This window comes from Amblyomma americanum, chromosome 8 (assembly GCF_052857255.1).
Source record: "Amblyomma americanum isolate KBUSLIRL-KWMA chromosome 8, ASM5285725v1, whole genome shotgun sequence".
Lineage (NCBI taxonomy): Eukaryota > Metazoa > Arthropoda > Arachnida > Ixodida > Ixodidae > Amblyomma > Amblyomma americanum.
In genome coordinates, this window is record NC_135504.1 from 63,532,896 (window position 1) to 63,598,978 (window position 66,083).

General features: G+C 47.1%; 1 protein-coding gene across 1 annotated transcript; it reads right to left on the reverse strand.

The window, feature by feature from the left end:
• Positions 1-50,729: 50,729 nt before the first annotated feature.
• Positions 50,730-60,608, reverse strand: LOC144101788 (uncharacterized). The gene is made up of 3 exons (XM_077635001.1): positions 59,736-60,608; positions 56,076-56,617; positions 50,730-52,495 (listed from the first exon to the last, which is right to left on the reverse strand). Exons 2-3 carry the CDS (start codon positions 56,576-56,578, stop codon positions 51,022-51,024), a joined length of 1,977 nt encoding a protein of 658 aa, XP_077491127.1. The 5' UTR covers positions 56,579-56,617; positions 59,736-60,608; the 3' UTR covers positions 50,730-51,021.
• Positions 60,609-66,083: the final 5,475 nt, after the last annotated feature.

Sequence of the window (66,083 nt, forward strand, 5' to 3'; positions counted from 1 at the left end):
TTTTGTGCAACTCGCACAGCAATATTAGCTATGATTTTGAGGACGTAAATCGTACAAGGGAGATAGGACTCGTCTGGCTGCAGCCGAATCAGTGCAGCAATAGGCGGCAGACAGCAGATTCAAAGCGACAGAAGCCGAGCAAACTCAGGAACAGAATTGTCAAGGTTGGTTGCACTTCCGTTGAACAAATGAAAGGAACCTCACGGAGGTGCAGCTCAGGATATTTTGAGCTCATTTGGCAAGCCCTCCGCCAGTATAACGTGACGCTTGTGGTGAACTTCTACAAAGACCCCAAACGTCTTTACACTGATCTCTTCAGAGGTCACGTGGACGTCTCGGGAGATTTGACTGCTGCAACAGAGTCGATATCACGAGATTTCTCGATTCCGTTCGTCCTGGATTACTTGTACGAAACGTTCTACGTGAAAGACACAGACCCGCATCCTGTTTCTTTCATTGAGATCCTCACCGAGTCGAAGGTAGGACTCTCACTGCTTGCCATTGCAATGGCTTGCGTTTTAGCCGTGTTGACACTAGCCGACATCAATGACCAAGGTCTCTGGTCACCGAGAGCCATGGTCAAATATTTCATGTTCCTTGTTGCATCTTTCTACGCCAACTCGACTCCGATTCCGCGCGGAAGGCGCTTATTGGGAGCACGTGCTATCTTGTATTCGGTTTGGATCATGGCCATCCTTCCCCTTTCCAGCTATTACCGAAGCGAGCTGGTATCCAGACTCAGTCTACAGACGTCCTCAAATGTCACTGACACTCTCGCAGAGCTTGAGGAAGCCATCGACCGCCATACCGTCACTCCGTGCATCATTAGAGGCACTCTCCTTGACTATGCTATTCGGAGCGAGGCTAGTAGCAGCGTCGTTTACCGGAAACTGCGATCAGTGTACAGGCGGAGCCCGAAGCGAACAGGTCTAGTGATGGCAGACGTGAGGCAGTGCCTTTCATGCGCTGAAAAGAAAGGCCACATCTGCTTCACGCACAGCATGGAAGAGTGTTTTGCAAAAGCCATCACACGTGGTTTTCGGCAGTCGAAAGATTGGTTGAGTCCTGCTTGGATTACAGCGGTTGTTCGCAAAGATTTCCCTTACTTAAGCGGCTACCGTGAAGTGTTGAGGAGGCTTAGCGAAGCGTCGCTTCACCCTCCAAAGAGCGCTAAGTGGCTGGCGAAGTGTGAAAGCGACGCTAATGATGAAGAAAACGCCGCTGTCCGCTTGAATCAAATTGCCGAGCTTAAGTTTTTTTTCCTGGTTTTCGCAGTGTTCCTTGGAATAGCAGTCATCGTCTTCGTTCTTGAACTCATGTCTGGTTGGCTCTAGAGGTCTCTTAGAGCTCGGACCAGATGTATATGAGAACATGGATTCCCTCGGTCCAAGTTTGTGACAGCATAAATTCTCTATATTTTCAGATTTGGCGATTTATTCTAACTTCATTTTGAGAAGATAGAAAGAAAGTTTGTCCTACGTGGGAATAGCTCACAGTATTTAGGCCCATTGGTGGATTGATGCAACTGGTATGGCCTGTCTTGTCCACTGCCGAACCAAATCGTGCCCATTCGAAATGGATAGCTGAGTTGAAAGTTTTTCCGGCTATTTGGTGTGCGGTGCAATATAAATAATTGTATTTTTCTTTTTTTCTTGATGGCAGGTTGTACAAAGCAGTTATCGTGGATGACCGGCACAGATGATTGCTAGTGATGATCCATGCTGTAACTGGACATTCTTCTAGTTCGACACAATAGGCTCTTTTTCAGGCCCCTTTGCTGTGCAGAAGTTTGAAAACTTTGGCAATCTGGAAAAGTGAGACAGTTTAGTTTCTCTAGATCTCTTAAATTACACCGCCGTTGTCGCTTAGTGGTTATGGCGCTCGGCTTCTGACCCGAAGGACGCAAGTTCGGTCCCTGCAGCGGTGTTCACACTTCGATGCAGGCAAAATGCTATAGGCTCGTGTACTGTGCGATGTCAGTGCAGGTGAAAGAATCCTAGTGTGTGCGAAATTTCCAGAACCCTCCCTTACGGCATTCCTCACAGGCTTAGTCGCTTTGGGACATTAATCCCTATAAACCAAACGAAATCATTTCTGAAATTAGGTAAGAATTCCCTTTTGGTCAAATTTTACTCCACAATTTCTCTGAAAAAAAGGACGTTTACTGAATGGGATATCGAAGGGGTAATGATGATTATGTTTTATTTTTTCCGGCAGCTGCCCTCTGGCGTAAAGTAATGTCTACAGATATAGGTGCACAATGGACTCTCGAAGGTAGTCCAGTAACGTTCGGTGGCGGGGCCCGGAAATCCAGGCTTCTACATCCGGCGGTCGTCCTGCGGCGTTTGTACCGGTGCAGGTGTTTCTGCCGGATGGTGTGTAAAAAGGGGCAGGTGCAAAGCAAGTGTTTAGTGTCGGCCCCGCAGACAGGTGCGGGGCCGAAGGGGCAGGAGTCACAGACAGGGGCATGATACTGTGTCGGCGATTACCAGGTTAGCGCTGAACTGAGGGCGACACGGAGGCGTAACCTTCGAAGCAAAACGTCTTCACATCGCGCAAGTCCGCTAGGCAGGTTGGTGCCACACGGTGGAAAAGGTGCTCGCGTGGCGCGCCGGAGGTTTTTGTTTTCTTCAAGGAGTATTGCCTCCGGAGAGGCTTCGGCCTATTCAAGGGGACCTGGAGGAGCTGATTAGTCACTTGCTCGACAATCCAAGGCTTGTGTGGCTTGGACATTTTTACGGATAAGCCATACACGTAAAGTGAGGAACTAAGCTTGCTCGCATGACTGCAGAACTGCGCTGCGAGCTTGCCCTCTCCTGGAAGATGCAGTCCAAGTCCTTGAGCACCTGTGTTGTGGTTACTGATCTCACCTCAAGAATTCCTCGTTGCCTTGTGGTTCTGCTACTTCAAAGATGATCAAAGGAGGCATTGATACGTTGTGACTTAAGAAGGCCAGCGAGGAGAGTCCAAAAGGGGCGAGCCCATGCCGTAAAAGAAATCTTCGAGCAGCAGTTGAATCGGCTCACTGCATCAGGCAGGACTTTTTTTCTCTACAGCCAGGCTTATACTAAGGTGAATACTTTATAGAAGGGGATAAAAGGTGAGGGCAGACACATAGGGGTGGGGGGTGGGGTGGGGGGAAGGCGCGGGGCGAGAGAGGCGAATAAAAAAAAGTTCTTGCCATGGAATACGTAGGGTTGAATTCTGCTCGTAGATGCGTAAACTTTAACATGGCCAAAAAATGCCCGTGGTTGGCATGGCATGACCCGTTTTCACAGGAGTATGTAAGACCTCGACACAGTGCTCGCGCATTTCTAATACAAGCCTCACGAAATGGGGTCCAAAACAAAGCTTGTCTCCAAGTTTCGCAAGCGTGTAAAAAGTGGGGTCTACAAGGTCCCCATTCGTTGTGGCCAGGCATATATCGACGCGACGGGAAGATTCATTAAGGACCCCACAGGTGAGCACTCCGCCTTTGTGAGGTCAGCTTAAGGCGGCAGGGTGCGTTTACTTAGTCGCAGTGTAACTGAACCCCGCTGTGTCGTTATGTAGAGATTTTCAATATATCATCTCCCGTTTGCTGTGTGACATAGTGTGTTCTTTTTTTTCAGCCATACTTTTAAACCTGTAGGTGGTTGTGGTGTTCTTTTTTATGCGGGATCATGCTTAACGTTTGAGGCACAACACTTGCACTTCGTTTAAATGCTTGCTCTAGCATCTTTTGTTCTGTAGGGGTGAATGTTCCTTCAATAAACGTTGCTTCTTGTTCAACTGTAATCCTGTGTGGTAATTCCAGGTTTGATGTTTTTGCTGGTTTATGCATAAAAATACACTGACGGTTTTAGAAGAGAGTATTCAGAAGCGAAGCAAAACGCAACTTGGTATCTTGTGGAGAGGTCTATGTTACAAGAAATTTAGTTTGGGCTAGATCATTCTAAGAAACGGCAAGCCGGAGTGGATGCCAAGTGACGGCAAGCGTTGAGGGGGTGGCAGAAAGTTAGGTGAGCAGATGAGATTAAGAAGCTTGCGGGCATACGGTGGCCGCAGCTGCCAAAGGACAAGGTTAATTCGAGAGACATAGGAGAGGAGTTTTTCCTGCGGCGGGCGTAGTCAGGCTGATGATGATGATGATTATGTAGAAGGAATGATTACATTGCATTTTTCCATGCCTCACGTGAACTATAAGCAATCTTTTGCCTTTAACACTCTTCGTTCGGCTTTCGGCCGTTGAAACCAAAACCGCATGAAAAAAAAATTGGATTACAAATTGTTAACGGTCGTAGGCGAATATTACAAGGTGATTCACGTATAGTAGTGTTTTCCGCATTATTGTAGAGAAGAAAACATGCCATCGAATTTAGGTGTCCCTCCTCTTTTAACGCTATCGCGTTAAATGCCCGCTCTCTCCCTCGTGCGCGAAGGCGCCTATCAGAGGACAGAAGGAACACACTGCAGAGCGGAGGCAGCGCGCTGATCTGCCAACACCTGCAAGGCACGAGGGAAGGAGGACTCTCGCTCTAGCTCGCTCGGGATTTTTCCGGCGAATGAGCAAGACCACCGCTTTTCAGCAATCGCCCCTATCCTCAATCTTTTATTACAGTTATAATTTAACTGCCATGGAAAACGGAATATGCATTCACCTATACCGACCGGCATATTGTTGTGGGAAACGTAGACGGCTTGACAGGGCTGGGAATAGCACGTGCAAACTTTCAGCTTGAACACGTTGCGCTGCGGTCTCGTGCTGTTCGCTTCCCGTGTGGGTGCGGTTGCTACCGATGTTCTTCCTTGCAGTGACCCACCTGAAAAACGACAGCCATCCTGGCGAATCATAGAACACAACAAGACACATCGGACGTAGTGCGGCTTCAAACGAGATGCATAAAAAGTCTAGCGTTGTTGGAGATCCGTTCAGGTTGTGAGGTGCTCGAAGATATAACTGCGGCAATAGGCTTGAGAACATGGTAGAATCCGTTGGAAAAAAAGCCAGATATGTGGCTGAAAGCTCACGCAGCGAAACAAAGGAGTGTGAAACAAGCCTGTCTTAGACATGGGAGTCATCGAAGCGGTATATATGACGTTCCTTTTGAGGATGCAGATGTGAACGAGCGATTGGGCTGACAGCACTCCTCAGGGTTTTTGGAGCCTTCAGAAGTGGTTGTGGACTCGGATGAACCGTGCCAGTTAGTAAAAATGTTATCAAGTTATAGCCTCGAGTGGTAAGAATGTGACTAATATTTGGAATTTCTCTCTAGTTGAGAGACAGCCTTGACGATGGGCACGCTCAGTTTCCTTGCAATTTAGAGTCTTCAGGATCTCGTCAAGTAAAGGACGAATCACAATCAGGTATTTCTGGGCGAACGTCTGCAAGGGCGAGATACAAGAGAATCCGTAGTGCATTGTTGCGCCATAAGCGATTTTCAGCACCTTCTAGGTCGATAAACTTCTATTCTTAATGGATAAAAATTCTACAGGAGAAGAGGAATTTAGTGGTTAGGGAAGTAATATCTGCGCAAAAGAGAACAAAGAGGGTGTGTGAAATGGCAGAAAGTTTGTTGAAAAATAAAGAAGTAATTCATAAATTGTGCATGAAATGTTTAAAAATAAATATGGAAGCATGTATAAAAATGACATACGGAAAAAAATCTGTGTTAGTGAGGTTTTCAGGGAGGGCATCAGATATAAATGTGCTTTTTTTAACCTTCAGTACGTTTCCGGCAGTCCGGAACGTGGAAAAGTGAGGAAGCCAGCTGAACTGCATTTGTGGCCTTCAGCAGCATGAAGCTGCATCCCCAGCTTTCCTATATTTATACCTAAATCGGCACCTGCAAATTTTGCTTCTGTCCGCATTCATAATTAAAAAAAAACAATAGAATGCGCTAGGAAACGTGATGGTACTGAAGAAACCCTGCAGAAATTTATATATTTCCCAATTTTGGTGCTTGGATGAGGCTTGACGTCACGCCACACAGCAAGCAAAAAGGGCCACGTGTTGACTAAATCCTCTACGTAAATATTTAAGTTTAATAAATCCCGATGAGATAACTTTTGCTTGAAGAATTACAATCTGCGGAAATTCTAAATTTATCAAGTGTGTTCCGAATCGCATGTATTTGCGGGCTTTCTTCTTTTTGTGTTCGCTGCAGCTTTCTATAAACAAGACAGAGCGAGTGACTTTGGTCTCGAGGTTTCTATCCCATGCTCCTTAGGTCCAGAGTTATGTCCTATGGCTTACGTCTATTGATATATTAGGTTTACCGCAAAGAAAGAAGTAAACAAGATTAAGTGTTTTTGAAGCGCCTCCCAACATACTGGACTATCTACTGCGTGGAACCAAACTTCACTGCCCTGAGGACGAGGGTAACAAAAGGCTCTGACGCATGCTAAGGTGTAAGAAAAGGCGATAGAAGAGAACATGCCCTATGAGCTTGCACAATTATTTTCGAGCAATTGTTCAGTTCGTTTCCTGATTTTTGGTCCTGGCTTGAAGCAAAGAGCCTGAATGGACTCTAATATAATTCAAGAAGTGCATTTAATCCCCCTTTCAGGAACAGAAATATTGGTGTGACATTCAAGCAAAAGTATGACCCCCGTCACCAAGCAGCCCGCGTAGTACACAACAAGAAAGCTTCGAATATTCAGAGGTTCGTCGTCATGCTTTCCGGTATGAGTGAAGTCCCAGGTGTGAGCTTCGCAACGACGAATGTCCCAACCAGTTTCGAAAATTCTGTGCAGCAAGGAAATGAGCTCTCGCCTCCAGGGGTAATCATTTCTCACTGGGTATCCTGCGGTTAAGATGAACAGTGGCTTTCTGCTTCGCGCAATGCTTGATGAAAACAGGGAGAACGTTTTGTCACTCAGCTTGGGAGAAAAGAACACGTGCGTTACTCGGCTGGTGCGAGCCAAGCACTCCGCAAAACTGGCCCTGGTTTGAGTCTTGTCGTTAGCGTGCCAGGCTGCAGCCGACACAATGCCATTGAGGACGTCATTCCCGTTCCTGGAAGGTCTATTCAAGGTGCCCTTGAAAAAGCCGCCGCTTGCAGCACAGGATTGCAGAGACCCCTTCTTGAGCTTGGGTATTAGCTTCTCCGCACTGTCATCGGTCTCCCACGTAGGCGGGGAGATCAGGCTAGCTGTAAGAAAGCTCTGCATGTAGGCTGCCAACGAGAAGCACGACAACATCCAAGAAGACAAGACAATCCCCCCAGTCGAGCTCCCCTCGTAGGCGGCATGCACAGGAGAAGAAAAGGGTAGGGTAGCTGCTATGAGCCTTTGCGCCACGTCCCCCAAACCATCAGCAGGATTATTCCCGAGGCGCTAGTTTAGCAGCCCGAAGAATCCTGCTGAGATATCCATGGAGAGAACCATCAGGGAGGTCCAATATAGCACGCTCACGAGGAACTCCGAGTGACTCAGCCACCTCTTCTGGACGTGTAGTCTGAGCGCCCAAACATGATGATGGTGACTCTGAAAACTGGACAGAGCTGTGCATGAAGCCGTTGTGGGCCTGAAACAACGTCCATTTGTCCAGTGCGAAATGCCAGATTTAGCATCTCTTTTAGGACGGGCGATATTTTAACGGTGGTCGTAAGAGATTGAAGTGCATGTGTTAGTGTGCTTTTCTCTCGAGAAGGAGAGTGGTAAACTGCTATACTTGACGTCATTAAAATGCAGCCGATAGAAACACTTCGAGACAAGTACAATATTTCTGACGGCAAAAAAGCAAAGCCATCACTTGAAGAGATCGAACGATCGAATAGTTTGCTCTGGCGTATTGTGCAGTTTGGTGCATTCCGTGATGTCCACCCTTGCAAGCAGCCTTCCGCCACCGAATTGTTGCGAAGAACCCAAGTCACGAAAGGGAACTTACGCAGGTGCAGTTTCCCCGCTTTCAGACAGGACTGGGTGAGGGCAGGACTTCCTAGAGCCGCCATAACGTGGACGTAACGCAGGCATGTTTCCTCAAGCACTGCGGCGTAGCGGCTCCGGTTCATGCACCAAAACCAACTTAGTGCGGCTCCTCGAAGACTGCTGGCAGAGCCTTTTGAATGGCAAACTTGTTCAGGCACAGTGCGTGAATTTTAGTGGTTTCTGAGACACTTCCATCCCATACATCTTGAATGCACATCGTTGTATGTCTATGAGCTAACCAATTGCAGAACAACAGTACGTACGCGAGACTCTGCGTGAGCGACAATGAATGAGGCATCCTTTTAGATGTGAGAGCGTTCACGTTATTTTTGGTACCCATGAAAGCTGCGCTGTTGCCACCCGTGAATGAACTGGTGCACTGGAACAAAGGAGCTCAATTTTTCCTTCCACTGTAAACTGAAGTGGCGTAATAGGAACAAAAGCTCTTTTGCGATCAAACTGTTTCGATCTGCGATTCAAGAAGCAAACTAAACAATTCACCTTCCTTTGCAGCACTCGTTTGTCGGTGGAGTGTTTCAATGCAAAATTAACGCTGTCTGCCATTTTCCCATGGAAACGGGGATTTCAGGTGTTCATTCGCAAACAATGATGCACAACGCTTTTTTGATTGTTTACAGACAATTCAAAGTGATAGCGTTCTATCTTCTTGAAATGCGCATGTAGGTATGTTATGAAGCATAGACTGAGGATCATGAGAAATGATGAAACCCAGTGAAAATACAGGTACACATTGAAATGTCGTCTTCTTGTAGAAAATAGAATCTATAAATGCATGGATGCGAAGTTTACAGAGTGACGTCTCAGAGTGAAACAATGAATTGAGACCGTTTGAATAATTTAGCAAGTACAATATAGAAAGATGGCATTGTGCAAAGCAGTATGCAACTTACTCTATAATGTCATTTGTCAGGTCATATAAATAAAAATAACAAGTGGTTCACTTGTTTTATGGAGTAATTTTTGATTGACGTTGAAGTTGTGTTACTTTTTCCAGTGTACGATGAGAAAAAGAATATGGAACTCTACTGACTCCGCAAAATACGCGGTTCGCTTTCCAGGGGTCCTTTGAGTGTGTCATGGCATCAAATAATGCTGCTTATCTCAATCGTTGTATCTGTGGAGGTGTTTTTACTTTTACTACCTGAAACAATTTCCTGTTGGCACCTTCTTGATATCTAACAAACAATACTTCAAAAGTAGAGGCTCTGTGCTTAAAACCACCCCCGCCCCCCACCCCCCACCCTCCTGTTCCTGGCGCCGTTTTCGTAGCAAAGTACTGCTTTTGTTGGCAACTCTAGCGATTCATGATAGGTCACTTGTGCTGTAGTTTACGTAAATATTTAGCTCACCGCCGAAGTAAAGAGAGCGAGAGAGAGGTGCATGATTATTTTCTATCTTTTATAAGATAAGTCCTGTTAACTTGTGAGGGATTCGTCGTATTACATCTTCCAACACAAAGAGGGAATTTACACTACCATTTCAAGAAATGGGTCTTTCGACCGCAAAGAAACAAACAAAGAAAAAAAGAGGTTTGGGGTGTTCCTTGAACTACAGAGTATTTCATTTGATTTTCGCCAACGCTTAGAAAAATGCGTCGGGTTTTATATGCGCGTCGATTTAGCCCAGCAATGCTCGCAGCCTGGCAGAACGGGACACAATAGTTTTTACGAAACGTCAAGCTGGAAAATTAGCAAGATATAATTTGTTTTTTGGTTACTATTTTTTGGCACAAATTCTCTAATAAAAATGTTGTAGGTCGTGATAAGCAGTGTCATAACATTTCAGTCTTTCTTGCCTCGTACATGACGTGAATGGAACCGCCTTCCCGCAGATATCGTCGACATAATTGATAACCAGAATTTTCGTTCTGCACTAGCTAACATTGTATAACAGGAGAATGATAATACTTGTTCTGTAATATGCTTTGTATCTATTTATGTAATTTTTGTTTTGTAACCACCCCCCTCTTTAATGCCTTTGGCCCTGAGGGTTCAATAAATGAAATGAAAAAAAAAATCCCATAAATGGGGATATAGTTTTCATAGATATTTAAGTTCAGAGCGCAAAAATTTAAGAACACCGTGTGAGTGCGCGCTACTGCCCCGCGATTGTCGTGCTTAGCGCTGGTATCCATGAACTTAACTCGTCCGTGTGTTCCTGCGCGCATGTTTACGTCCAAGAGGAGTCACCAACTAGCCAGGGTCCCTACCTTAAAAAACCCTTGGCCGAGGAGCGTCAAAGCGTGCGGACGCGATAAGCATGTAGAGGAAGGAAGACACATACGCGGCGTCTCAAAGCATTTATCCCGGCTGCCAATATAGCGTACAATTCCATGCAAAAACCACGCTCACCTCGCAGGGTCTCCTACCGTTACCGCATACGCCAGTGTTTTATTAAGCGGTCGACTGCAGCGTTCTGATGCGGCTATCACCTTTGCGGTCATTGGCACCAACGGTGATACTAAACAAAAGGACTCTAAATTCGACGTAATTATTCGAGGGACGGAATTTCTCGGGCAGCAATGAACAAATTGGGTCAATAATTTAACTTAGAACTAATGAGTAGATACGGGTCCCGGCTCACTTAGGGAGTCTTGGTAACGATGCGGCGCACATCAAAGATCCAGTATTCATCAGCCGAGTAGGGGACGCGGTAGTTACTGAGAGTTTCTGAAAGGACGGCCTAGCATGATAACAGTGATAAAGCTCTGAATGAATGCCTAGAAGTGAAATAGTTGAGAGTTTTATTCAGGAACGGGGAATGACGAGGAGAGTTAAGGGTCAGAAAGAATCCTTGGAGGCTGCAGCGTCCGAATCGCGTTCATTTACACGTCAAAGATATTCGCTGGTGCCCGAACTGCCCTTCATAAACTTTTGGACACAACTAACCTCGCACCAGTCATAATTAGCGACGTCCAATTTGTTCGTTCGATGCGAACAAGAGCACTCGTGCTTCCTTCAAAGTGCGCTTGAGGGCGCTAAAATAGCGCCGTGGCAGCGTGCAGTCGGGATATTTTTTAAATTTGGGGACTGCAATAGAGGTCGAAAAAATTATTCAGATGAAATTCAATTTGACGCAGGTCACTCAGTATGATCGTCCTTATCCCGAGCATCAAGATATGTACTGAAAGATATGCGCGCATGCTAATAATAAAAAAGTATGCCAATCAACAGCTCCGGACTGCTAAGTCTTACTGGAATGTGCAGCGATGGCGTACCGATGGAGTGGAGGACCGCGGATCAAATCCTGCTGCCCCTGCAATCCTTCACCGGGTTAAAAAAAATCCGCGTATAACAAGTTCGAGGGTGCGCCCTTATTTGACCAGAACCGACAACGCACTCCCTCACCAGAGCAGGATTTGGCCACCCTGGTGTAGTACTTGGCCACAACCTTCTATGAACAAGACGATTAACCCTCAGTCCTCAGCGGCTGCTCAGCAACTGACGTCATCATGTGGTGGTCAGACCTGTGACGCAGCGGAGGGTGTTAAATATTTCTGGCTCCGGACAGGCTGCAATTGGAAACCGAACCCGGCAACATTTAACGCTAAAACCTTACCCAGTGAGGCAACCCTAGCAGTGCAGTTCGAGGAATTAGCTGGTATTAAATGGAAGGCCTTGGGGCTTAAAGTGAGGTTAGGAGGAGAGACCAAGTGTATACAGTACTAAGGGGTGGCCATGCACTCGGCTATCATGGATCAGCGGACAGACGAATACAAGGAGTGGGATTCGTCACCAATCGGGATATATAGTTGGCGGCGTATAGGAATTCTACAGTATTAACGAGACGGTGGCAGTTATCGTAATGAGGCTTAAAAAGAAGTACATGCCTACGCGCCTACATCCAGCCATTATGACCATGTTGTCGGAAACTGCCACGAAGACGTGGAATCGGTAATGAAGAAAGTAAAATCACAGTACACTGTATACTGGTCGGCCACTTTAATGCCAAGGTGGGCAAGAAACATCTGGCTGTGGGTGACTCTGGCGTAGAGTCTAGGAATAGCAAGGGGAAATTATTAGTACAGTTCGCAGAAATAAATAATTTACAGACCATAAATACCTTCTTCGGCAACCAAGAGAACAGGAAATGTACGTGGAAGAGCCCGAGTGATCAGATAAAAAATCAAATAGACGTCATTGGTGTGAAAATGCGGAGGTCGGAAAGGTGCATTGCAGCGACCACATGATTGTAAGATCTCGAATTACCCAAGACTTGAAGAGGGAACGTAAAAAGCTAGGAAGGGCGAAGCCCATGAACGAGTCAGTGGACAGAGAGAAAGTATATGAATTCAGGATCTCGGTGCAGAAAAAATAATCGGCTTCAACTGAGGACGCACACCTTAATGTTCGCGTGATTAATGATATTGTTACGGGGATGTTACGGCGGTAAGTCTATATGGCGGCTGCTCTGAGAAGGCCAGCACTCAGCTCAGAACCGAGCGCCCAGCTACCAACTGTCAACGTCGTCGTCGTTCCGCGCACCGCCACTTCTTCGTTCATGATTCGTCCACTTGTAACACTATCCCCCTCGGCCGAAGGCAACGTCCCGGTGCGTGTTAGGCGTGCGATGTCGATGGTGGGTGATAGGGCTTGAGGCGAGCTACATGAACGACTTCGGACTTCAGTGGAGCGGACGTCGACTTTGGGTGCAGCGGCGTGATTTCATACGTTACGTCGGTCACTGCCCGTAATACACGACAAGGACCTGTGTAGCGCGGCCGAAGTTTTTCACATAACCCCACACGACGGGATGGGAGCCACAGCAGGACGAGAGATCCAGCAGGGTATCGCACATCACGGTGCAGGCCATCGTAGCGGTGTTTTTGAGCCTCTTGGGAGGCGGAGAGCTTGTGTCGAGCAACCTGGCGGGCGGCGTCTGCTCGGGCGATAGCGTCACGCGCATATATAGTGACAGGGCCCGCTGTGGGCAGCAGAGTGTCGAAGGGCAGTAAGGGGTCTCGTCCAAACAGAAGATAGAAGGGCGAGTAACCAGCGGTATCATAGCGCGAAGAGTTGTAGGCGAAGGTGACAAAAGGCAAGCTTATGTCCCAGTCCCGGTGGTCGTTGGATACGTACATGGCGAGCATGTCTGTCAGCGTGCGGTTGAGACGCTCCGTAAGGCCGTTCGTCTGAGGATGATAAGCAGTGGTGAACTTGTGACGAACGGAGCACGAACGAAGGATTTCGTCAACAACTCGGGAAAGGATGCAGCGGCCACGGTCGGTAAGGAGTTGACGGGGAGCGCCATGGTGTAATATGACGTCGTGCAGAAGGAAGTCAGTGACGTCAGTGGCGCAGCTGGTTGGAATGGCGCGAGTGATCACGTACCGCGTGGCATAATCGGTGGCGACGGCAATCCACTTGTTCCCCGTGGAGGACTCCGGGAAGGGCCCAAGTAAATCTAGCCCAACACGAGAAAACGGGTCGGTCGGGATGGGGATCGGCTGCAGGTGTCCAGACAGCAGGACAGCGGACTTCTTTCGGCGCTGACAGACGTCGCAAGCGGCGACGTAGCGTTGGACGGAGCGGTACAGACCAGGCCAGAAGAAACGCCGGCGCACGCGGTCGTACGTACGGGAGACACCAAGATGACCAGCCGTAGGTGCGTCATGCAGTTGTTCGAGGATAGTGGACCGTAGGTGGCGGGGAACAACGAGCAAGTGCTCAGCGCCATCAGGTCTCATGTTGCGGCGGTACAGCGTGTTCCCGTCCAGCAAAAACTGGGCCAGAGAAGTGTCGCGGCGGTCGGTGCTGAGGCGGTCGATGAGAGAGGTGAGGGTGGGATCCAAGCGCTGTTCGTCGGCTATGTGGGAGAGGTCGGAGATGGAGAGGACACAGGCATTCGACTCACAGTCTGTAGAAGGAGGATCGACGGGATAGCGGGACAGGCAGTCTGCATCTTGATGGAGGCGACCGGACTTGTGAACCACGGAAAAGGTGTATTCTTGCAATCGCAATGCCCACCGGCCAAGACGGCCAGTAGGGTCCTTGAGAGATGAGAGCCAACACAGGGCGTGGTGGTCGGTTATAACAGTGAATGGGCGGCCGAACAAGTATGTGCGGAATTTTCCAATGGCCCAAACAAGAGCCAGGCACTCGCGTTCTGTGATGGAGTAATTCTTCTCGGCGGAAGAAAGAAGACGGCTGGCGTACGCAATCACGCAGTGCTGGCCGCGTTGTCGCTGAGCAAGGATGGCGCCAATTCCGTGACCATTGGCATCGGTGCGAAGTTCAGTCGGGGCAGACGGGTTGAAATGGGCCAATACAGGAGGGTTGGTGAGGACGGCGATAAGGCTGGAGAATGCAGTAGCCTGCTCTGTGCCCCAGGAAAAAGGAACGCCTTTCTGCAACAGATTGGTGAGAGGGCGAGCGACGGCTGCGAAGTTCGGGACGAACCGGCAAAAGTAGGAACAGAGACCGATGAAGCTGCGGACATCACTGGGCGAGCGGGGACAGGGAAAAGCACTGACGGCACGAACTTTATCAGGGTCAGGTTGTATGCCACTCGCATTCACCAAATGGCCGAGGACTTTGAGTTCGCGGTGGCCAAAAGTACATTTTTTTGAGTTGAGTTGAAGACCTGCGCGGCGGAAAAGTGCCAAGATGGACGAAAGGCGAAGCAGGTGGGTTTCAAAAGAGGGCGAGAAAACAATTACATCATCTAAGTAACAAAGGCAGGTCGACCACTTGAAGTCCCGGAGTAACGAGTCCATCATCCGTTCAAATGTGGCAGGGGCGTTACAAAGGCCGAAGGGCATGACCTTAAAATGGTAAAGGCCATCAGGGATGACGAAAGCTGTTTTCTCGCGGTCTCTTGCGTCAACAGAGATTTGCCAATACCCGCTACGAAGGTCGATGTAAGAAAAGTAGCGGGCGCCATGTAAACAGTCCAGGGCATCATCTATGCGCGGAAGGGGATAGACGTCTTTCTTCGTGACCTTGTTGAGATGACGATAGTCGACGCAAAACCGCCAAGTTTGGTCTTTCTTTTTCACGAGCACGACAGGAGATGCCCAAGGGCTGTTTGAAGGCTCGATGATATCGTTGGCCAACATCTTGTCCACCTCCCGCTGGATGATCTGGCGCTCTGGTAGCGACACACGATAAGGCCTCCGGTGTATAGGTCTGGCATCGCCGGTGTTAGTGCGGTGAGTCACTACCGATGTTTGACCCAGAGGAGCAGAAGCGAAATCAAAAATGTCGGAGTAGGACACCAAAAGGTTGTGAAGATCCTGTGCATGCTCGGGGCTCAGGTCAGAAGCAATCATCGCAGAAATGGATTGCGGAACGTTGGCCGGGATGTCGGCCGCTTGAGAGACAGTAGAAGGTGGTCCAGGTGAGAGAGCAGTGACGGTACAGTCGGTGAGAGAAGACAAAGTAGCAAGCGATATGCCTGCAGGAAGAACTTGTGGTGACAAGCTGAAGTTGAGGACAGGAAGGGAGGTGCTATTCTTGGTGACGGTCACGATGAGGTGCGGAAGAACAACATTGCGGGAGAGAACGACATCGGCGAGTGGACAGGCAAGATAATCCCCATCAGGAACCGCAGGAAATGGGGACATAGGCAGATAAACGGCAGAGTCGGGGGGCAGGCGAGCGTACTCGGTGGAGCGAAGGCGGGGCGTGGAGCTTGAGGGTGTGTCGGCTGAGCTGAGAGGCAGGTCCAATCGTAGAAGGCCGCTGGAGCAGTCGATAAGGGCAGAGTGAGCGGTTAGAAAGTCTAGACCAAGGATCACATTGTGAGGGCAATGTTCGAGGACGGTGAACAAAACTGGGATGTGACGATCGGCAAGAGTGACGCGGGCAGTGCACAGGCCAGTGACGGCAGCAGTGCTGCCATCGGCAACGCGAACGGTGGGCGAAGCGGCAGGGGTCTGAACTTTTTTGAGGCGACGGCAAAAGGATGAGCTAAGAACCGAGACTTGGGCACCAGTGTCAATGAGGGCAGAAACAGGAACACCGTCCACAAAAACGTCGAGCAGATTACAGGGCGAAGGCTGGGTCAGTAGAGGATTTTCAGGTCGGGGCACCAATGCAGCATCACCTCCGGGAGCTGCACTGGCTAGTTTCCCGCGAAGCGGCCTGCAGAGGACGGCGAGTAACTGCGGTGCGGAAGAGGTGAGCGGGAACGGTGGGCTGTCGGGGAGGGAGAGAGGCTGGTTCTACGAGGAGGCGGTGTGGACTCGGCGCTGGGTGGGTCATTCCGAGGCGTGAAGCGACGGGGTCCATAGTCATAACGGCGGTCGACGTAGGGCAAAGGTCGGGGAGGTGCGGACCAACGGCTGCGGCAGTGGCGGGAGATGTGGCCTACGCGCGAGCACGTAAAGCAGATCGGCCGGTCGTCAGGGGTACGCCACTCATCCGGATTGCGATACCTTGTGTAACTTGGGACGAAGGTGTTGCGGGCCGTAGCAGTAGCGACCACGGGAGAGATGGGGCTCGCACTCCGAGGTTCGACGGGACGATGGCTGGAGGGCATGCCCAAGTTGGCGACCTCCTGGCGGACGACAGCTTGAATAAGGGATATTGTGGCCAGGGTGTTGTCCGACAAGGGCGCGTTGGGCGTAACAGAAGCCACCGCCTCCAGTTCACGGCGCACGATGCGAGTCACGTTGTCGGGGTTGGAAGGCTGCCTTAGTGTCGGCAGGTCCTCGCACGTGGAACTGGCAGCTGTGTTAGGCAGGCGGTCGAAGCGGTGTGCAATGCGCCGGTGCTTGGCCTGCTCGAAGCGTCGACACACCTGCAGAACGGAGTCAACCGTAGAGCAGTCCCGGCATAGAAGAAGGTGGAAGGCATCGTCGGCAATGCCTTTAAGAATGTGGCCTACCTTATCGTCTTCGGTCATGTTGGGATCGACCTTTCGGCACAGTGCCAAGACGTCTTGAATGTATGTAATATATGATTCAGTGGCCGTTTGGGCGCGAGCTGCATGTTCTTTTTTGGCAGCAAGCTGACGGCCAACTGGTTTCCCAAACAGGCCGCGGAGCTTTTGCTTGCAGGCATCCCACGTGGCAATCTCTTCTTCGTGGGTTTCGAACCAGACGCGTGCGGTGCCGGCGAGATAAAATATTACATTGGCCAGCATCAGCGTGGCGTCCCACCTGTTGTGCTGGCTAACACGCTCATAAAGCGAGAGCCAGTCCGCGACGTCCACGCCATCTGTACCGCAGAATGTGCCCGGGTCGCGAGGGTGGGCTACGACGACAGTTGGCGTGGCAGGCGCAGACGGAGGGGCCGGGTCGGTAGTCATCTCGCCGGTTCGGCCCGTCGTCTCGTCGGCTCGTCGGGTCGTCGGCATGTCGGCTCGAACCCGTGACCTCCACCAAGAGATGTTACGGGGATGTTACGGCGGTAAGTTTATATTAGCGGCTGCTCTGAGATGGCCAGCACTCAGCTCAGAACCGAGCGCCCAGCTACCAACTGTCAACGTCGTCGTCGTTCAGCGCACCGCCACTTCTTCGTTCATGATTTGTCCACTTGTAACAATATTCTCCTAACTATCTGACAGACCGAATAGAACTGGCACAACTATAAAACCTAACCAAGAGGCGCAAGGTGACCGACATAAGGAAGTTTAATATAGAAAGAATGGAACATGCCCTAAAGAATGGAGGTAGTCTGAAAGAGGTGAAAAGAAAACTAAGCAAAACTAAAGATACGATGTTTGCGTCAAAAAACACAGAGTGCAATGTGGTTACCAATATGGATAAGGTAGTTAAAGTAGCCGATGTGCTCTGCAGAAATCTTCAGAGTAGCCACTGTAATCAGGGTGTTAATGAGAGAGGCAGCAGAGAAGTGCAATGAGACATCCCGCCATTAATAGAACAGGGATTAAAGAAAGCCTTAGGAGCATTGCTAAGGGGGAAAAGCAGCAGCTGAGGATCAGGTAAGAGCAAATCTGATTAAGGAAGGTAGAACGGTAGGGACACTCTGCTGGAAAATCTTGTCACCCTCTATACACAATGCCTTATAACCTCGAGCGTATTAGAAGCTTGGAAAAACGCTAACATCATATTAATTCATAACAAAGGAGACGTCAATGACTCGAAAGATTTGACTGCCAAGATTACTATCCGCTCCCTATAACACAATTGCTAATGTAGTCGCTAATAGAGGCCCATGTTCAGTATTCTCGGGCACAACCAACCCCATTAAAGCCTTCATTGGACGCGGGAAAGCATTTAACTCTGTGGAAACCTCAGCATTCATGCAGGCTTTGTGTGATCATGATATACTGATGTGAAAATACAGGAAGATATCTATAACGACTGCACAGCCACTGTAGTCCTCCATAAAGTCTATAAAGATGTGTAAACTGCGAACTTAGGCCACCTTGGAACACATGCTATGTAAGTGTCCTCATGCCCCTCGGGAGGAACGAGGGATAAAGACGAAAGACCAATGGGAGGCCTAACTGCTGATCTTCAACCCGGCGACTCAGCTACAACTCGTGCGACAGACCGAAGCTGCCACCGAGTGTCAAGTCCTGTCGCCCATCATCCAGGCGGGTAGACAGAGGGCTACCCTTCTGTTGGTCAATAAAAGTTTTCCTTCTTTATCCTCTCTCGCCAAGACTGTCAAGCACATTGTTCCTATGCGATGAAGCAGAGAAATCTTTAGGCGAAGTCTGTCGTTTTTTTAGTTACAAAATAGACAAAATGCACCTGAAAAGCATTTTTTTTGCTGCACTCCACAAAATTGTGAGTCCGAGAGACTCGCAAGGACCATAGATTAGCTGCAATGAAACTCAGCCATTAAAAACCTTGCCGAAATCAGGCAAGTATCATCATCATCATCATCAGCCCTACTACACCCACTGCAGGGCAAAGGCCTCTCCCATGTCTCTCCAATTAACCCTATCCTTTGCCAGCTGCATCCACCCTTTGCCTGCAAACTTCTTAATCTCATCCGCCCATCTAACCTTCTGCCGCCCCCTGCTACGCTTACTTTCTCTTGGAACCCACTCCGTTACCCTTAAAGACCAGCGGTTATCTTGCCTTCACATTACATGCCCTGCCCAAGCCCATTTCTTTCTCTTGATTTCGACTAGGATGTCATTAACCCGTGTTTGTTCCCTCACCCACTCTGCCCGCTTCCGATCTCTTAACGTTACACCTATCATTTTTCTTTCCATGGCTCGCTGCGTTGTCCTTAACTTAAGCTGAACTCTTTTCGTTAGCCTCCACGTTTCTGCCCCGTAGGTGAGTACCGGTAAGATTATGCTGTTGTACACTTTCCTCTTGAGGGAAATTGGTAAGCTGCCACTCATGATCTGCGAGAATTTGCCATATGCGCTCCACCCCATTCTTATCCATCTAGTTATCTCCCTCTCATGATCCGGATCAGCTGTCACTACCTGCCCTAAGTAGACGTATTCCGGCACAATTTCTAGGCTCTCGCTGCCAATTGTGAACTGTTGTTCCCTTGCTAGGCTGTTGAACATTACCTTGGTTTTCTGCATGTTAATTTTTAGACCCATCGATCTGCTCTGCCTGTCTAACTCGTTGATCATGATTTGCAGTTCACCTCCTGAGTGACTCAGCAAGGCAATGTCATCAGCAAATCTCAGATTATTTAGGTATTCTCCATTTATTCTTATTCCCAACTGTTCCCAATTCAGGCCTCGAAATACCTCCTGCAAACATGCGGTGAACAGCATTGGCGAGATCGTGTCTCCTTGCCTGACGCCCTTCCTTATTGGAATTTTATTGCTGACTTTATGAAGGACTATAGTAGCTGTGCAGTTGCTATATATATCTTCCAGTATTTTGACATAAGGCTCTTCTACCCCCTGATTACGCAATGCCTGTGTGACTGCTGAGGTTTCCACTGAGTCGAATGCTTTCTCGTAATCAATGAATGCTATATATAGAGGTTGGTTATATTCTGCGCATTTCTCTATCACCTGATTGATGGTGTGAATATGATCTATTGTAGAATATCCTTTACGAAAGCCTGCCTGATCATTTGGTTGATTAAAGTCTAACGTTGCCCTGACTCTATTAGCGATTACCTTAGTAAATAATTTGTAGGCAACGGATAGTAAGCTGATCGGCCTGTAATTTTTCAAGTCCTTGGCGTCTCCCTTCTTATGAATTAAGATAATGTTTGCATTCTTCCAAGCTTCTGGTACAGTCGAGGTCATAAGGCATTGCGTATACAGGGTGGCTAGTTTTTCTAGCACGATGTCCCCTCCATCCTTCAACAGATCTGCTGTTACCTGATCCTCCCCAGCTGCTTTTCCCCTTTTCATTGCTTCTAAGGCTTTTTTTACTTCATCTTTCGTTACTGGCGGGATGACGCATTGCTGTGCACTGCTGTCTTTCTCATTAGCGTTCTGATTACATTGGCTACTGTACAGGTCTGTGTAGAACTCTTCGGCTACGTTAACTATCTTATCCATATTGCTAATGACATTGCCCTGCTTGTCTCTTAATGCATACATCTGGTTTTTACCTATGCCTAGTTTCCTCTTCACTGTTTTTAGGCTATCTCCGTTCTTTAGAGCATGCTCGATTCTCTCCATATTAAACTTCCTTATGTCGGCTACCTTGCGCTTATTTATTAACTTTGATAGCTCCGTTAGTTCTATTCTATCGGTAGTGTTAGATGCCTTCATGTTTTGGCGCCTCTTAATCAGATCTTTCGTCACCTGAGATAGCTTCCCGGTATCCTTTCGAACTGTCCTACCGCCTACTTCTACTGCGCACTCCGTAATTATTGATGTCAGATTATCGTGCATTGAATGAACATCAAGATCATCTTCCTCAGTTAAAGCCGAGTATCTGTTTTGCAGCGCTATCCTAAACTCCTGTGCTTTCCCTCTTACGGCTAATTCGTTAATGGTCTTCTTTTTCGCTAGCTTCTTCCGTTCCCTCTTCAAGTCTAGGCTAATTCTAGACCTTACCATTCTATGGTCGCTGCAACGCACCCTTCCGAGGACGGCCACATCCTGAATGATGCCAGGTTTAGCGCATAGTATGAAGTCTATTTCATTTTTAATCTCACCATTGGGGCTCTTCCAGGTCCACTTCCTGTTTTCTCGTTTGCGGAAGAAGGTATTCATGATCCGTAAATTATTTCTATCCGCGAATTCGACTAATAACTCTCCCCTGCTATTTCTAGAGCCTATCCCATAGTCACCTACCGCGTGGTCGTCAGCCTGCTTCTTGCCCACCTTCGCATTGAAGTCGCCCATCAGTACAGTGTACTGCGATTTTACTCTATTCATTGCTGATTCTACGTCCTCATAGAAGCTTTCAACGGTCTGGTCATCATGGCTGGATGTGGGTGCGTAGGCCTGCACCACTTTCAGCTTGTACCTCCTATTCAGCCTAATTACTATAGCTGCTACCCTCTCGTTAATACTGTAGAACTCCTCTACGTTGCCAGCTATATCCATATTAATGAGGAATCCCACACCTAGTTCTCGTCTACCCTCTAACCCGCGATAGCACAGTATGTGTCCGTCCTTTAGTACTGTATACGCCTCACCTGTCCTCCTAACTTCGCTAAGCCCTATCACATCCCATTTAATTCCCGCTAGTTCCTCGAACAGCACTGCTAGGCTAGCCTCACTAGCTAAAGTTCTAGCGTTAAACGTTGCCAGGTTCAGATTCCAATGGCGGCCTGTCCGGAGCCAGAGATTCTTAGCACCCTCCGCTGCGTCACAGGTCTGACCGCCGCCGTGGTCAGTTGCTCTGCAGCCGCTGGGGACTGAGGGCCGAGGGTTAATTGGTTTGATCATAGAAGGTTGTGGCCAAGTACTACACCAGGGTGGCCAAATCCTGCTCTGGTGAGAGAGTGCGTTGTCGGTTCTGGTCACCGAGATAAGGCCGCACTCCAGGCCTGGTTATGCAATTCCATCGACACGCGGATTTTTTTTTTTAAACCCGGTGGAGAATTGCGCGGCACCAGGATTTGAACCCCGGTCCTCTTGCACGCGAGGCGGATGTTCTACCTCTACGCCATCGCTGCACTTTCAGGCAAGTATATACATAAAGAACTATCGGCGCCTCATTTGCGGTTGGTAAGGTTCTGATTTCTCTGAGTCCGGTATGCCGCAAGAGCAAAGCTACTCGCAGATCCGTTCTTGGGTTTGCAAATGTTCTCTCGAATTTCTGTGATATTATCCCAGCTTAATGGATAAAAGCCTCAAATGTATGGCTGCCTGCAGGCAAAGGTAGAGAACAAGCAGGAGGAAAAACTTCATTCAAGGCCAGTAGGCCCCGTAAAGAGAGCGCTTGCTCCGCCAAGATCCGCTATAGAGCTGCCGAGCCCTAGTAAAGCCAATAGGAAGAAGGGGTAAGGTAAACAAAACGAGAAGAGGTAATGGTAAATTTAGGTGAGTACGGAATGTATTTAGTGTCTGCCCTCGTCTCTGGACGGTTCGGACAGTGAGCGGTGTCCCGCCATCCGAAGTCGCAGTGTTGGTCGTGGAAAACATTTATTAAAGGCCATTTACAGGAGCGAGCGGGGACTGGCCTTATGGGCCAGCCCCTTACAAATTCTAGGAGAGGTCCCTAGTCGGGACCCTTGTGGCTTCCGCGGCATCTCGGGCCTGAGCGACGAGAGCTCTTTGGCTCTCTAACGTAGATCAACCGAGCAGAGCAGCCTTCCCGCTCTCTCGACAAGGTGAGGGGAAAGGATGGTAAGCAGGGTTATAGGGGCATGCTCACACCATGTGGTACATGTCCGAGAACGCGCATCCACAATACTGGCGCGGCTCGTTAAAAACGGATTAGAATATTGCAGCACTGCCGGGCACGGCACCATGTTGGTATTAAGAGAAGGAGCCAACGCCCCTCGCTTTTGGTTACCCATTTTGCAGGGGGATGCAAGTGGCTATGCTGTGTGTGATATAACTGATCGCCAAGATGATCGGACAAGTAGTCTGAATCAATGAAAAGGACGGACTCGAGCGAACATTTGGTGAAGTGTGTTGTGAAAAGGCATTAACTATATTGAAACATTATACATTTATCTCACATGGAGGAACGGTTCGGGTCGGGTTGCACTGCGCTCAGCCAATAAATGCAGCCATATACCTCCCGTAGCGTTTGCATACGCCGATAAGCATGGAGAAAAGTTTCACACAAGCAGCTCTCATATCGATGGACCACATTTCACCGTCATCCGATGGTTCATAACGTGGCCATTGACAACGAGCACAGCCACAGAGTAAAACCCTTGCAATATCGCAGAAACTGCTCCCGTACATGATTAACTTCAGCATAAAAAATACACAGAACGACAGATGCATGGAAATGGGCAGGAAGCGGAAGCTGTAGTGCCAACAGGAAAAACACTAGGCTCGGCATCAAAATAAAAAAATGCTAACTCGTGGCGAGCCAGTCATATTGAAGGTTAAGTTCAACGACGCCTTAATTATAAGACCCACCAAAGACTTGAATGATTGCTGACTATCAGACAGCGGTGAACAAAACACATGATCAATCTCGATGCCATGCATAGGGCACCATTTCGTTTAAGCACTTTGGGTTTCAATCCGTGCATAAAATTATTGAGCACTACACACTCTCAGCAACTGCATCATGGTGTGACCTTTAAAACGTAACTTACAGGTTCAATCCAAAACAGCAGTTGTCTGAAACACACAATCATTGCTAGTATATCTGCACTGAGTTTCAAACTATTTTTCATACAGGTTTCGCTATATTGAAATTGGGCATTCTGGCAGTGACTCCGATGGTGAAATTTTCGCCTCCTCAACCGTTAAAAAAAAAGATAGCTGGTGGCGAATGGGGCTTTCCCACTGCAAACCCTGTAGGCAGCGAGTGGCCACTGCCATACTTCTTCGTCGGAGACGAGGCCTTCCCGCTGAAGGGGTATATGATGAGGCCTTATCTAAGACGAGGTAGTGGTGAACATATGAAGTTTCACATTACTTAAAACGAAAAGAGCTATATCACTGGCATGATCAAGCAGTGAAGTGTGCATCAGTCATAATCAAAATTCTCCCCATTTTTTCCCTCTCAAAATGCTGCATGCCTGATTTCATGAATATTTTTCATATGTTACAATTTCAAGAAGGCTTTAATATAGGTCAGTTTAAAGCATGCTTGCAGTTTTGTGTTGGATGCCACAAATCATCAGCACAGCCTTTGCAACACCACCTTTTCATCTAACTAGGTGGTTTGTGGTTCATTTCTGTAAGCCAGTGACTACGCTTTAAACAAGCGTACCGAAATCGCATTCCAAAAATGCTGCTCCAGGTGTGCCGTAGCAGGAGTACCAGAAAATAACAAAACACGTGTAGTTTAACTTTTATATAAATAGTAGCACGAGCCTCAGTATTCTTAAAACTTGAAACTTTTCAGCTTCAGTGAAGGCGCCAAGGTCATGCTTTCTATGCAACAAAGTAGACCGTTTGGTCTTACAGTGCATTGCTTATGACGTAGAAGTGTATGAAAATGTTCTCTGTACTTTATCTCTCCTGTTATTGTCTTCAGTCCTGCATGAAACTGCGCGGCAGGCAAACTATGAGCGCCTCATCTTCAATTATCGGCTAAGCTGGGCACGACGCATAATAGTGAATGCGTTTGGCATCCTGGCGCAGAGGTGGAGGATTCTGCGGCGACCTTTTAAGGCAAAAGCCATTAACATCAATAGATATGTTGGTGCATGCATAGTGCTGCGCAACTATCTCCTTAAAGAGTCCGCAGAATCCTCCTCAATGTACTGCCCGCCAGGCTCTGCCGATACTGAAGATTTGGAGGGGCGCCTCTCTCCTGGAAGCTGGAGGGATGATGACTCCAGCTTGGCCTTCAAGGCCCAAAGACTCACAGGCTGCAACGCAACACGGTACGAGGTTTGCTACAGTATAGCCAGTTGTCACGAGCCTTGCAGTGTACACGTTATGGGCGTCACCAGAACAGGAGCACGCTTGTCAGTGTGCTACTGTAGGCGCCTGGCTTTGGCAAACATAGCTGTTCAACTTACTAAACCCCATGTAATTTGTTTTGATTTTTTATGTGCAGAAGACCCGAAAGGAAAAAGATAGCCGAGCAAACTAGAGGGTTCCGGAGAACCCTCTTTTAGAAGACCAAGTTTAATTGACACATCAGAGGCTCGCAGTATTTTGCCACTGTGTGACATGCAGCACTTGAGTTGGTTTATGGAGATTATGAAATATAACTTCAGCGCAATTTCTTCCCAGGCATGCAATACAAGTGCGTAACAAGCTGACGCACCAATTTGTCATGGAAGGTGCAGTACCATGGCAACAAGCAACCGTCATTGGGGATCATAAGTAAATGAAGGGGAGTTGAATAATGGCGAATTTTATTTTATGGAATAAATGCTTGCAAGACGATGTTTTGGTTAATAAAAAATATGTACTGTCTGCAACAAAAGTCTACAGTTCTCTGCGCCGTTGCTTCGAGTGGCGCAGCGGACTGAAAATATTTGCAACGGACTGTACATTCACATGAACAGGGAAGATATGAGCTTCTTTCACAAGAACAATGCATGCAGTGAGATTACCTATAAGGGAAGCACAAGTAACATGAGAAGTGACTGGTTGAAGATAACGATTGCACATGTATTTATGGAAGTAAAAAGCCATTTGAAATCTCTCAGTTGCATATTTTTAAAATATCAAATAATCTCACTTTTAATAAAAATGAACTGGAGCATGAACAGGAACAGTGAAATGTGTTATTCCCCCCCCCCCCTCAGTGTAATGCCTTGACATAGTCGCTGTGAGTAATAAATAAATAAATACTAGGCACTTAAATATTGTTATATGCGCAGTTAAGCGCAGCAACCATTTGTACTTTTCAGGGCAGTCACATCGCCACAGTAGCTCAGTGGTTATGGCGCCAGAATGTTGACCCAAAATATGTATGTTTGATCCCGGTCTCTACTACGACGTCTCTCATAGGCCGAGTTTTCTGGGACGTCAAACCCCTGACACCTCGACTGTGATGCCTCAACAATTCTAGAGCCAACCTTACACAAAGCACGATTGCATTTAGGGTTTATGAGGTTTCATTTCCCCAAGCGTGTCGGGCTTTGAGGTAGGAGGATCAAAAATATCACACTTCAGTCATATCATGTAAGACAGCGCTAAAAACGGGAACTACGGCGGTTGAATACCATAAAATCTGAATTAGGATAAACTAGAGTGCAATGATTACATGCATAAAGAAGTAAGCTAGAAAATGACCTAGTAGGTACTGCACGTCCATTTGTAGAAAACATTTGTACTACCTTGTTGGAAAGAAACGCGAACCACACCCGGCGCCAAAACGCTTCGCTGTTTCAATTTCTTTTCAGCGTACTTTTACTTCAGTGATAGCAAAAAGACCCTAGGATCATCCATGATGCATTCTAGGACGACTCTATCGTCTTTTTTTGTACCGCGCAGGTAAAAGCGCGATGAAAATAAATTCCAACAGCGGGGCGTGTTTGCGCCGAGTTGTTCGCGTTTCTTTCCATCGAGGCAGTACCATGAAAAATAAAAGCACACCACCACTAATTACAACTAAGTTTTAGTCTTGAGCTGCACGTAATACGTCATCATTTCGATGTTATTCGGCCACGTGGCGTGGCAGGCGTCGCAGGCGGGAGTCTAAAAGCATGCAGAAGAGTCCGATGTCATTTTTTGTTGCTTTTCTGGCTGCTCCCGAGTTTTTGTCAGGTGGCTAACACACGCCTGCATGACGTTTTCGTCACCTGCGTTCCTGTAGAGCAAGCATTTTAGAGTAGTGAAAACTGGTGAATCAGTTCACGAAACATCACCGAAGGAAATCTTGAGCAAAAAGACTGGAGAAGGGAGAGCAACAGACAAAAAATCAGTCTCACAGTGAACCTTGCTGCAAATGCCTTAAACTTGAAGAACAAAAACATTTACACTTTCGGTAATGAAAAGGTTATAAATTCACCCAGGCTTTTCTGTGTTTTTTTCTGCGACATCTATGGCCTACAGTGCAACACGCAGTTTTCTGTATTATACGAAAGAACTTGTCTTGGTACGCCTGTTTAACTAACTGTTCTTCTAGAAACTGCACAAATACCGTTTTGCAGGCGGCAGCTGAGCAGGATCTTGCTCATGCAGGTCAGGACTGTATCTGCAAGACGAGTATCATTAGGGCACTTTTCCTTCACATGTAATTTTCAGCGAAACACAACATACTGCAAAGTAGGTGGCTTAAAGAATGTGAAATCTACTAGAACATTTGAATTTTTTCGTACTCTTGTTCCCAGGTGTCCCCCTCAACATCACTGAGGCAGTGGTGAGGCCTCAGTGAGGCCTGAGGCAGTGGTTCCACAAGCCCTTCGAATGCCTACGTGGTGCTGCAATGGCTGAGATAGAGGATCAATGTGCCACAGCATGATGACAGTTTGTGCAAATGCATCATGGATTTTTTTCCCTAAACCCTAGCTGTATACCTGATTGTGGGGGTTTATGCTTCATGAGTAACTGCAATAGGCATTGCTTGTTTCATACACTGTTTCCTAAAACCCTCTGTTCTTGGTTGCACTAATGACAGCAGTTTATAGCAGACCAATTTCAAAAGACCGCTTTCCAAGGTCAGCTCCTGCTGAACTTTTGGGCCTAAGCTAGCCAGCATTTCCTTCAACCGCTCAATCATCGGTCCTTTTATCATGTTTGTTTCCGTGCTGTCTTGGCAGGCCCATACCGTGCGGCATACGTCTGAAGTCATGCCTAAAAAGACTCCTGTTGGTCACTAACATTTCGCTAGCCTCGTCAACAGCATATGGGAAGCTGAAAAGAAAATAACGTACCTGTTTTACACCAGGATAACCAGAATGGACTTTTTGAATGACCAAGTGCAGTTGGTTGTGAAATTTGTTTGCAGAAAACTATATGTTTTTTTAGTTGCCTATTGTTTCTCACCTTGTATCATCATCGTTTGTACTGCAAAGCGTACTGGAAAAACATAATATGTAGTTCAGCTTATTATGGTCCACTGTCAAGAGAACAAATATAGCTGCTTGATTACATGCACAGATTTGAGGACAACTGGTCACTGGTCATAGCACCGAGGCAGAGAGTAGAATAGGGTGACTTTACAATGCCAACATGCGACTTGACATTAATGACTCTCATAGCAGAAAAATATCCTAGAAATTCAACTCACCGTGCAGGATGCGGTGAAGCGTCCATCAGCGCCATCATGGATTCAAAGTGTGGCCATTTTATAGTAGGGATACCTGCCGCTCCAGCTCCACTCTTTAGTTGATTTTTTATTTCTTATTTTTTCGTCATGTGTATATTTTATGTTTTTGAACTTGTGCTCCGCCTGGGTGCCTGGAGGATAAAAATTTCATGATTATATCTGGAAAATAAAATAACCATCATTAATGAAATGCTGTGCATTAAGCTTGTTCTGTCTGACAGTGCTCAAAGGGTTCCTATATCGAAGTCGTGACCTCTTTTGCTTCTCTCTAGGACATTGCGTTGCATGGCGATGCTAATGTGTCTGCATGCTCAGCGTATGAATATTTTGTGTTGGCACTGAAGTACCGCAATTGGGTGACCACAAACGTGTGTAGTAATTACTTGCAGTTGAGCAAGCGCTAAGGACAGGGCACGGGGAGAGAAAACAAAAAAGGAGTCCGAGTGTAAACTGTCCTCGTGGTAGCCAACGCACGTCTCTCGCGAGTCGCGAGCGGGAAAACACAGGTCTCGTCTTCCCGCAGTTCAAGCGAAACAGAGACGAACGCCAAGCGATCGAAGAAAAAAAAGTTCGCAGTATTGTTTTCGTTGTATGTAAACATTAGCACGCGCTCTTGAGGGAAAATAAGCCGCCCTCATTATGCATACTACAACACAAACTCAGCACATCTAAAAAACGTGGTATACTTACGGATTAAGCTGAATACCTTCCCATACGAAGTCCTTTTTACTTCAGTTTTCGAAATTTGGATGATATTTGTCATATAGAAATCTATGCTCTCGCACAGCGTTGATGAGCAGCTCTGCGGAGTGCTCCATGTTGTTGTCTGACGCAAATTTCGATCTTGCCGCCAGGAATGAACAACCGGATGTAGGTAGCGCTTCCGTCAACTTCCGAAGCGCCGCTGATTGGTTCAGCCGTTTGCGACTCACAGTCGCGAGGCTGCAAAATCGAGCAGCGAGCGAATGGCCCGCGGCTGTCGCTTTTCGACCGACGCGATCGCTTGCGACAGTCGCTTTTCACCAAAACAGTCGCGCGACCTGTGCGACTCTCAAGTGTGAATGAGCCCTGAAGCAAAAGCTTTACTCACCTAGAATGAATGAATGCAAAAAACGTTATTTATGAGGAAAAAAGAATAATGTCTGCAGTCCTTAGTCGCGAACCCCATTGGAGATCGCCGCCTGTTTCGCCCGTTGCACCAGTGCTTTCTGCTCCTCCAGGCGGGAGCTGGTCAGCTTACCCCCCACTGCTCAATTGTGGGGTTTCTGATGATCGCTGCTCTGTTTTTGTGGCATGCCCACACCATATGAAATATATCCGTGTATTTCTCACGAAACGGACATTGATCTGAATATTGCATAGGATTTATCTTATGCAGTAGGCTGAGGTGTGGGTATGCGTTAGTTTGTAGTTTGTGTAACACTACTTCTTCCTTAGTGAGTTCTTTGTGAGCCTAACTGTGGGTATGGTTTCCTTTCCAGTCAGAAATGCCGTAATAGCTTCCAGTATGTGGTTAGTGTTTCCTTCTTCTCCCCGACCTCGGATAACGCCCGGAAAGGAAGTCCTCGGGCTGCGGCGCGGGCGCCATTGTTACCTCGAAGAGTCTCGTGAGCAGGTGTCCATATTACGGCGACCATTTTTATCCTTTTGAAATTTTACTTCGTGATTGTGTCCATCTTCTTGGCAACTCTCTCTTTGACGAGGTTTTTGCAGGCGGCTTGCGAGTCTGTGATCACAATCTGATTATTTGGATCTGCTATGTCTGTGCTATCGCTACCTCCTCGGCCTTTTCCGGTTTAACTCCTTTAAGGGTTACTGCCATTTTGATTTTAACGTTGTCATCTACCACTACCGCAGGCACGACATCTTTGTATTCTGCCGCGTCTGTGAATGCAACTCCTGCTTCTTTTCGATACCTGTCCTGAATTTATCTTGCTCTTTCTGCTCTTGATTTGTGGTATTCGGGATGCATGTTTCTTGGTATCTGCAAGATTTTTCCTTTGCCTGAGTTTCTTGGATAGATCCTTTTTCTGATTCTTCTCTATGGGTTCTTTCCTAGCGGCACCGATGTCGCCGAGAGCTTTAGTTTGACCTTCTTTTGACCGCAGCTGCGCCATAGCCCTGGCAACGCCGCCACCGAGACTATTTCCTCTCATTTCTCTCTTCCACCCTTTCCTTAAGGTGCGATTCAGGTGTACACAAATTTGTGGGGAAGATACTGCGCCACTGCCTTTTCTCAAAAACGAATTATCAATTTCCTCTTTCTTCCTTTTTTTCCCTGCCTCCTTTATCCCTTCCTGTATGGCGTGGTTCGTATGTCTACTAAGATCTGACAGTTACTGCGCCATTTCCTTTCCTTAAAAACCAAATACACTGGTGTTCATTGGGCTCATTGGCATTCACAACGTTGTCGAGGGCGTTCATTTTCAACAAAGGAAAGGCGCACAACTGGCTCCCTGGGTCAGTGGACACTTCAATCTCGCTTTCATACGAAAATACCTGAAAGCAATATTCAAAGCGAGATTATTATACGAAAATACCTGGAGTTCACGCCCAACTGCAAAAACCCGCTTTGACTGCTTTCCGAACACTGGATAGGCAGCGCGCTCACCCTACCAGCCTGGCAGGTGGCAGATAATGGTGCAGTGCCTCTTGTCTGCCGCAACGTTGTCAGCGCTAATGCATGCAGCCCATATCTCTCTCTCTTTCTCTCTCTCTCTCACCATCGCCACGCACCTCAAATCGCGATTGAGGCGTTGCCTGACCCAAGGAGCCACTTACTCTCCCTCCCTTTCTTCTAAATCATCTGTGTTTAGAACGTTGTCAACGCCAACGCCAATGAACACAATGAACACCAATAGGTTTCGCACCGTATATCCTGGGTTGTCTCAGCTAATCCAAATTTTTTAAAGCACCCAACAAAATAAAAAAAAGAGCAAGCACTGACCGGTTTGGCCCTTTTCGCAGTGGTTGGCCAATGAGGAGAAGCAGGCCGACCAGGCACAACGTATAGGACAAGGAAAGACAGAGAGGCGAGGGTGCATTTGAAAAGCATTTATTTAGCTATATTTACAGAGAGGTGCTCGGGGAGAGGCCCTTAGTGGGTCTCGCCCCTTACTGTACAAGGCGGAGTCCCTCATTCCGGGACTCCGTTGGTATACTGACCACTGCGCAGGCCCGCTGAAGCAGGGCCTGTTGGGCCGATAGTTCCTGGCAGCCGAGCAGGGCCGCGTCCCAGTCCTCTCGGGTGGGGGAAGAAGTGATGGGGGGGGGGGGGGGGGGTAATGATTTTGCCTGCATAACCAAATCCTGTGGAAGTGCTCGGCCACCTTCTCACAGTATGAGCAGCGGCCGTAAAGAAGAATCAATGCGCTTGAGAACTGCCGGGCACAGCAGGGTGTTTGTGAAGAGCCTAAGGAGAGTTCGTGCGCCAGCTTTACCAGTTCCTGCAATGGAATCGGGTAGCGCCAGTGTTCGGCACGATAGTGCTCAGTACTATCTTTAAAAGAAAGAAGATGGCTGTGATTTGGGTTAAGGTCCTCCCAAGGAAAACCTGGTGCAAGATAAGTGAGTGCGCGGGCTTCTTCATTGGCGGCTTCGTTACCTGGCACGCCTTGGTGGCCGGGTACCCTTATGATTGAGCGATGAGTTGCATCGCAGTTGCGAGTACTGTGTAGAAGGATTTGGGGAGAAAGTGGCGTGATCCAACCGAACCCAAAGTTACGATTCGCTCCGCGAGAGTCTGTGAGGATGAATTTAGAGTCGGGATGGAAGGCTGCGAGGGCGATCGCTACCTCCTCCGAATGCGTTGAGCTGGGCGCTCCGAACGAGAGGCCGTCCACTTGTTTCTCCTCGTGTATATCTCCAGCCGTGTATCATTCTCCCCTGGAGTGGTAGGGGTCCGCAAAGTCGACACCGCCATTATTGATCAATGGTTGGCGCTGCTACACGAAGTTTCAGGGGATTCACGCGAACCTGCAATTCTGCTTTTTTAACGTGCGTTCGAAGTTCGGTTTGGTACCGCATCTTGTTCTCACCCTGGTTGACCGTGGTTACTATACGACGTTCGCTTCAGTTTGGCGAGAACGGGAGTTAAAATAATTTCCTGCTTAAGACACCCTTTTTCAGCAATGAATTATTTTTTTTACTCAAGTTTTTTGTTATCTCATTCACCTTGTTATTGTAACTGTGTAGGTTGTTTTAGTGCGCCAACATTTATAGTGGCCATTGCCCGCATTTAGTCGTTGTATGTTTATATTAAGCCGGTTTTGAGGCAGGCTGATCACCTGCCCATCACGAGGTGAGCACTCAGTGACCACTCGGTGGGCAGGTGAGCGCCTGCCCACCGTGCCAGGAGGCAGCTCAACTAACTGTGAGGGGCTGGTCGGGAGGAGCAACCTGGATCTTAACCCAACTCAAGCCTCCAAAGGACTCTCACCGATGGCAGCACCTGCCAGAGTAGGGCAGTGGCGCTGCACCGTGGCACCACTGCATGTGCCAGGAGGGGTAGGAAGACTCCCAGGGATCTACGAATGCAGAGAATGATCAATTCCACATATATGAACCTTAACCCATTTTCGCTATCTGAAAAAGTGCCATCCGTGAACATAGGATCAGAACATGGGAAGCGAACGGAAAAACAAAAGCAAGCGCACCTAATTCTCATTTAGCCTTACTACTAAAATTGACAATCATTTTTTTTAATTTCAAATGGCTGGTCCTGGGCTTAAATTTCGCTACAAGTTCAGGGAGCCCCTCATTATTAACTCTTTGGCGTTTCTTATGTACGCCGCCTGGATTTAGAATGTTTACTCGTTGCAAAGCATTCTTTAGGAAGGTCTTGGGATAGTTCCCATCACTTAAGGTGTTTTTTAGTTAAAGGATGTGTTTTAAATAGTCAGCGTTGTCGGTACATATTAGAGCGGTGAATGTAGTATTCCTTTTCCTCAAACTAGCTCCAACAAGCATGGCAGAAAATAGCCCGTATGTGACAGAGTCAGATATTGATCTCTGAATATTGCTTGAAAAATATCAAATCCGCATTATCTCTCCTCTTTCCGCCGTTCCAGCCGGTTTTTGGTGCATAGACCCAGTTGTGGCCAATTGCTATTGGCGGCGTGGTCCATACGCCTCTTTTCGGGGTTCACAAAAGTCTTTAAAGCTATTTCTTTCGCAAAAAATAGAGCAACACACAACAACTGCACGGCGCCTAGCACGTGCTCTGTATAACAGCAATTTCAGCGCAAACATAAACACTGCGTGCTCAATTTTTCTCCCTTCGGCTTCAGCCTTCAGTGCAAAAGTGATCTTGCAAGCGTTCGTCGTATGATCAGAAGTGTCATGCTGGCCACAAAAACTAACGGTTGCATTGTCGCCTCATCTCGATAAAAATTTTGTCAGCCCTATCGAAAAACACGAAAGGAAAATTTATGTTGTAATGACAGATTTTCCTGTAGTACTCTGAAACCAGAAAAAACAAATTCTCTAGTCAGAACAGGAGTTTCTGTAGTATTGAGCAGCCTCCTGTGCTAAACATAGGGCCAGTCCTTCCGCAACAACAGACTACTTCGCGATAGTAGAGAAAAAAATCTGTCGTAACGTAAGGACGACAAAACTTATCTTGTACTTGGGGACTGCGCCTGTTGTGTTTTTCCGCTTAGAGTGTTTCACAAGAATGTGCAAACTTCGAATTCCGAAAGCGCTGTCCCAAAATCGCTTAAAGGCATTTTCTAAATTGGCACCTCATTTTGGCATTGTCGCAAAAATGGACACGCGAGTGTTTCGTTTCTGTTGGGATAGCAAGGAAGAAGAGCACTTAATTTTTGAACAGATGACTGGAGGCGATACCAAAGCGAATCGAAGTAATTCCTTTTCTCAAATGTGTTCTTTACAGTCCGCTGGAATGAGCAGCCTGTAGGTGATAACTTCAATCGTTGCTCGCTGAAAATTGCTTCATGAATATCGGACTCACATGGGCGTCTTAATTTTGTGCCGTGCCAGCAGGGTGCTGGTGCGCACGTTCTTTTTATGGACGGCGTCAGTTGACGGCAGGGGACAATAGGTCTCTTCTATTGTTCTGTGATACTTGCTTGTTAATTTTCTTCGAGAAAGTGGCAGTGCAACAGGTCACTTTTAAACAGCGCCTGGCGTGCTCTCTGAGCAGAGCAGCCTCAATTTAAGCTCAGGAATAACTTACGTATATGCAATTCGGTACGTCTTCGGTACGCTCCCGGGCAGTAATGATAACAGAGACAGCCGTTGCCATGGCTACTACAAGAGCACTGGAACACGTACCAATGCGGCCATTTGATATAACGAGTCATTTCGATTCGATTTATTTTGATTCCCTGCCATTGGTCGCTGCTTCAGGTGACGTAGTTCAGGAGGGATCAGGTCGAACGGGTCGGGGCAGAAACACGCCCATGGTACGACTTCCTTTCACAGATGCGCCATAGAGCCATGTGTCTCGCTGGTGGATCGGCTCCGACGAACAACAAAGCACGACAACGCGTTTCACATTTCTGACGAGATTTATCGGCACTAGGGTCCTGTTTTGGGAAGCAAACTGTGTTGGGACTCTGCAAAGATGTGTTCGAACGTGGTTGCCGCCATTAGACCGGACTGGATGCGGCGGCAGTAGGCCTGCCATCGACGGTGCCACAAAAAGCACAGACCACGCCTGTGGTTTGTCCTAGGCTTTGCCATTTCCTGTGCTTTCATCGCGATGGACGTGACGACCAGATGGAATGAAAACGGACTGAATCGTTATATGATGCCATTCCTCGCTGCGTAGATGGTATAAGCCTACTGTAAGAATACTCAAGAAGATTTCAGACTGTGCAGTGAGGCACCCACACGAGGTAACCACAATACTCTGTGTGCGACTTTGCAGTTATTAACGTTTTTTTTCTTGGTTCCCTAAGCACCCACGTCACCGCATTCTGGACTCGAAGTAGATCTGTGTTGTCAAAGTTCTTATTGAAACTTTTGATGGGCTTGTTCAAACGAAACTACTTTGGCGAAACTTGACTTGGATAGCTGATTCCTTATTGCGTGCAGAAGCTTGGACTGTGCACAGAGTTTTGGGCGGAAGTAATTTTTGATGTTTTGAAATTCTTTTTTTTTCTTAGAAGAGATCAAATGCCTATATAGGCAGTTGAGCAATTTGTTCTTAAACTATATTTTCTTTTTTCGCTTGAACAAACCGAAGCTACTAAACTATTTTCCATTTTCCTTCTTATGCCCTATAATTTAGAACACCAGCGCTTGCCCCACATGGCGAATCCTTTAGTCGATTTCGGTGCAGTGCATGGAAGCAGGCAAAATATCAATCCACTTGGTACATGTATAGAGTATTCGTCTTTTAAAGCACCGGCTCAACAATTTACGATTTAAGACAAAGGACAGTTATTCGAAACAGAACTCCAATCGAACTCTGAAGGGAAACAAAATTGCCTTCTCGCGCCAGTGCCGGTTGGAATGTATATATGTCAGTGAGCACAAGTTGTATATTCTGTTCACCTACACCAGACAAATTTTTTTAGAAATGCGAACACAGTGGAAAGCGGCTCTGATATTTGCCATCTCCCCTGTGCTGCTGCTCGGAGGGCAGGACTCATCGAAGCAACGATCAGAATTTTCACAACAAAAGAGCACCTGTAAAGTGAATATACTTTGTACCCTCATCTCCAAGTACGAACGCACGACGTCTGGAGCGTTCCAAAAACTGTTGGATTCGAATGATTATTTCTGGTTGCGTCATTCACAGCGGTCTGCAATAATATGGAAACTGCCTAGTGCATGCTTCTCAGCTCATATACGGGAATGTGTCGGAAGAATCATTACCGTAGACATAATCCTACCGCAGAATGTTGGTGAAGAAGCGTGTGCCTGCCTCCAGAAGACACTAAACTATGCTACGCTTTTCAACTCGCTTGATTGGTTTCCGTTAGAGGATGAAACGAAAGCGGTGTATATGTTCAATCGCCTTCTGTGCAACTCGCACAGCAATATTAGCTATGATTTTGAGAACGTAAAGCGTACAAGGGAGATAGGGCTCGTCTGGCTGCAGCCGAATCAGTGCAGCACTAGGCGGCAGGCGGCCGATTCAAAGCGACAGAAGCCGAGCAAACTCAGGAACAGAGTGATCAAGGTTGGTTGCGCTTCCGCTGAACAAATGAAAGGAACCTCACCGAGGTGCCGCTCCGCATATTTCGAGCTCATTTGGCAAGCCCTCCGCCAGTATAACGTGACGCTCGTGGTGAACATCTACAAAGACCCCAAACTTCTTTTCACTGATCTCTTCAGAGGTCACTTGGACGTCTCGGGAGATTTGACTGCTGCAACAGAGCCGCTATCACGAGATTTCTCGATTCCGTTCGTCCTGGATTACTTGCACGAAACGTTCTACGTGAAAGACACAGACCCGCTGCCTGTTTCCTTCATTGAGATCCTCACCGAGTCGAAGGTAGGACTCTCACTGCTTGCCATTGCAATGGCTTGCGTTTTAGCCGTGTTGACACTAGCCGACATCAAGAACCAAGATCTTTGGTCACCGAGTGCCGTGGTCAAATATTTCATGTTCCTTCTTGCATCTTTCTACGCCAACTCGACTCCGATTCCGCGCGGGAGACGCTTATTGGGAGCACGTGCTATCTTGTATTCGGTTTGGATCATGGCCATCCTTCCCCTTTCCAGCTATTACCGAAGCGAGCTAGTGTCCAGGCTCAGTCTCCAGACGTCCTCAAATGTCACTGACACCCTCTCAGAGCTTGAGGAAGCCATCGACCGCCATACCGTCACTCCGTGCATCATTAGAGGCACTCTCCTTGAATATGCTGTTCGGCACGAGGCTAGTAGCAGCGTCGTTTACCGGAAACTGCGATCAGCGTACAGGCGGAGCCCGAAGCGAACAGGTCTAGTGGTGGCAGACGTGAGGCAGTGCCTTTCATGCGCTCAAAAGAAAGGCCACATCTGCTTCACGCACCGCTTGGAAGAGTGTTTTGCAAAAGCCATTACACGTGGTTTTCGGCAGTCGAAAGATTGGTTGAGCCCTGCTTGGATCACCGCGGTTGTTCGGAAAGATTTCCCTTTCTTAAGCGGCTACCGTGAAGTGGTGAGAAGGCTTTTCGAAGCGTCGCTCCACCCTCTGAAGAGAGCTAAGTGGCTGGCAAAGTGTGAAAGCGACGCTGGTGATGCCGAAAACGCCGCTGTCCGCTTGAATCAAATTGCCGAGCTTAAGTTTTTTTTCCTGGTTTTCGCAGTGCTCCTTGGAATAGCAGTCATCGTCTTGGTTCTTGAACTCATGTCTGGTTGGCTCTAGAGGTTTCTTAGAGCTCGGACCAGTTGTATATGAGAAGATTGATTCCCTCGGTCAAAGTTTGTGACAGCATAAATTCTCTATATTTTCAGAATTGGCGATTTATTCTAACTTCGTTGGAGAAGATAGAAAGAAAGTATGTCCTAGGTGGGAATAGCTCACAGTATTTAGGCCCATTGATGGATTGATGCAACTGATAATGCCTGTCGTGTCCACTGCCGAACCAAATTGTGCCCATTCTAAATGGATAGCTGAGGTGAATGTTTTTCCGGCTATTTGATGTGCGGAGCAATATAAATAATTGTATTTTTCTTTTTTTTTTGATGGCAGGATGTACAGAGCAGTTATCGTGGATGACTGGCACAGATGAATGCCAGTGATGATCCATGCTGTAACTGGACATTCTTCTAGTTCGACACAATAGGCTCTTTTTCAGGCCCCATTGCCGTGCAGAAGCTTGAAAACTTTGGCAATCTGGAAAAGTGATACAGTTTATTTTCTCTAGATCTCTGAAATTACACCGCCGCTGTGGCTTAGTGGTTATGGCGCTCGGCTTCTGACCCGAAGGACGCGAGTTCGGTCCCTGCCGCGGTGTTCACATTTCGATGGAGGCAAAATGCTATAGGCTCGTGTACTGTGCGATGTGAGTGCAGGTGAAAGAATCCTATGTGTGAGCGAAATTTCCAGAAGCCTCTCTTACGGCATTCCTCACAAGCTTAGTCGCTTAGGGACATTAATCCCTATAAAAAAACGAAATCATTTCTGAAATTAGGTAAGAATTCCCTTTTGGTCAAATTTTACTCCACAATTTCTCTGAAAAAAAGGAAGTTTACTTAATAGGACATCCTTAGTTGGAGCGCACGAAGGGGTAATGATGATTATGTTTTCTTCATTCCGGGAGCTGCCCTCTGGCGTAAAGTAATGTCTACAGATATAGGTGCACAATGGACTCTCGAAGGTAGTCCAGTAACGTTCGGTGGCGGGGCCCGGAAATCCAGGCTTCTACATCCTGCGGTCGTCCTGCGGCGTCTGCACCGGAGCAGGTGTTTCTGCCGGATGGTGAGCAGAGCGGGGCAGGTGCAAAGCAAGTGTTTAGTGTCGGCCTCGCAGACAGGGACGGGGAAGAAGGGGCAGGTATCACAGAAAGGGGCATGATACTGTGCCGGCGATTACCAGGTTACCGCTGAAGTGAGGGCGACACGGAGGCGTAACCTTCGAAGCAAAACCTCTTCACATCGCGCAAGTCCGCCAGGCAGGTTGGTGCCACACGGTGGAAAAGGTGCTAGCGTGGCGCGCCGGAGGTTTTTGTTTTCTTCAAGGAGTATTGCCTCCGGAGAGGCTTCGGCCTATTCAAGGGGACCTGGAGGAGCTGATTAGTCACTTGCTCGACAATCCAAGGCTTGTGTGGCTTGGACATTTTTACGGGTAAGCCATACACGTAAAGTGAGGAACTAAGCTTGCTCGCGTGACTGCAGAACTGCTCTGCGAGCTTGCCCTCTCCTGGAAGATGCAGTCCAAGTCCTTGAGCACCTGTGTTGTGGTTACTGATCTCACCTCAAGAATTCCTCAATGCCTTGTGGTTCTGCTACTTCAAAGATGATCAAAGGAGACATTGATACGTTGTGACTTAAGAAGGCCAGCGAGGAGAGTCCAAAAGGGGCGAGCCCATGCCGTAAAAGAAATCTTCGAGCAGCAGTTGAATTGGCTCACTGCATCAGGCAGGCCTTTTTTTCTCTAGAGTGGGGCTTATACTAAGGTGAATACTTTATAGAAGGGGATGGAAGATGAGGGCAGACACAGAGGGGGGGGGGGGAGGAGGGGCGGGGCGAGAGACGCGAATAAAAAAAAGTTCTTGCCATGGAATACGTAGGGTTGAATTCTGCTCGTAGATGCGTAAATTTTAACATGGCCAAAAAATGCAGGTGGTTGGCATGGCATGACCCGTTTTCACAGGAGTATGTAAGACGTCGACACAGTGCTCACGCATTTTTAATACAAGCCTCACGAAATGGGGTCCAAAACAAAGCTTGTCTCCAAGTTCCGCAAGTGTGTAAAAAGTGGGGTCTACAAGGTCCCCATTCGTTGTGGCCAGGCATATATCGACGCGACGGGAAGATTCATTAAGGACCCCACAGGTGAGCACTTCGCCTTTGTGAGGTCAGCTTAAGGCGGTAGGGAGCGTTTACTTAGTCGCAGTGTAACTGAAGCCCGCCGTGTCGTTATGTAGAGATTTTCAATATATCATCTCCCGTTTGCTGTGTGACATAGTGTGTTCTCTTTTCTGCCATACTTTTAAACCTGTAGGTGGTTGTGGTGTTCTTTTTTATGCGGGATCATGCTTAACGTTTGATGCACAACACTTGCACTTCGTTTAAATGCTTGCTCTAGCATCGTCTGTTCTGTAGGGGTGAATGTTCCTTCAATAAACGTTGCTTCTTGTTCAACTGTAATCCTGTGTGGTTATTCCACATTTGATTATTTTGCTGGTTGATGTATAAAAATACACTGACGGTTTTAGAAGAGAGCATTCAGAAGCGAAGCAAAACGCAACTTGATACCTTGTGGAAAGGTCTATGTTACAAGAAATTTAGTTTGGGCTAGATCATTCTAAGAAAAGGCAAGCCGGAGTGGATGCCAAGTGACGGCAAGTGTTGCGGGGGTGGCAGAAAGTTAGGTGAGCAGATGAGATTAAGAAGTTTGCGGGCATACGGTGGCCGCAGCTGCCAAAGGACAAGATTAATTGGAGAGACATGGGGGAGGCGTTTTTCCTGTGGTGGGCGTAGTCAGGCTGATGATGATGATGATGTAGAAGCAGTGATTACATTGCATTTTTCCATGCCTCACGTGAACTATAAGCAATCTTTTGCCGTTAACACTCATCGTTCGGCTTTCGGCCGTTGAAACCGAAACCGCATGAAAAAAAATTGGGTTACAAATTGTTAACGGTCGTAGGTGAATACCACAAGGTGATTCACGTATAGTAGTGTTTTCCGCATTATTGTAGAGAAGAAAACATGCCATCAAATTTAGGTGTCCCTCCTCTTTTAACGCTATTGCGTTAAATGCCCGCTCTCTCCCTCGTGCGCGAAGGCGCCTTTCAGAGGACAGAAGGAACACACTGCAGAGCGGAGGCTGCGCGCTGCTCTGCCAACACCTGCGAGGCACGAGGGAAGGAGGACTCTCCCTCTAGCTCGCTCGGGATTTTTCCGGCGAATGAGCAAGACCAGCGCTTTTCAGCCATCGCCCCTATCCTCATTCTTTTATTACAGTTATAATTTAACTGCCACGGAAAACGGAATATGCATTCTGCTATACCGACCGGCATCTGTAACGAGTGAATCTTTTTCGGTGTGTCGTGACTAGCATAACGTCACAAAGAATATAAATGTACTAAAATAGGCTTTATTGTTGTGGGAAACTCGACGTAGACGGCTTGACAGGGCTGGGAATAGCAGGTGCAAACTTTAAGCTTGAACACGTTGCGCTGCGGTCTCGTGCTGTGCGCTTCCCGTGTGGGTGCGGTTGCTACCGATGTTCTTCCTTGCAGTGACCCACGTGAAAAAGGGCAGCCATCCTGGCGAATCATATAACACAACAAGACACATCGGACGTAGTGCGGCTTCAAACGAGACGCATAAACAGTCTAGCGTTGTTGGAGATCCGTTCAGGTTGTGAGGTGCTCGAAGATATAACTGCGGCAATAGGCTTGAGAACATGGTAGAATCCGTTGGAAAAAAAAGCCAGATATGTGGCAGAAAGCTCACGCAGCGAAACAAAGGAGTGTGAAACAAACCTGTCTTAGACATGGGAGCCATCGAAGCGGTATTTTCTGACGTTCCTTTGGAGGGTACAGATGTGAACAACCGAGTGAGCTGACGGCGCCCCTCAGGGTTTTTGGAGGCTTCGGAAGTGGTTGTGGACTCGGATGGACCGGGCCGGTTAGGATAAATGATAAGTTCTATCCCGGAGTGGTGAGAATGTCACTATTATTGCTAATTTTGTGTAGTTGAGAGACAGCCTTGACGATGGGTACGCTCAGTTTCCTTGCAATTTAGAGTCTCCAGGGTCTCGTCAAGTAAAGGGCGAATCACAATCTGGTATTTCTGGGCGAACGTCTGCAATGGCGAGATACAAGAGAATCCGTAGTGCATTGTTGCGCCATAAGCGATTTTCAGCACCTTCTAGGTCGATAAACTTCTATTCTTAATGGATAAAAATTCTACAGGAGAAGAGGAATTTAGTGGTTAGGCAAGTAATATCTGCGCAAAAGAGAACAAAGAGGGTGTGTGAAATGGCAATAAGTTTGTTGAAAAATAAAGAAGTAATTTATAAATTTTGCATGAAATGTTTAAAAATAAATATGGAAGCATGTATAAAAATGACATACGGAGAAAAATCTGTGTTAGTGAGGTTTTCAGGGAGGGCATCAGATATAAATGTGCTTTTTTTAACCTTCAGTACGTTTCCGGCAGTCCGGAAGGTGGAAAAGTGAGGAAGCCAGTTGAACTGCATTTGTGGCCTTCAGCAGCGTGAAGCTGCACCAGCAGCTTTACTATATTTATACCTAAATCGGCACCTAAAGATTTTGCTTCTGACCGCATTCCTAACTTAAAAAAAACAATAGAATGCGCTAGGAAACCTAATGGTCCTGAAGAAACCCTGCAGAATATTATAGATTTCCCAATTTTGGTGCTTGGATCGGGCTTGACGTCACGCCGCACAGCAAGATAAAAGGGCCAGGTGCTGACTAAATACACTACGTAAATATTTAAGTTTAATAAATCCGGTTGAGATAACCTTTGCTTGAAGGATTACAATCTGCGGAACTTCTAAATTTATCAAGTGTGTTCCGAATCGCATGTATCTGCGGGCTTCCTTCTTTTTGTGTTCCCTGCAGCTTTCTATAAACAAGACAGAGCGAGTGACTTTGGTCTCGAGGTTTCTATCCCATGCTCCTTAGGTCCATAGCTATGTCCTATGGCTTACGTCTATTGATATATTAGGTTTACCGCGAAGAAAGAAGTAAACAAGATTAAGGGTTTTTGAAACGCCTCCCAGCATACTGGACTATCTACTGAGTGGAACCAAACTTCACTGCCCTGAGGACGAGGGTAACAAAAGGCTCTGACGTATGCTAAGGTGTAAGAAAAGGCGATAGAAGAGAACACGTCCTATGAGCTTGCATCATTATTTTCGAGCAATTGTTCAGTTTGTTTCCTGATTTTTGGTCCTGGCTTCAACCAAAGAGCCTGAATGGACGCTAATATAATTCAAGAAGTGCATTTAATCCCTCTTTCAGGAACTGAAATATTGGTGTGACATACAAGCAAATGTATGACCCCCGTCGCCAAGCAGCCCGCGTAGTACACAACAAGAAAGCTTCGAATATTCAGAGGTTCGTCGTCAGGCTTTCCGGTATCAGTGAAGTCCCAGATGTGAGCATCGCAACGACGAATGTCCCAACCAGTTTCGAAAATTCTGTGCAGCAAGGAAATGAGCTCTCGCCTCCAGGGGTAATCATTTCTCACTGGGTATCTTCCGGTTAAGGTGAACAGTGGCTTCCTGCTTCGCGCAATGCTTGATGAAAACAGGGAGAACGTTTTGTCACTCAGCTCTGGAGAAAAGAACACGTGCGTTCCTCGGCTGGTGCGAGCCAAGCGCTCCTCAAAACTGGCCCTGGTTTGAGTCTTGTCTTTAGCATGCCGGGCTGCAACCGACGCCATGCCACTGAGGACGTCATTCCTGTTGCTAGAAGCTCTATTCAAGGTGCCCTTGAAAAACTTGCATCTTTTAACACAAGGCAGCAGAGGCCCCTTCTTGAGCTTGGGTATTAGCTTCTCCGCCCTGTCACCGGTCTCCCACGTGGGCGGGGACATCAGGCTAGCCGTCAGCAAGCTCTGCATGCATGCTGCCAACGAAAAGCACGACAACATCCAAGAAGACAAGACAATCCGCCAAGTCGAGCTCCCCTCGTAGGCGGCATGCACAGGAGAAGAAAAGGGTAGGGTAGCTGCGATGAGCCTTTGCACCACGTGCTCCACACCATCAGGAGGAGAATTCCCGAGGCGCAAGTTTAGCAGCACGAAGAATCCTGCTGAGATACCCATGGAGAGAACCATAAGGGAAGTCCAATATAGCACGCTCACTAGGAATTCCGAGTGACTTAGCCACTTCTTCTGGATGTAGTAGACTGTGCGCCCAAGCTTGGTGATGGCGACTTTGAAATCTGTGCAGAGCTTTACTGGAAGCCCCACTTGGTTTGAAATAACGTCCATTTGTCCAGTGTGCAGCGCCACATTTAGCGTCTGTCTTTGGGCGGGCTATAATTTAAAGGTGGAATTTAGAGTTTGAAGTGTGTGTGTTAGTGTGTCATCCCCTCGAGAAGAACAGTGGTCAACTGCAATACTTGATGTCATTAAAATGCAGCCGATAGAACACTTCGGCCGCCGAACCGAGTTAAGTACCGTCTTTTTTACGGCAAAAAAAAAGCAGAGCCATCACTTGGAGAGATCGAGGGATCGAAGAGTTTTCTCCGGTGTATTGTGGAGTTTGGTGCATTCCGTGATGTCTACCCTTGCAACCAGCCTTCCGTCACCGAAGTGTTGAGAAGAGCCCAAATCACGAAAGGGAACTTACGCAGGTGGAGCTTCACCGCTTTCAGAAAGGACAGGGTGTTGGCAGGACTTCCTAGAGTCGCCACAACGTGGACATAACGCAGGCATGTTTGTTCCCGCACTTCGATATAGAGCCTCCAGTTCATGCACCAAACACAACTTTGTGCGGCTCCTCGAGTTACTGTAGCTGCAGTGCTCTACAGAAATCTTCAGAGTAGCCATTGCAATCAGGGCGTTATTGAGAGAGGCAACACTGCAGAGCAATGGCAAATCCCGCCAGAAAAAGAAAGAGAAATTAAAGAAAGCCTTAGGAGCATTGCAAAGGGGATCAGGTAACAGCAGATCTGATCAACGAGGTAGAACGGTGGGGACACTATCCGAGAAAAACTAGTCACCCTGTATACGCAAGGCCTTGTGACCTCGAGCGTACCAAAAACTTAGAAGAACGCTAACATCATAATAATCCATGAAAAAGGAGATATCAATTACTTGAGAAATTAGGGACTGATCAGCTTGCTGTCCGTTGCCCACAAGGTATTTACTAAGGTAGTCGCTAAAAGTGTAAAGACAACCTTAGACTACAATCAACCAAATGATCAAGCAGGCGTTCGTTAAGAATACGCGACAATGACCAAATTCACATTAATAATCAGATTATACAGAAATGCGCAGAATTTATCAGACCCCTTTATATCCTTCATTGGTTACGAGAAAGCATTTGACTCAGTGGAAACCTCAGCAGTATTTGCAGGCATTGCGGATTCAGGGTGTAGAAGAGCATTATGTGAAAATACTGGAATATATCTGTATACAACGACTGCACGGTCACCGTAGTGCTTCGTAAAGTCACCAATAAAACCGCAACGGTGGCCAAGTGGTTGAGCATCCGCCTCACATGCGGGAGGTGCGGGTTTCGATCCCCAGTGCCGCCGGGTAACCACCGGTGATACAATGGGTACAAGCTTTCCCCTGGTCTGGTGCTTGGCTTATTTAGGGTGAAATGCTTGGGAAATGGGTCTTCGACCCCACCTTGAGAATTTGAAAAATACCTTGTGCCATGGCGCTCTTTGGCCATAGATGCCCTTGCGCCATAAAAAAAAAATCCATCATCACCAATAAAATTACAATGATAAAAGGTGTCAGGCAGGAAGACGGGATTTTGCCAATGCTGCTCACCGCCTGTTTACAGCAGATGTTCAGAGGCGCTACAATTGGTAGCGGGGCGCTGGAAGTGATAAAGTAAAATCAGCTGCTGGGCGAGTTGGTTTGTCATGCTTTCATTCACAGCGCAGAGACGAACACGGAAAAGAGGGGTGACAGCACAAAGCGCTTTGTGGTGTCTCCCCTCTTGTCCGTGTTCGTCCTTGCGCTGTGAATGAAAGCATGAAGTACCAACTCGTTCCAGCAACTGATTTTAGGCAAGTTCAACGGCGCTTTGTGGTGTCTCCCCTCTTGTCCGTATTCGTCTTTGCGCTGTGAATGAAAGCATGAAGTACCAACTCGCCAGCAACTGATTTTAAGCAAGTTAAACGGCGCTTTGTGGTGTCTCCCCTCTTGTCCGTGTTCGTCTTTGCGCTGTGAATGAAAGCATGAAGTACCAACTCGTCCAGCAACTGATTTTAAGCAAGTTCAACGGCGCTTTGTGGTTCCTCCCTTCTTGTCCGTGTTCTTCTTGACGCTGTGAATGAAAGCATGAAGTACCCACTCGTCCAGCAACTGATTTTAAGCAAGTTCAACGGCGCATTGTGGTGTCTCCCCTCTTGTCCGTGTTCGTCTTTGCGCTGTGCATGAAAGCATGAAGTACCAACTCGTCAAGCAACTGATTTTAAGCAAGTTCAACGGCGCTTTGTGGTGTCTCCCCTCTTGTCCGTGTTCGTCTTTGCGCTGTGAATGAAAGCATGAAGTACCCATTTGTCCAGCAACTGAATTTAAGCAAGTTCAACGGCGCTTTGTGGTTCCTCCCCTCTTGTCCGTGTTCTTCTTGGCGCTGTGAATGAAAGCATGATAAAGTAATACGACGGCTTCGGGCAGGTAGTTACGACAGATCCTAAACACGTGAATGAAATAAGTGGTAGGAAATAACTGACGTAGTGCATTTGGCAGGTTCTCAGATCATTAACGTCGGCTAACCAATGTATCTCAAGAGGAATGCATATAAATACACTGTCTTGTTGGTGCTCATTTACGGGGCAGAAACGTGGAGGCTAACGAAAAGGGTTCAGCTCAGGTTAAGCAGAACGCAGCGAGCTATGGAAAGAAGAATGATAGGTGTAACATTAAGAGACCGGAAGCGGGCAGTGTGGGTGACGGGAAAAACTCGGGTTAATGAAATCCTGGTTGAAACGAAGAGGAAGAAATGGGCTTGGGAAGGGTATGTAATGCGAAGGCAAGATAACCTCTGGTCCTTAATGGTAACGGAGTGGATGTCAAGAGAAGGCAAGCGTAGCAGGAGGCGGTAGAAAGTTAGGTCGGCGGATGAGATTAAGAAATTTGCGGGATGGGGTAACAGTAGCTGACACATGGCAGGGTTAAATGGAGACAGGTTGAACAGGCCTTTGCCCTGAAGTGGGCGCAGTCAGGCTGTTGATAACGTGTTTTTTAATTCGTGATTTTCACCTGACGCGTCCTGCCGTCTGATGTAAGTACGTATGCTGTGTGGGTACGCACCCGAAAAAAATTATTAGTTTTCCTACGTAGTAGGCTAGAGAAGCGTGTCAGCTTTTGAAACCGGAGAAACCGCTCCATGTATCGGCAGTTATTGGTTCCTCTTTTCAGTTGGTTTTGCGTTTTCGTACATCTTATTTATTCGCATGTTATCCACTTTAGTGTAATTCTCCGAGCCTTATTTAAACTATTTTCATCGCGCGCCTCCAGGAACTTACTAAAAGCAAGGTAGGCTATAGCTCGCACATAAAAGATAGAGCCATTCATTGGATGAACGCTGTCAAGGCAACCTCGACGGCAGAGTCTACATTGTGCAGGCCTGTTCGTACCAGTCTCCCCTTCCTAATGCTGCTCACCGACAACACCCGCCTCTTTCCATTACTCTGTCCGTTACCACAACTCAGTACACGCCCGCCCCATTTTTCTTTTAGCGCTACAAGCCGGGGCGGCTTTCACAAAGCACCGCGTCACTTGGGCTTTTCGAATCTCTGCGTAATTTCTTAGCGTTCGCTTCTGTGGACAATGCCAGGCGGGGCTATTGATTCGAGCACTTAAAGCAGAACGATGAGTAGGTCATGCGTTCTGTGAAGAGAGTGGTGTCAAAAGACTTCATAGCGTCTGCTTTGATGTCTTTTGACACCAGGCCCCTCTCGGAGGATTTGATCCTCGCCGCTTGTCCAGGTATTTCGAAAACTGTACAGGCAACGCGAGAGCTCTCACCTTTTTTAAGCGACATGGACCTTACCTTGCGTTTGTGATGTTAGAACGCGTCCTTGTTTTTTGTTTGTCTTTTTCATCTGCCTCCTCCCATCATCATCCCCCACCGTGACCCTCTTTCTTCTCCTCTTCCCGTTCCTAAATGCAGAGTAGCAGGTCAGATATTTATTTTTCCGGCCAACCTCTCTGCCTTTCCCGTCAATAAACCAACTCTCTTGATAAAGAGCGCAGGATATGCTGTAAGGGTTCGCACGGCGCATGCAACAGTGAATATTCGTTTTTTTTTGCGTGACGACCTCTGCATAAGCACTTGAGTTCATTGTAATGAAGTTAATCAGATGACTGCGCGGCAAAGTAGCATTGAACCTTAAAGAGCAGGAAAATACAGTGCTTACTAAAGTGCACGGGCATGCAAACTTGTCCGGTAAGTTATCGAAGCTCTGATGTGTCCCGGCGTTTCATGGAACAAGCATGCAAGTACCATCGCGATAAAATAAATATTGATGCTGGCGCTGATGACTCGATTTCTAACGGCGCAAGAGCACCTCGGACAAAGGTGCCATGGCTAACGTGCTTGAAATGCACCATGTAGGATGAAAACTCTTTGGGAGTATTACGACCCAGAGGAATGTGAGCTCCAGGTCAGGAAAAGCTTGTACCCAGTTCAAAAGCGAATGAAGAACTGGTGACGATGGAGATCGAAACCCGCACCTTCCGCATTAGAGGCGGACGCTCAAACCGCTCGGTCACCTCTGCAGTTATGACAGAGTGGAAGTCCACAGATACCTTGTCATGAACGCCTCAACAGTGAAACGAGAATAAAAATCCCATCTATCCTTACTCCCCTCTTCCTTCTGGAAACACCTGGCTTGCCTTACAACAGCTGGATTATCACGTGGCCCTGGCTAGGCAGGTCTAAGAAATTTTAGGCGTCTGAGTGCTGTATTATGACTTAAGTCAGTCCTCTCCGTCGCTCTTCAGTGTACTTCTTATAATAAATTTAATTACGATTAGGCAAGTGAAAATGTGACAGCTGAAGGAGCATGCTAAGGATTTACTTTCAGCCTAAGGCGCGTTTGAGCTTAGTGCTATGAGAAACTTCGAGAGATTGGCCGAAAATATGATCCCAGGAGCTCCTGGATTCTAGAGCCGACAATGTTAGCATATCTTAACGCACTGCAACCCAAAATTATAACACCACTCTAGAAGGTCCAAGAAGGTAATATCCAGCCCTGCTGCTGTTTGTAAGTTAAGGCTGTAGAGAAGCAAGGGTTCCGTGAAAGCATTACGTCATTTCGCCCTGCTCCCAGCATCCGCGTTCTGACGCAGCAGTCGTCTTCGCTGATGAAGCCAAGGCGTGAAAAAGGACACGCGTTCCTTTCAGTTGCAACTCGGAAGACCTGTATTTGTGTGTCCGCTTAGTATTTATTTTTTTATCTATGGGCCACATGCAACTGTGGGAATGGCATATTTGTTTTTGTCGCAATTCGTGCTGCGAGAGAGTCCCTTAGGCGGAACTGTGAAGCGCTATCGTTTATTTGATAGGTGCCAGTTACGACCGGCGCAATATGAACGGGATGCTGCTAATTCCATACCTGTGCAGCTATATACAGACGGAGGTATTGACGCGTAGTTTATGCGGCACGAATAAAGAAAATGAAATCCCCTACACGGAAAGCACGAGTCCTATGCATTCGAAAGAATGATTGGCGTAAATGGAGCTAGCCCATATTAAAGTAACATGCCCACGCTTTGCTTGTTCGAAACTGAGCCAAAAATCTTTCCATTCACATTCGAGCAATACAGAAACTTGAGTTTACTGAATGTTTATTCGTTAGAATGGTTAGGTGTCAGCACTTATGAGCGTTGTATGAAGTCGCACTGGACATAACCCGTTCGTGCGTAGTTATAGAACTTTTGCTTGCAGTATTTCGAAACAATTACACAAAATAATTATCCTCGGAAGGGCTTTGAATTCAGAAGAATTGCTTCTGATTGCTTCTCCTTTAGATAAATCATCTTTCCTCTGCGTTTCTTTGTAAGCGCTGGCGTAAAGATCGCAATCACCTTCATGTCCGGCGGCCATCTTACGTTTGATTCAGATTTCGGAAGTTTAAAGCGTATACAGCAGCTGACCAAACACTCATGAGACTTTTTTATTTTTATCACCGGACCTCTTTTTTCCCACTTTTTTTTGTTTTGCCCGCGGTTAAAAAATGAATCAAGGCGAGAATTTTTTTTTTAAATCAAACAAGTTAAGATGGTTCAAAGGTACGTAAACGACATGGACCTGTTTAGAACTATACTAAGCTACTGAAGTTGACAAGCTCATAATTTAGGGTCATTTATTGCCAATCATTGCATTCAAGAATAAAGAAGCATAGCAGCGATTTGGAAAGGCCACAGAGAAGGAAGAAGAACTGATCCTGTTGCTAGCAATGAAGCGTCGCGTCTCCTGGTCCGACCCCCTCATCGAAACCAAGGAGCTGAGCCCACCCATTCTCTACGAATGGCCCGCCGCTGAACCTTACGAAGTGCCAGCTTCTCCACCGGTGGCTTCCCCAGAGCAAGCATCTCCAGAAGCAGCGTCGCCGGTGAGCGCACTACCAACGGAAGCTGGAGGCCAAATGCAGGGCGGCCTTAACGCTGCGCCGGCCGCTGCCTCGACGAGTGAAATGACGTCACCTTCGCTGCTGTTGTCATCATCGCCAGCTGTTCCACCCAGCGCCGCAACAGTTTTAGGGTCACAAGACTTCGCCATATATGCGGCGAGCGCGGCTACATTGTTCATCTTCTGCGTGGCCGTTGTCGCCATGATGGTCTTCACCTCGGCCAGAGCGGAAAGGAAGCGGGCGACGGCAGCGGAGAGTAACGCGGACACTGCGAGGTTCTACTATAACCCAGCCTGGGCTAGTATAGGCAACAAGACGGCAAGGACGAGCGAAGAGACAACGTTGAACGCAACGACAGCGTCTTCGTTCACGACGAAAACACGCCGCTCTGGAGAGGTCGCTTCGAGAGTCGTTCCAGGAAAGAAGACCACTCGCATGCTCAAGAGGCGAAGCCGTGCTCAGCGGCGGACTTACCGACAGCGTCCCGCTCGCACCCAAAGGACGGTGTTGACCAGCAACCGCCGATGGATCACAACCACTGTGGCCAATCAGAGGGACGAATAGTAGCAAGTCCTTTTATGGTTTTGCGGTGAAATACGGCTGTCAGACCCGGCACCTGCCACCGGCCGTGAAAAATGGGGGTTGTACACAGGCGCCGTACTTCTGACGCCAGCGTCAATAACGAGACACATAAAAATAAATACTTATTGCGTGGTTTATTGTGGTTTGCATTGCTTTTGCACTCACAACGGTCAGTGCTGACAGCAAATACACGTGACAAGGCATAACCGGCCTCCAACACACATCAGAAGGCCGAAGAACACTCGTGAGGTCCAAAGATGGTTTTGCCGACGTAATAATACAGTTCCGCAGTGATAGTTCAGATAAAAGCCACCAGGCACCACTCGCCGACAACAAACTCTCATTGACTCCAATGAATCCGAACGTCACGCGATACGCGACATTTTCGGTTGTAGACATTCTATTTTTACATCACTTCCATTTTGAGAGTCGACTTTTTTTGGACGAAGAGACGTCAGAGTTCGACGTTGCGCGGCTACTGGTCAGAGGCCTCGGTCTCAAACTCGTCTGGGCCGAGGAGCACAAGTAGCGATAATCTTTGAACGCGAAGAACAGGTAGGCCCCTTCCAGTCCTACCAGAACATTCACTATGGAGTCGATTGCAGTAAACTGCAGGAAAGTACCCAGGAAGGCAACGGCCCATGGGGCGCCCATGATAAGCGCAAGGCGAACGTAAAGTGCAGCGTGATTACGCTGCTGCCTGGCGCGGCTTCCGGCATCCCCGCTCAATTCTTTTTCCTCCCGAGTACACCCCGCCGCAGAAGACGTGCTGCGGACATAGGACACCGTGCAGAAGTAGAAGAACAGGCACAGGAGCAGAAGTACGGCCATGGGCGCCAGGAAGTAGACGATGATGCCCCAGAAGGTACTGATCCAGCAAGTAGGGTTGCCGTAGCTTGGTGACATGGACGACCAGGGCGCCGCGACTTGAACGCCGACAGCCGTTAGTACTAGGACCATAGGCAGGCCCCAGGCGACGAGGCCGTAGATGGCCAAGGTCTTCTCACGGGTTGAAGAGAGCTTCACTGCCGTTACACTTCTCCAGATGTCGAACGAAAGCACGGTCGTCCAGAGGAAAGTGCAAAGGAACCCGTAGTGGATCAGAACAGCGCTGGTTGCGCAGGCGACGGGTGGAAGGCCTATGCAACCAGTGATAAGGAAGAGCAGCTGTGTGAACAAAAGTGTCACTGACAGACACAGCGTGCACTTGGACGAGAAGCTCCGCGCTTCTCGGTAGGCACAGAACACTACCATTTTCATGGTGAGGCAGAGTATGGATAGTGACATGCATACCACCGTGATGTAGTGCTTTACGTTGTAGTGGATTGTTGGTTCATGCTCTGGTATCTTTGGCGGGGTCTTTGACGAAGGCGTCTCGTTAAAAACAGCACCAATTCCTGACCTCCCCATCACGGTGTATAGACTGCGCGCGTACCTTATGTAACAGTGACCGTCGTGCTCCGCGTAGCAGTTTGGCGTGCTAACCACCGGCTTGAATAAGGCTGCCAGATTAGGAGGTCCTCCTGTCTTCCGGCTCGTCACACTGACGTTGCTTAAGTGCAGAACTGGGCTACAGGACAGCCGGGATACGTTAGCGCCGTTACATAGAGCGCAGTATGCGTTCCTGTATTGAAGGCCATACGGGTCACTGGTGTCTTCTACGGGTGCGTAGTACATCTTGCATCGTCGGGACACATCCTCGGGCACGTCTGTGGAACAGTTGTCGTACGGTGGCAGTTCGCTGCAAGGCCTGAGGTGAAGGGCAGGTTGACCCTCTACGATATCGGGCAGCACAACCCGAACCCGGTCAATTGCTTGGTACTCCGTTGAGTTCCAGAAAGCGGCACTGACAATGTCTTCGTTGCACAGTGCGCAGAATCCATTCCTGCAAAAGACGAAACGGTGAGTGTTGTACGTGGACACCATCACTTCAATTAAGCTTTGGACAAATGTTGTTGATCAGCTGTAACTTCTGTGCTCATCGTTTAGCACACGGTGCTTTCACTAAACAGAACCAAGGTTTAATATCAGCGAAACCACTGCATAATTTTATCTGTATGATGAAACGAATTCCGTTCTCTTCTTGGCCACTGGAATCATCTCGAATAGTCAGCCACATGCATAACAGAGTGCGCACGTTTCAAAAATAAACTTGATTACTGTGCCTTGCGTTCGCGTGATCATTATGCACTCTTTTTTCACACCTTGGTTTTCAATTCGAATTTTCTCAATTGCTAGGCTCTTCTCAAGCAAATATGCGTGCACTTTTTTACCATTAGAGTCTAACATTTCTGTAGCTTCGTTTGCCTGATAACTATGTCACATCACCTTTCCAACAAATTTTACGAAAGCCAATGGTGAAATAAATAAAATGAAAGCGTCAAGCTAAATCCTGAAAGACTGCTTCGTTGCAATCAAAGCACGTCCCAACGCTGTCAGTGCTCTCTTTCTATCTAACCTTACCAATGTTTCAGATATCTTTAAAACTTCTTGCTTGAATTGCATTCTACCAGTGTTTTAATATCACCTCATATTCTTCCGTGATTTAAAATTATTCATGGCTCTAAGTGTTTGTATGACGCTTAAGCTACCATGCTATTTACATGCCGTATCTTCGCAATGTCCCAAACATACTGCATTAAATTATTCCATTTCTTATTGATGTTAATCCATTGACAAACTTTTTCTTTCCTCTAGCATTGTAAAGCTGCGACGAAGCATTTTACTAGAGTCTTCTGGTAACCGTTACAGAAAACTTAGTTTTGGAAAGCAAATGCGTTTATCTTGGTGGCAATAACGAGAGCTGCAAAAGAACGGGTTGATACTTTAGGAACCAGCACATTAGAGACAAGAACAACCGATATTCTATAAATTTACACAGATTCGACGATAATGTGGATACATAAGGGGGGAGCAGAAGTTTATTTTAAAGCATTGCTATAACATGACAAAGTGTAGTGTAATGTTAAACCGCTATACTGCACTCCTTTGCAATGCCACAAAAACGAATATGGTACAAGGGGTTCTTCCTGCTGTACTACACGCGCTTTTGTTAACTTGCAATTGATCTGTTTTGTAGCGAAAGCTACATTGGCCACGAACTCGCAGATTCGCGGTGCTCGGATTCCTACCGTTGTCGCACCACACCACGTGACCAACCACGTGACTGGTCACGTGACCAACCGCGTGACAAACCACGTGACAACAACTAGCCAGGAAACCAGACTAACCTGGACTTGCAATCAAGATTAACAAATGCTAACCAAGCTATGCCTTAGCTTTCGCTACGTATATCCTGGCATAGCCGAGCTATGCTACTGCCAATTTTTTTACGTCTGTTTTTAGTGCCCCAAAACAATTCTCTTCCTTGATGCCTTTGTAAACAACTTTCTAAATGCCAGAATGAGCATTTCACGATGAATCAGTTAATTAAGTCCTTACTGGTATTTTAAAGGTAAGGCAGTTGGACGTCTACTGACGACTGTAAGCTTTCAGTTTTCGCAACAACTATCGCCACTAGCTTGTGTAAATGTCCTTTCGGAGCCGTAGGTGATGCCAATAAGAATTAAAAGCCTCTGCCCTAAGGCTATCGTTTTTTCAATGGAAACCTTGTAATTAGAGCCGGCAAAAACCACGAGGTTCAAAATCTTTACTGCTCAGTGCATGCCTGCAGCTCCCATGCTTGATGGCGCTGCGCTTTTTTCGGGACTTGGTTTTAAGCGCCGAAAGACCGCACAGAAAGGAACGAATTGAGAGGACAGTTGTCCTGTGAGCTTCATTCCTTCCTGTGCTGTCTTTCTTCGCTTCCAGTAAAGCAATTCCAGTAATGCGCCAACTCGCCTTCGAAAACGGCCTCGTGTTTTTCGCGTACGCTATCAGCCGAAATCTGCAGCGCTTGAGAAACTGCGCACCCTTAGTACAGGCTTAGCATTGGTCGTGGCGCTCTCATATGTCCATTTCACGTACTGAACGGTTATAAGGAGGTCGGTAACGCTAAAGAAATAAAGGAGTTAATAAGGCCTTTGCAAAAAACTGGGTTACTTGTTATTTTCCTTAACGTGCGCCCTTTCCTTTTCCCTTAATTTTTTCCCGCATGCTGCGCTATAGCTTTTTCGGAAAGCGTAGCTATTCAGGGATCAAGGAGGCATAAACTAGCATATAAGAAGTCACCGCCGACCATAACAACGTACCAACATGCTGCAAAAGCGTTTATATATTATCCCCTATTCTGACTGGAAGCTGTTAAAGGAAACTGTCAGCGGTGCGTTACGTAACACACCATGGTATACAGTGAACAATTATGTACCGAAACACATGTTCAGAAGTACAGGCTCAATGAAATGCGTACTGCTCATAAATATATGAAGGCTCTCTTGTGTGAGAGGAAGGCGCACCGAAAGTTCATATGCATAGTACTCTATTAAACTACGTTCTCTATTAAAACTTCGTTATTACAGTAAATACAGGAAGCACCACGTTAACGAAAACCTTCCGCCACCCACATACTTCGAATGTTTTTTTAACTTGACAGGAATCTAAAGCAGTGTCTGCCGCGCACTTTTATCAATTATACAAACACAAATTCTCAAGGATAAGTTATTTTCCAGTGATGTTCATAGCGTGATCTGCTCCCCCCATTGGCGCTTTTATTTTTCTTTCTTTTTCTTAAATTTTTTTGAAGCCTCACTATAACTTTATGTCACTAAGTTTAAGCCCATTGAGCTAACCGCCGGCACGGGTTGGGCACTTTTATTTTTATTTTTCCTCTCCATTCTATCTTTTCGATAAGTTTGTTATTACTTATGCGCCCTGTTGTTGAACAGTACGGCTTGTGCAGGTCCATATTATCGTTCCAGGCCCAAGGAACGCCAGCTTGCAAATGCCGAATTAAGAGTGCAAATACAGCCGCAATCTAGCCGTCGCAATCTAGGTGGTTGGTTCGAAACCCACCGCCGGACACCCACCGGTACAAATGGGTATAAGCGTCCCCCGGCATGGCGCCCGGCTTTCTTTAGGGGTGTTCGCTTGGGAGAAGCTCCGTAAACCCCGCTGCGCCCCTCGTGGGCGAAGCCCCAGTTTCGGGCAACCTCGGAGCCTGCTAAAGGTGGTGTCACGGCCAACGTGGCTCGAACCTTCATCACATGCAGCAGCAGTCATAGCAGCAGCAGTTTTATGTGTTGAACTCTCGGAGAGCGGACTCATTTAAACTTCACCTAACTCGCAACACTCGTTGCGACCTCTCAACTTACTCACGAACCACCTTTGCAGGCTGATTGTGTTCGAAACTGGTTTTGCCCCGGAGAGCTCAGCGGGGTTTGTGGAGCTTCTTCCAAGCGTACACTCCTGATGATGCCGGGCGCCGGGCCGGGGGACGCTTGCACCCATTTTTACCAGTGGGTTACCGGCGGTGGGCTTCGAACCAGCCACAAACCGTCCGCAATCTAGCCGTCGACGTCGCGCCTCACCTGTAAGTGACGTGGTTGACGCTAGTCACCGGTATCAGGTAGAAGGTGTCGTTGAAGGAGTCCGGCCGTTCGCACCCTTCCCTGACGTAGTCGTCAGGCCACGTCACCGGGCAGCCGACGACCATGTAGATGAACTTCTTCCACGAAGAACCAATCTGCACTTCAACGCAAGAAATGCCCGGGAAATCGTCCGGCGACGGTTCACTGAGGGCGACGTCCCAGCAGCAGTCCCTGTACGTCTTGCAGTTGGGTGCACAGGAGCAGGTGGCCGCGTACGTTGCGGGACTGCAGCTCACGAGCTCGTCGGAGCACCCGTGTAGGCCTACGGGACATTGCATGAGTCTCTCGAAGACGGAGTCTGGGATGTCGTCGTACTCGTCCCTCGATACAGCCCAGGGTAATGTGGTGTTGCAGGTGTCATCAACTCCGTCACCACTTGGAAGCAGCTGTGCGCCCGTCATAGCGCAGGCCAACCATGCGAGGCAGAGGCGGATCGCGTTCATTGCTGAGTGTAGCCAGACGTTCCGGGAAGCCAGCTACATCTGGAAAGTACAGCGTGATACAATGAAACATGGTTGATTGTTCGGGTTGTTAAGACAATACTCACATGCTATGCCGGGAAGGACAACAAAATACAGAAAACGAATTCTGGACAAGAAGGAAAGATCGAAAAAGCCAAACAAGGGTGAGTCAGAGCATCGGACAAATAACGATAAGAGGGAATAAAAAGGTTTGGCTTCGGTTTCTAGCATACGTTTTTGAGCATAGCCTGTGTCCCAAAGAGACTAAGGCTATGAGTGACGCCGTTGTGAAGGGCTCCGGAAATTTCGATCACCTGGTGTTCTTTAACGTGCACTGACATCGGGGAATAAAAAGGTCAAAATGATTCTTTTTTGAAGTTTTAAAATTACTGTACTGTTTTAAAACTCTACAATGCGAAGTTAACAGCTCATGACAGGTCTATAGTACGCAAGAAGTTTAAGGCAATGAAATCATAATTAGCGTTGTCCCTAACGTGGATTTTTTTGTAGACTAACGAAAAGCTGTGACATTCCAAGCTACTTCTCATATTAGAATTAGAATCAGACCGACAGTTGCAGTATAATTCAGGAAAATACTTTTTCAAAAGCACAAATTGGGACGGAGGATGAAATAAAAGTGTGCACACCTTTTCTTTTTCCTGTGTTTTTTATGGCTATCAAACTACATGCTGAGTTTACACACCAATTTTGCGTTTTTAGAAGACAGTTCGAAGGAATGAAAAATTTGTATTCTTCCACTTTGCAGGATGCTTCGCGGACCCATAAAACAATAACTGAGCACAATTTCCACGCAGAACATTTTGCAGCGAAATCAGTGGTATCTTGATGCGCAACCTGCCTGTTTTTCGTTATCGGCACAACAAGCTAAGTAAATAGCCTATCGGAAGGCCTAACGCAGCATGTGGTGTCGCTGTGCTTGACATGACGTGTGCATGAACCTTGAAGTCAACAAAGGTAGGTAAGTCAGGCGGGCGGACATTAGCTTCCACCCTGTGTGGTCTGGCCATGAGATCTGGCTCCGCGCTGGTGACCAGAAATCGTGGCTCCGCAAAATATCAGGTTCCAACAACAACACTGGTTATTAACTGCAAAGGATACCAACATTGCCATCTTAGTCCGACAGAGGCGCACTTGGCCAATGCCACCACGGAAATCACAGGTATTTCCGAGCACAAATAGGCTCCTATGAACGCTTGGCAGAGACGGCGCTGCTACTGAGATCACCAACCTGTTCAGGACGAGAGCTTTTTTAGCGGTGGGCTGGATCGTTAAAGGACATGAGGATTGTTTCTCCGTCCACGTGCGGGAACAAAACGCCCATGATAGTGAGCATCTCAAGAAAACAAAAAAACAAAAACAAATGCGAAATGTCGTGACTCCACCACGGCTACTTGTAAGCAGCACTTTGCGTATAAGTACGGCGATGGTAGAATTCGTTTAAACGAACAAAAAAAAAGACCTATAATTCAAATTGGCCACCCTGCTTCCTAACATTTGTTTTTTTTAGTCCTTTATATCGCATGTTATATACTTCTTAACGTAGGTTTTTAAATGGGCTGCCGACTCTGCACGCCTACGCTTCGTCCGCGTGTTATCTGAAATTAGATTTTTTATTACTTTAGTTGCTGCGCGGCATTAATATGACACTTAAAACCGTCTATCGACTTGCCATTTTGGTACATACATGTGTAGACATACACATGTAAGAAGAGTGCGCGAGCTTTTCAAAGTGGAATGAATGAGCAAGTCAAAACGTGATTCGGGGTTCTCTTTTGCTAGCGGAGGTGAAATATTTAGCTGAGAAGTACAGCATTTGTCAAAAGTTTACAGCCCAGAGGGTTCGCGTCTAAGTCGTGTAGTAAGGCTCCTGTAGCATTCTTGGAAGTCCTACCGATTGGAAGGTGCAGGAACAGAAATCTTACTTTCAGCAGATATTGATCCCTAAGGATGCATCACAAAGCACGCGGTGTGGATCACAAGCAAACCCCATGGGCTCCAAACTTTTGACAAAGGCTGTAACTGACGGCATGACCAACTACTTGGCGAATTTATTTACGACGTTAGGAAAGTGTTCCAGTGCCTCTTATTGTTTATTGGGAGATGTAAGCCTCATTTCAAGAAGTTACAGCGTGAGCTAGAAGGAAGTGATATGACCGTGATTATTACACCTAATTGAGTGTATTTCTTCGCTAAAACTATACGCTGCTGACCCCTAAAAAACAGATTGGTGGTCCCTTTAACGTTCCGCATTAACAATTTCTGGCCTTCTGCAATCCACATATAACACTCATAATTGAGGCCGCTTTAAGAAAGAAAGGCCATGTACTTAATATGCCCCGAAGTGTCGCCAACAGATTTTTGTGCTTATAAGCAAACCATACGCTTAAAGCCGAACTTCACTTACAGAAAACTCGGGCATAAAACACGTGTAAACGGGAAGGATTTAGTTGAATTTCTGTGACCCTTAAGATGAATGAAAAAACAATAGTAATAAAGAAAAAAGATTAAATGTATTTGAAGCGAAATCCATTTCTATGTTATTTCATCTTGAAATAAAAACTACTGAAGTCATCGCCATTTTCGTTCTTTTTTTCAGTTTGCTTAACAGGAAAAGACACTCGACTGAACCACCGCTGGGGAAAACCGCGATGAGAAAATGTGCGCGCTATAAAGGTGACCCAAGGGTAGTCAAGAAAGGCTCCTAATTCTCGTTGCTCCACGAAGCCTAATTTCCAACATATTTAAAGAGACATTCCGCATTTACAAAAGCATAAAATGTGCGTAATCCCCATAACCCTTCAGATCATCTCCCTACTTCAAAACATGAAAGTTGAGCCGTTGGATGTCACACACAAAGAGGATATGAGTCGTATTCTTCTATTTTCTTGTGAAATGCTTAGATCAGAAACTTCAGCGCTTGTCATAGTTTCAAACGCATATAGTTATCTCTCTGCCGATTGCTGCCATCGCGTGATCATTAAAACGCATGCCCGAGGATTGTCAACCCATCTACAGTCCCTGAGAGATTAAGTTTGCCTTGTAGCTGTTGACCAATCATATTTACGGCAATGGCAGATTGGTAAATTGAATGATGCTTTGCCCTACCAAACTGACCTACCTTCCAAGTCCTTGTTGATTGATGAAGCAATTGCGGCTTGTCCTTGCTCGAGGGAAAAACCAGACCGTGTCCACACCTGGAGACTCCCTTGAGTCGTGGCTTCGAAAAATCACAAACTAACAATTTCAAACACATTGTGTCACATCTTAAAGCCGTGTGCGGTGGGTCTTCAGGACGCCTGATGATGTCCAAAAGCACGCTAGCTTCAGGCTCGGCGAACTTTGTCAACTCGTGGACGTTGCCGGACGTACTCCACGCACCACAAATCGCAACAATCCAAGGACAAGTGTAGAATCACAGCTATTTTTCACTTCTTGAGATTATTCTTAGTTGACAGCGCGCCCTCAAGGCATCCCTTTTTCGGAGTTTGGAGAGTCCGGCCTGCCTTACGCTGAGGCAAAGATGGTCAGAGTTTACAACCTGGATCACGAAGTGCACCAATGCTATTGCGATCTTCAGGTGTCGCGCACGGCCCGATGCATTCCGCGGTGTGTCGATATCACACGAAGCTATTCCTTCAGTTCATCACCAAGGGTGAGGAATCCACGAAAGTTCTGCGACGCCCACGAACACAGTCTGAGGAGCGTCACGCCGAGGGCCCCGAAGAACCGCCGGACGTGGGCAAGACACACGCAGAGACACACTCAGCAGGATGTGGCAGCGCAGAAAACATGACTCACTACGGCTCACGAAAACCAAGCGAAACAGCGTCGTAGAACTGCCGAGTGTATCTATCGCGCGCGGATCCTCCTCCCAATTCGTCGGCGGGCCCGCTCCGCCGTCGCCCGTTCGCGGGCGAGTGGTGCAACTGCGCTGGGAACTTTCGCCGCCGTGGACGACGCACCGAGGTCCGCCTCCCTCCGACACGCATGTGGCACGATGCGCCGCGATGCGCGGCCGCTGCCACATCGCCGAGGGCGAGGGAGTGCTCGCCTCCGGGAAGGAAGTGCGTCTCTACCGGCAGCTCTCCTCGTAATTCCGTGCAGTGCTATCAGGAGGAAGTTGTGCCCGGCGGCGTGTAGCAGGTTGCGAACGGAAATTCGCATCGTTATCTCGCACTATCAGAAAAGAAACAAAACGCGAACGAGACAACTAAGGCGGCAACACCAAAACACCAGCATATTAGCGCCTGGAGAACAAATAGAAGCTTCTCAAGAAGTGTCTTGGCGCTTTCGAAGTGAGGTTGCCCTCGGCTAGCATTGAGCATCTCCTGGCTTGGAGGTTCTCATTTATCTGTTCGTGGCTGAATTGTCTTGCTCGCCTTTCATTTTTTGCTGATAGTACGCCAAGCGGTCGACGTTTCGCTGCATCTAAAAGAGGATGTGAGAGAATCACTGAGAGAAATCGGGCAAGCAGCTCTTTCAACTTGGAGGGTAAGGCGAAGCTCACCGAGACACAAGACAAACTGAATTAAAAAGTCATTGATTATACTTTCCGAGCACTCAATACGCGACGAATACCAGGACCTGGCTCACTGTAAACTCTCGGAAAGTGTAGGGCCGGTTGAAGTTGAAGTTGAAGTTTATTCCTTTCTTACAAAGGAGGAGCCGGGACTAAAAGTTGTGGCGACAGCTTGACAATGGTCCCTACTCCTTTACATACCCGGCAGTACAGGAGGAAAAGCGACGGCTATACATACAACAAACATACATACATACAAAGCAAAAGTAAATAAATCAACACTTCGCAGGCCACCTATGCACATCATGCAAAAATGACAAAATAAAATTCGATGCGATGAAAAGGTCATAGATAATCATACAAAGAATGGTGCATAATAATCAGAAAGATTGCATCTGAAATTCTCAAGGAAAAGAATTCTCCCGGCAGTATTCCCGAATTTCGTGTTTTAATTTTAGGGTTATGTCAAAATTTTCTTCGTTTAATCTGTTCAGCAGAATTGGAAGGTTATAACATAAGGATTGATTCACATAATAGGCTCTTGGTGTTGGGGTAAACCAAATTTCTCTGTGTCTTGTGTCACGGCAGCTGGCGTTTTCTCTGAGTTGTGCAAGCAAAATGATGAGGTTGTCGGGGTGTTTAAGGTGAGATTTGTAACATGATAGTAGTCTATAAGTATATAAAGCAAATATTGGAAGGATTTCATACTTTACAAAAATATTCCTGGTGGGAGAAAAGAGTGGTACATTGGCAATATATCTCACTGCTTTTTTCTGAAGCAGATGTATCTTGTTAAGATTTGTTATGCCTGTTGTGCCCCACACTATGTTATAATATTGCAAATGAGAAAGTACTAACGCATTGTAAAGTATGATCTTTACCCTTATTGGAAGAATGTGCCTAAACCGCTCAAGTATACCAAGGGCTGAGGCGACCTTTGAACGTATGTAATCAATATGTGTATTCCAAGTTAAATTGCTTGAAAAGGTAACTCCCAGTGTTTTTACGGACTCAACGAGCTCTATAGGCTGGCTATTGAATACGGCTTTGATGCGGTTCTATGCGGAACGCTGAGTCACGAATTAATTTATGAAGGGAGGTGTGCGAAAGGGATCTGCCTTTTCGGGCGATAACTTCTGCTTTGGAAAACATGACTCGTCCCTAATTTCTGTGGTAATGACGCACAAAAAAGAGAATCTATTTTGCAAATATGACCGCCCCTTACCCGCCTTCAAACTCTTAGGGCCACCCGCAAATAAGCAACAGAGCCACGACGCTGCGAGCTGCAGTGGTGAAGACTGCAGAGTGCGGGGGGATCAGATAAAGTCAGCGCACAAATTGTGTGGTTAGGTGTTCACACTAAACAGAAAGAAATAAAAGGGAAGTAATAAGATTGCCTTTAGAGCACACAATTTCATAAAAATGACATTTGCTCCTATATAGGCGTATTCGGGTTTAGAGTGCACTCCCGGGTAACCGAGTCTTTCAAAGTGAAGTTCCCCTATGTGTACTTTAATGTTTTGTTGACGCAAGTTTCCGAGGTTCACTTATATAGGTTCGTGACTCATTCTGTTCTTTTTTCAATACTGATTTCCTTTCTTTTTAATATTTGCATCACACCTCCCAGTATTACAGCAAATTATGTCGATTTTTCCTCCGCAGAACAATGAAAAAAGAAAGCACGTGGATCGCCAGATCAACAGGAAATGAAAATAATTAACTCTGTTTATAAATGAAGCTTGAGGAGGTCAGTATATTTTTGTTTGTTTTGTTAATGAAAGATTCCGTAGTGGCTGCCTGCAGGAGCACAAGATCTTACAGACGTGCTTCTATTATTACTCATTCAATGCATCTCAGTCCGGTGAATCAGGCCTTTATATTGCATTTTACCTTGTTCTCTAAGCATGTGCGCTCCGAAGCGGGTCATTAGCTCAATGGATTCAATGTAAAAACATGCTTATCCGTTTCATATTCTTGGGCGCGCACTAACATATCTTGCACATATTGCGCATCCGTCTTATGTGCTGTTCTTCTTCGTGTGTTTAACTGGTGTCAAAAGCACAACAATGAAAGAACACATTCACAATCAACTAGTCGAATTTAAACCCATTTAATATCTTTTCCGTTTATATCTACTTCGATACTTATCACGCGCAGACGGCGGTCAGCTTTCTCTTCTTCTCTGCTTGGTTCTGCATCCTTTCTTTGTTTTTTTTTTATGCTACGATGAGTGACATTTTGTTCACTTTTCTTGTTTTCTGTACCCGCTTGAGTTTCACACCCAATAATGCATTAAAGACCAACTCCGCCATCACAGATCTTGCTTAACAATTTAACAATCATACTGTTACGCAGCAGAGAACGTATGCAAGGCTAAAAGCACAAGATCTCTATCAACAGAGCACAGGCAGCCAGGGCACTCAGGGAACAGAACAAGCGCCATCGATTTCAATTCGTTCAATTCGTCCTATCGCCCGTGGAGCAGGCCCCCCGCCGCAGACGACGTACTCGTTATTTCTGCGCTTGAGTGCAATCGTACCAGCAGCAGTTCCTAAAGCTTTCTCTTAATCATCCTCTTCTCGTTGATTCGAGAGCACAACTATCGAATGAAACACATCTTCCGTTCACTTTGCGCGCACCTTTCTCTGAGTCAGCTGCGGTGTCTTCCGCTCAAGGAGCCGTGTCCGGCCCTAGGCGCCCTTCTCGCCGACAGTCAGAGCCGGAGATGCCAGTACACCGGAAACGAATTATCTGCGACCGCACGGCGCACCGGGCGCAGGAGCTGTGAGCGTCCGCGGCTGGCTTCTCCCGCGCTGTCCATAAATATGGACACCCAGCGCTGCCGCGGCCGGGACAAACCCAAAGCCAACTCAGCAGCTCGCAATCACACGTGCCACTGGGGCCTTTGCGGGGTCACTACGTGCCGCACTTACGTCTTTCGCGCTCCGCGGCCAACCGGTTTCCGTTCGGTTCCTCAATGCGACGTCACGCCTCCCTTACCACTCATTTAATTCTCTGTGTTTCTCCGGCAGTATACGATTGTACCGACGCTTGTTTTGATTCTTCTTCTTATCCTAGCGTTCATCTTTCTGTCTCTCTGAGCCTTCTACGGCCACCATTGCAGAAAAGCGCCTTTGCGGAGGAAGTATGAGTGCCTTTCTCATGGCTGAGCAGCTCTTTGTCATTCTCTTCACGTCCCGTTCCTTTGTTTTCGAGCCGCTCCCCCCTCCACGACAACATGTCGCGTTGGTATATAGTAACAACAATGACTCCCTCTCCTCTCACGGCAGTCAACTCGTGTCCCACGGGCCCAACACGCCGTGAGAAGCCCAACACGTCGTGTATGCGAGCTGCGGATGCAAACGAACTGGTGGTTTGCAAAAGATTTCCTCTACGTTTAGTAGCATTCGATGTCGTCCGTTGGCGGTTTTCAGCGCAGTACGCAGAAATTGGAGGCTACTCCCTTCATCGTTTTGTAATATGAAATTCGACCAGTCTTTGCTTTATACAATTAAAGAGCTTTATTAAGTTACAAAAGTTCTTCACGCAGTGAAGACAATTATATTCGTTATTTGGCAGAACTTGAGAACAATACCCGCAATCCGCAAGCTATAGACATGAGAAATGTGGTTAGTGCTCACTCCTAGAACATATCGCGTCGAACAGTTTCTGTAATACTCTGCCAGTATTATTAAATAACCTGAAGCAACAATTGTCTCTCCCTTTCGAGCATTCAAACGACGTTAAGGAGTTTTTTCTAAAGAAGTGTATGTAACGCATTTTAAAGTTACACCGTTCTTCTTTTTCCTATAGCGTGCTATATTTTTGTGCTGCAATTGGATAGCGCTGCTTTTTACTTGGTGTATTCAATTTCAGTGTACTCAATCCTCAAAAACAATATATTAAAAGCTACTGATATATACAGCTATAAGTTAAATAGATGCTACAAGCGAGCCATTAAGGGGAAACTCGAGACATTCCTAACACAGGCAAACTTAGAGAACACACACAGCGTCTACCCCTATCGTCATCAGGTACCCTGGATCATCCCTTTTTCGCGTACATACTATGGCCAACAAAGAATTGCGCACACATTACCAGGCGTTCTTAACCGCTTCAACTCGGAAGGCGTGGATGTGGAAAGGCTTAAAAACAACCGCATTTGGCAGATATCCTTATGTAATAGTGAAAATTTGTGATGTAAATAGAACTAATCAATGTAGTAAATTTTCACTTCATTGTAATTATTAGCGTTTTCCCTTTAAACAAACGCGTTGCGTCTGTATGTCTCTCTTCCACATATATTTGCCCGATCTTCATTTTTATATTTCTTTTTTCTTACTGTAAACAATTACTGTCCTTTATCTTGTACCTTTTTAACTTCGAAACTTTGATAATTGTAGTCACGTATGCAGTATTTAACTTTTGAAATCTATAGGCTTTTCTGTAATCTTGTAACGTGAAATATGCAAGCTGTTACTGTCGCCTTTTTGGGGGATGGAGCGCTGTCAAGCTGTGTTCAAACAGCTTTTTCTCCGCCTTTCCTTTTCACTTTTTGCGTGAAATAAACTGTTCAAATGACAAATGTCAAATTTTTTCTATTTTCTGCATATGTGAAAAAATATGTTGCCGTATGCCTGCTTTACTGCTAATTTGTAAAAGGGGTTAGTACCTCTGTCAAGCGTGCGAGCTTTTAGTCCTGTCTCCTTCTCTATTTCAGATAAAACAGAAACACTTATTGAGTGATTGATATTTTAACATCTTTAGGATATGCAGTTCTTCAGAGTAACGCAGCCGGCGTTTAAAGCGCCGCAGCATACATCCCCGGCACATACGTCTTCCCACACAAACCACTCTTCAGGGAAGAAATCCTGGATCACTACTTGGACAAGCAAGAACGAGGACTTTTTACACACACCGCTCAGCCGTCACCGCACTGCAAACGGT

Excerpts from the sequence above, each read along its gene's own strand:
- LOC144101788 (XM_077635001.1), bottom strand. The coding sequence starts at position 56,578 with ATGAACGCGATCCGCCTCTGCCTCGCATGGTTGGCCTGCGCTATGACG. Across the intron at positions 52,496-56,075 it reads GTCAACCACGTCACTTACAG|GAATGGATTCTGCGCACTGT; the intron begins GTGAGGCGCGAC and ends CGTCTTTTGCAG.